At 42.1% G+C, this 72,089-nt stretch overlaps 1 protein-coding gene across 2 annotated transcripts; it reads right to left on the bottom strand.

Annotated features, from left to right (window-relative positions):
- Positions 1 to 20,590: 20,590 nt before the first annotated feature.
- Positions 20,591 to 51,548, bottom strand: LOC147617218 (phenylcoumaran benzylic ether reductase IRL1-like). 2 transcript variants are annotated; one of them, XM_086776824.1, is made up of 5 exons: positions 51,188 to 51,548; positions 23,119 to 23,256; positions 22,666 to 22,903; positions 21,230 to 21,433; positions 20,591 to 21,046 (listed from the first exon to the last, which is right to left on the bottom strand). In XM_086776824.1, the coding sequence occupies exons 1-5, from the start codon at positions 51,431 to 51,433 to the stop codon at positions 20,883 to 20,885; spliced, it is 990 nt and encodes a 329-aa protein (XP_086632950.1). In that variant the 5' UTR covers positions 51,434 to 51,548; the 3' UTR covers positions 20,591 to 20,882. The 2 variants fall into 2 exon arrangements, with proteins under 2 accessions (XP_086632950.1, XP_086632951.1); XM_086776825.1 differs by lacking the exon at positions 23,119 to 23,256 and having other exon boundaries at positions 51,188 to 51,545.
- Positions 51,549 to 72,089: the final 20,541 nt, after the last annotated feature.

Here is a 72,089-nt window from a genome sequence, read left to right as displayed (position 1 = left end):
GATTCTGGAGGATATGCTTCGAGCATATGTCTCCAAAAGATAGAGTTCATGGGAGGATAATCTTCCTATGTTAGAATTTGCATATAATAGTACTAAGCATACGAGTACAGGTTTCAGTCCTTTCATGCTTATCTATGGTTTTCAACCTAGATCACCTATTACAGTGGGATTTTCAGGACTTCAGCATGATGCAGCACGTATTTTTTTGCAAGATATGCAAGAAATGTTACAAGTTGCAAAAGAATCTATTGGAAGTGCTCAAGTCAGAGACAAACTTTATTCTAATAGACATCATTCACCCAGAGAGTTCTCCGAAGGAACAATGGTGTATTTGTGAGTTCCGAAAGATTTCGAGATGACAGGTCGATCTCCAAAATTATCCCCTAGATACTGTGGACCATTTCATAATACACGACGGATTGGTTCAGCCACATACGAACTGGATTTGCCTTCTCATGTGAAAGTTCATCCTGTATTCCATGTTAGTAGAGTACTGAGTGGAACAGACCAGTTAGTTACTCCTCTCAAGAAATCATAGATGTCGAGAACATGACATTTGTTCCACACGAACCTAAAGAGATTCTTGGGTTTCGTGAAAGACAATTGCATAATACACTTATCACGGAATACAAGATCAAGTGGAAGGATTGTGTTGAGGAGGACGCTACATGGGAGACATTGACTACCCTTCAGAGGGATTACCCTAGCTTTTTAGTGAGTTCGGGAGTGAGCTCTTAGAGGAAGGGGAGTATGCAATGGGCATAGAGTGTATCTATCATGTGCTACACGCACACAAGACTAGCTTCGAGGCTTGGGGAAGCTTGGAGCTAGGCAGGCTGATTGGCGAGCTGGGGGGCTCAAATAGTAGACCGACTGGTGGGGCACCCAAGTATGGACGACAAGCGCCCAAGTGTGGACGCTCGGTGATCGGCCAAGAGCCTAAAAAAGGGTGGCTAAGGTTAGTCAATAGTTCATAGAGTCTCGCGTGTTTTTGTGAGGGCTCTATGGTCCAAGAGCCTGGATCTAGTGCAGACATGCACTTACTTTCTACAGCCAAGGCCGACAGCAGTCTCGAGGCCCACGAGGGTAACTTCGTGGCGGTATGGGATGTCACGAGGTAGAGATTGGTCGGTTCGTCCAACTAGTTAGCTCAGCTCGTGGCTCGGTGGGGGCAGCCAAGACTTGTGTGCTTGCCCACGGCTGTCAAGGTTGGGAGGTGAGTTAGGCCTGCACCCCCTTCACGTTTGCTTAGTTTGTTTGTAGATTTCGAGTCTTGTACGAGGAGCGTTCTACGAGATGATCCTGTGGGGATTTTACACTTACTATGGGGCGGATGAACCCATCATTGAAGAGGAACCTATTCTCACCCGATGGCAGTAGGAGATGCAAAACCAAATGGTAGCTATGCAAAGTTAATTCCAAGAGACTTTGGAGACCCTCACATCCTCGTCGCAGATGCAACAGATGCAATCCCAGCACTCTCAACCTGCAATGTTCGACGGCTTCGATCGATGACGTTCCAGTTTCAAACATCAACATGGTTCCCCCAGAGATAGAATCGGATGACTTAAAAGTTTTTATTGCTTATTACAAGTAGGGTGCTTCCCTTCTTGAGTACCCACTTCACTTTGTCTCTCACAATGCTGCCCCTCGACTACATGATGGTTGTTGCCCTTGCCTATGGGTTCTACTCGGTAATGTTGCTCGATTCTGCTATACTGGCTTATACAACTCGGCTACCCCTATCCACACCATGTGTCTATGACTACTCTGTCAAGCCCGCTCCTCAGGTCTGATCTTCCCATAACAAAATTTAAAAAAATTAACACAGTCAAAAACCCACAAGACAAAGAAACAAAGATGTGGCATTTTTTCACATCAAAAACCTACCACTTCATTACTTTTCGAGCATAGCATACTTCAAGGGCAAATGCTACCATCTACCGGCTGAAGGCAGCAACTTATGTCCGCTGGACACACTTCATTGTCTTTTAGTAATTTTTCTTACAGCAGTGGCTTATGGGCCAAGGGCCCATACGAGTTCAACTATATCCAGGACACACTCTCTCCTTCACCTATGTCTTCTCCTGAACCTGTACTACCCTGCTCTTCTAGCGTATTTCCATATCTAGATAGCCACACGGACATCCCGTCCCCAGGAATACAATGTGTGGATTTTCAGGGTGCATACCTCGCCACGAAACCTACCACATTACAATTTCCCCTTGGAGTAGCACCCTTATCTTAACCTCACCATCCCAAAGGCATCTCTCATCTACCACAAGATTGATCAATACATACCCGGACCATGCTCCTTTGGTTTACAGTGTCCGACCTGTGTCCGACCTGTGTCCGACCTACAACACCGACATATACTCCTCGAACACCCACTCCTTCGCCCACCACCACAGGCTGCCAGTCCCGATCCCTTACTCTCTCCTCCTGGTCATCCCTGCTACACCGACGAGTGGTCTATTCTTGCTCCCCACTTGATAACCTCGCCCCAACCTTCCTCCATGGCACCCATCCACTCTCTCGGCGATGGTTCTCACTAGGGAACAATAGCACCAACAGGAGCTGCAGGCAGCAAAGCAATCCAGTTCCATCCCTTACTATGGCGGATGAACCCATCATTGAAGATGAACCTGTACTCACCCGATGGCAGTAGGAGATGCAGAACCACATGGCAACTATGCAAAGTCAATTCCAAAAGACTTTCGAGACCCTCGCATCGATACTACAAATGCAATCTCGACACTTTCCCCATGAAAAAGGAAGATAATTCAATGCAACTTTGCATTGATTATCATGCCCTCAACAAACTGACCATCAAGAATAAATATCCTCTTCCTTAGATTGATGAATTATTTAATCAGTTGCTTCATGCCAAAGTATTTTCCAAGATTGATCTCAAATCCGAATATCATATCAGATCCGTATAAATGAAGATGATGGGCACAAGACTGCCTTTCACACGAAGTATGGACATTATGAGTATTTGGTCATGCCTTTTGGGTTAACCAATGCCCCGATGACTTTTATGAGTCTCATGAATGACCTCTTTCAACCATTTCTAGACAAGTTTGTGATTATTTATCTAGATGATATTCTAGTATTTAGTGCTTCAATCGATGAGCACAAAAAGCATCTACATGAAGTTTTCCAAGTTTTGTGAGATATTGCACTTTTTGTCAATCTAGAGAAAAGTGAGTTTTTCAAGACATCACTAGAGTACCTTGGACACATCATTTCAGCTGATGGCATTTCCGTGGATCCTAAGAAGATCAAGATTGACTGACACCGCAAAACATTCATGATGTCAGATCATTCTTGGTGCTTGCCAATTTTTATCATACAAAGGTCTTTAAGTTTTCGGAAATTGCAGCACCTTTGACAAAGGTTTTAAAGTCAGCCCCTACATTTTGATGGACAAATGATGCTTCTCATGCCTTTGATGGACAAATGATGCTTCTCATGCCTTTGATAAGCTAAAGGTTGCTTTGACAACAACCCCAGTAATGGCAATTGCAAACCCCAATCTTCCTTTCAAAGTCACGAGACACATGCTTTTGATATTGCCAACTGGTGCAATTCTCATGCAGCAAGGCTATGCCATTGCCTTTGACAGTCATAAACATTCAATATTTCAAACACGTTATTGAGTATACGATAAGGAATTCTTGGTAATTGTTTATGCTTATCAAGCTTAGAAACACTATCTTCTAAGAGTAAATTTTGTTGTGAAGACAGATCATCATTCCTTGAAGTATATCTTCACTCAACCAGTACAGATGGGTGGAGTATTTGGCAAACTTCCACACATGGGTATTGAATATGTTCCTGGTCTTTCTAATATGGTTTCCGATGCTCTAGCAGAATGCCTCAGGCCTTAGCAACAACAATTTCTACAATTCAAATCGACATTACAGCATCTTTTGTGGATCATTATGCAGACGATCGAGATTTTGCAAATGCTTTTCGAGTGATTACGACTCCGCAGTCTATTCCTTGTGATTTAAAGATTTATGTAGCTTATTCACTCGTCAATGGATTATTATATTATCAAGGTCACATTTGTGTACCTCATAACACAAGTATGAATAAACTCTTGGTAAAGGGACATCATGAGGTTCCTTATGCAGCTCATCCTCGTATTAATAAGACTTATCGGTTGCTAACAGCTTCTTATTATTGGCCTCAAATGAAGCAAGATGTTATAAAGTTTGTTATTACAGCATATTTCTCTTGTCAACAAATGAAAGAAAATAGACAAGCTCTAGCCGGTCTTCTTCAACCACTTCCAATACCAAATGAACACTGGGAAAGTATCAGTATGGATTTCATTACATCTTTACCACATTCTTCAAAAGGTAATACATAGATAATGGTGGTGGTCAACAGATTATCCAAAATGGCACATTTTATACCATGCAAGAAGACAGATCAAGCTCCAGATATTGCTTCGTTATTTCTTTAGTATGTTTTCAAGATACATGGGTTGCCAAAGTCCATTATTTCAGATCAAGATCCTAAGTTTACAATACATTTCTAGACTTCACTTTTCAAGTCACTTGGCACAAATTTATTGTTTAGTTCAGCATATCATCCACATGCAGATGGCCAAACTAAAAGAGTTAATCAAATTCTTGAAGAGATGCTCAAACATTATATTCAATCTTGCCTAGCATCTTGGGAAGATTATCTACCATTGATGGAATTTGCTTACAATAATTCTCATCACACAACAATGGGCATGAGTCCTTTTCAAGCCGCTTATAGTCATACACCAATTGTGCCATCAAAGTTTGTTCTTCAACACAGGGTGGCATTAGCAGATCAGTTAGTTCAAGAAATGCAAGATGTTCTTCTTCAAGTTTGAGATTAGATGATTCGAGTTCAGGAACAATACCAACAAGCCGCTATATAGTTGTTTTGTTCATGGCTCCTCGTCATATAAAACAGTGAAATCAGTTTTTCTAAAGTTACAACCATGTTACTATGGTCCTTTTCAGATTATTGAGAAGAATTCTCCTTTGAGTTATAAGTTGGAGTTACCACTTTCATGGGGAAAGATTCATCCGACTTTTCACATATCATGGATCAAGAAGTTTATACAAGGAGATTCTCCCATTCCTCCAGACATTTTTTATTATGTTCCAGAGATTAAAGATGAGCATATGATCTTAATTCCAGAAAAGATTCTTGATGTACGATAGAAAGAAACTCGACAAAAGATTATTACAAAATTCTTGATACAGTGGAAAGATTTGAATGATTCAAATTCAACTTAGCAAAGTGATGACGATCTACAACAGTACCCAGAATTACTTCAAGAGTTCTTTCAACAACAATAGTCGCTTATATAACCATGGATCTTATTTTAAGTGGGAGGGAATGTCACGATTGTGACTTAATCTCTCTTAAATTACTCCTATCATTGAAGAGACACCAGTGAGAGGAGTCACATCCTATCACATGGGTCATCATCAAAGGACATGTCTCCTTAAAAAGGACACATCTATTGATCAAAAGACACATCTCTACATCCAAAGGACATAACTATTCATTCAAGAGTCACACCCTTTCGTCAGGGATGTGCCTCTTCATTTGTACCTCTTTAGGCCCTATTTAACAAGGCGTTGCGTCTCAGTGCAAATAACACTCATATTTCTGCTCTCTAATTGTCTTTAGTTCTTGTACTCAATCTTAGTTATGTCTCTTAAAGTATTAATAGACTAGGAAGTCCTCACAAGGTGAATGTCAGTGAGTGTCTATCGAGACACCACCACCATTCTAAAGGCTTTAAAACCTCCCACCTTCAATGGAGAAGGAAAGAAATAAAGATGTAGTGATTACCTTCTTGCGAAAGTGGCAGGATGTGCATAGTTTGCATCAAATGCTAAGGCACCTGTGTGTCCTAAAAGCAAGCATGTCCCTTGGGGGCAAGGCTTACAAATGGTGGATGAGCCTCACAGAGGCTAAGACCCACCCCACGATTTGGGCACGTTTGAGAATCTATTCAAAAAGAAGTTCCTCCTAGAAAAAGAGATGGAACAAAATTGAGATGCATGAGATCACTTTGACTCATTACATCAAAAACTATAGGGAAAGTCATTCTCAAGTTGATTATAAGAATCAAGTAAAGTAAAACGAGCCCAAAATGCTCGAGGAGGTGATTAAGTTCACCCAAATCTTTGACGACACGGTCGGCAAAGGCAAGCGTGTAGTTGATCCACAAAAGTCATCTATGATGGCACGCGGTCCTATGTTTCAAGGTCCCATGAAACGACAAGGACCTATGCAAAGGAGCAATCAAGTTAAGAAAACTAAGGGGCCGATGTGTTTCTTAAGGTCAGAGGACTATGAGAAAACAAAGTAAGAGAATCAAAGTTTCTATTGCATGGGTAAGGGACATAATAAATCCCACTGCCTTAAACTTGGTTTGTTGGACATGGGTGAGGGTTCACAAACCAAAGAAAAGAGAAAGGACATGCAAGTTTATTTGCGTGTCCGATTAGTAAGTTGTTTGAAAATCGTTTGATGTTATTTATAGCTGGTCCAAAGTGATGGAGGCATTTATTTTTTTGACTCTATGGAATTTGAGTCATGGTACTTTTCAAATTTTTTATAGACCACATCTTTTGGTGTCTATGAGTTTTTCTACTTTTTATTATCCTTTGATGCTTTACTATAGCAATGAAGTGTTAAGATTAACGTTGTCTGTGACCATCAAAAGATTTTAGTTTTTCATGGTCACCATAAAAGTTGTGCTTTTTGTTGTATTCTTACACGATTTCTCATTTATTTGAAATGAAAATTTACCTTTTGATGTTATGTTTGAATCACCTCACCACACAGAATTTCAGCATGTGGTTATATGTATTTAGGAAACTTTCACTCTTAACACTATATTCGTGAATTTGGGAATTTCCCAACTCCCATTTTTTGAATACTAAAAAGGTGGGACCTGGATAACATGCCTATAAGTTTCTCAAAACCATATCATGTGACCTATTGTTGGAAAGCGCTTGGAAAATAGAATCTAGTGAGCTATAGAGCGCTCAATTTGGAGTAACAGTGTTCAAGTTATGATTAATCCAAAGATTTGACCACGTGTCCCAAACTACTAGGAAATTCCCATATTCCCCAATATGGTGTTTCTTGCAGTTTGAGTGGGTTTCCTTCTTTTGGTTGTTCTGCTTTAATCGCATGCTCCTTTGAAATTATATCTGTTAGTTTTTCAAAGGACATATCAACTTTAATGGAAGGGAAAAGTCCCCAATATTACTATTTCCAGAAGCTTATGATAGCTTTTGCTATAGAATGATTAATCCAAGTTAGACCTTTGTGGTGGAAATGGATATGATTAATGATGGCATAGGAACTATTCTTTGTATTAAGATGGTAAACCTATTCCGTTAAGAAGTTGGACAAGGTCCAAGAAAAGTACTTAGTATGAAAGAGAATCATATGCTGAGTATCAAATGGCTATCTACATAAAGGAAGTTGAAAGGTCGAAAGGCTCGTCAAACAGAGTTGTCAAGAGTTTTACCTTCAGCTTAAAGAAAAGGGTGCTTGCTTGTAATCGCTTAAGGGGTAGTGCATTGATGATCCACATGATGCCCACATGTGGTGTGCCATAGTGATGAGATGGTACTCATCCTAAAGTATAGTGGCCCCATTGTCGAGGCAGGCACAACCACTAGCGGTAAGTCTCATAAAGAGGGTAGTGTCCGATAAGTGACATAATTCCCTAGATGAAAGACATGATGTTGGGATCCCTATTCACCATTCCAATCAGAATTGTTAGGCTTACGACTACCATAAAAAGAATGTCCTAGATGACATTGTCCCACTTTAATTAGTGAGATATAAAAGGAGTTATTAGCTAGACCAAAGTGAAAAGATGCAGGGGAGAAGAGAGCTTGAGCTCTTGCAAGCACACACACACTCACAAAACCCTAAAAGAGAGCACACAAGGTGAGAGGCTGAAAATCTTCTTCTACTTCACTCAACACTCAACACTCAACACTCAACACACCATATACAAAGATAAGAGTACACTCCATATGAAAGGTACTCAACCAAATACATACTAGGGTTCTCTATAGTGTGAACCCAACTAAATGATCTGGTGCTATAACTATGCCAGTCTCTAGAATGGCTGTCACACAGCCTGTCATCCCACTGGCCGCATATCACCCATGATCTCACCAACCATGCCAGTGGTGTAAGTGTGGGGCCTATCCCCCAGGCGGGTCATCAGTGTCCACCGCCTCACTAGATGATCTCGATATCTTAACACTCCCCCTCGAGCTCAACTCCATCTCATGTACACCAAGCAAAGCCCTGAATCTGCGGAGCTTCTCTGTACCCCATGCTTTGGTGAAGATGTCAGCTACCTGATCCTGTGTGCTGACATAAACAAGGTCAACGTCTCTTGCCAAGACCTTCTCTCTGGACAAAATGGTAGTGGACCTCTATATGCTTCGTGCGAGCATGAAAAATTGGGTTCCTGGGTGGCCAACTGTATACTGCTATTTTGTCACAGAAAATGACAACTTGTCTATCCTCTGATAGACCTAAATCTGCAAGTAGCTTTCTCAACCAGGCCTCTGTACTGGATAGAGCAACTGTAGGCTGCTTCTTGTTGCACCAAGTCACAGCAACACTCCCCAAAGAAAACATGAAGACACTAGTAAATCTTCTATCTGAGATACTACCAGCCCAATCAGCATCTGTGTACCCATGTACACATATCTCTGTCCCAGTTTCATAAAATAGTCCACAATGCAAAGTAGACCTCACATACCTCAGTATGCGTCTCAATGCATCCAAATGCGGCTTCCGAGGAACCTGCATGAGGAACCTACATAAACTGACTCACCAGCCCAACAGCATAGCTCAAATCTGGCCTGGTGATCATCATGTAGATCAAGCTCCCTACTATGCGTCTATACATAGTAGGATCCTCCAAAATCTCTCCTGAATCTACACACTCAACTTGCCATTCTGATCCAATGGCACTGAGATAGGCTTATAGAATATCATACCATACTTGGACAACATGTCCAAGCCATACTGTCTCTGCGTAGTAATCCAATACCATGTGGTGACCTAATCACCTCAATGCCCAAGAAATATCTGAGCTCCCCCAGATCCTTTATCCTAAAAGAGAGCACACAAGGTGAGAGGCTGAAAATCTTCTTCTACTTCACTCAACACTCAATACACCATATACAAAGATAAGAGTACACTCCATATGAAAGGTACTCAACCAAATACATACTAGGGTTCTCTAAAGTGTGAACCCAACTAAATGAGCTGGTGCTATAACTATGCCAGTCTCTAGAATGACTGTCACACAGCCTGTCATCCCACTGGCCGCATATCACCCATGATCTCACCAACCATGCCAGTGGTGTAAGTGTGGGGCCTATCCCCCAGGCAGGTCATCAGTGTCCACCGCCTCACTAGATGAGCTCGATATCTCAACACAAAGGACGTCTGCATTTAAGAGGGTCTAGTTACAAGAATGTCTGAGATGACAGTTAATTAGTGAGATATAAAAGGAGTTATTGGCTAGACCAAAGGACGCCCACATTTAAGAGGGTCTAGTTACAATAGTGGATTGCCAAAAGTATCTTGTTATTACTAGAAGGTAGTATGGAACACTTGGTAGATAATGAGGATGAGGTAATCAAAAAGTGGTTGACCGGTACTTGGTTAAGAAGCTTCTCATCCAATGATATTTTAAGCTAGTAAGATAAAGATTTGGCCAAAGGAAGTAAAGTATATGGTCAGACAACAAGTAAGATGTAGAACTTGAGAGTTCTAAGGGATTATCCACAATGAATAGAGACCATGATTCGGTTTGGATAATTAGAAATTGGCCGACTAAAAGGTGTTGGTTTATTCCAACAAAAAGACAATGAATATGCTAGAGTTAGTTTGGCTATTCATTGAGTATATCAGTCGCATATATGTGGGTTGATTGCCAATATAGTAAGCGATAGTGATATAAAGTTTAATAGTTGTTTTGGCATACTATGTTCAAAATATTGGATACTATGCTAAACTTGAGTACGATTAATCATCCATAGCGATGGTATAATCAAGAGAGTCAATCAAATCCAAAAGGATATGCTACAAGCATAATTAAGAAGCAAACTAGTTCGATGCGTATTTGCCCATATTGATTTGCTAATAAATGTACTAGACATTCAACATGAGGGTCCAGTGTAGAGTCCTCATGGCCGTTGGACTCGCTTCAAGATCTCCATGAGATGACAAAAATAAAGATAATGTTAAGAGAGTAGAGGACCGTGCTAAATATTATGCAGACAAAGATCGTAGACAAGGTTCTCACACACTCTGAATCTTTGAAAATAGGGAGAAGTCTGAAGCTATCTCCAAGGTATTGTGGTCCATTTACAATACTTAAAATGGTAGGTAGTGTTGCTTATAAGTTAGCTTTACCAGAAATCTCTAAAGTTCATCCAATTTTTCATGTCAGTAAACTGAAAAAGAAGTTGGGTGATGATGATAATCTCGTCAATCAAGAGATCCTAGTAGAACGTATTGAATCTCCATCCTTACCACATGAACCAGAAAAAGTCTTAGATTTCCAAGAGAAAAGAACTCGACACTCTCTGTACAGGAATGTTCTGCTATATGCACATTATGTGTGCATATACTAGGAGGCTAACCCACATTAGGCTTGTGAGCATGGGAGCATGGGAACAAGCTCTAGTGGAGCATGGGTTAGGACTAACCGTAAGGGTTAAGGTTAGGGTTAGGCATCCACCAAGGGTCACACATGGGAATGGAGAGTCAAGAGTCACTTGAGGGCCCTCCTATATAATAGGGGCATGGGGCACACTCAAGGGAGGCTTGGAGGCTTAGGCTATGGTCTCTTGATGTTATCTTAAGGCTAGGTTATGTTATGCTCTCTTGTGTAGAGGATCATAACTACTCACCTACCATTTTCCACTATAGCTACATGCTACTGGATTGGAGTTATACCTCTTGATGGTATGGGACATCAAGGTAAAGGTATGATGTACTTCATTATAATTCATGTGTGCATCCCTTGGGCTCGAGGGCGGTCGGGTGGATGCGTTTATGCCTGATTTATGCATGTTTATGTATAACAATTATCTAGAGAGATCTTAGGGTTTTAACAATGCTATCAAAGCAATCTCTAGTTAATTGTTGTTATTTTTTCTTTCTTATTGTAATTTTTGGCATTTTTAAAGTAAATTTTATTATTTACTAAATAAAAAATATTATTTTATTGATTTATGTTGATGATTTACACGTGGATCATTGATATGGCAATTGGAACGCACGTTACTACTATTCAATGGATGAGTCGATGTTGTGGAGAAATTCTGTGAGTTTACTGCTATTTTTCTCTATTTTTTATGGTTTAAAATAAGCATTAATGGAAATTTTTACAAAAATACCACATATTTTACTATGGATATTTTTGGTAGAATGGATTTTCCAAATTTCTAGAATTTTTAGGAATTTTTTCCTAAATTTTTAGAATTTTTCTTGAGCATTTTTGTGGTTAAAAATGTCTTGAGAGAGGAGAGAGGAGAGAGGAGAGGGCTCCTCCCTCTCCATCTCTCTCAAATCGCAACACAAGGGGGGGGGCGCTGCTATGCGCAAGGCAGAAATCGCCACCCCCCCAAATCATTTTTTTAAGGTTTTTAAAAAAAACTCAGTTAAAAGGTTTTTTTATTTTTAGCCTCAAAATAAAAGAGTTTTTTTCAAAAAAAAATCTTCTCAATGCTTTCAAAAAAGCTTGAAAAAAAAGGGAAAAAAGAGATCTTATCTGAAAATTTTTTTCACTGAATTTTTTTTTTTGGAATCTCTTGGCTTTCCGCATTCCCGGGAAACCTTTTTGGCTTTCCGAATTCCAGAAAATCTTTTGACCTTTCGGATTCCGGAAACTTTTGACCTTTCACATTCTGATTTTTTTTTGTCTTTTCATTTTCCTAAAACTGTTGGCTTTCCATATTCCGGGAAAACCATTGGAATTTCGAATTTTTTTGACCATTCGTATTCTAATGCGTTCGGGGTTAACTAAAAATTTTAAAAAAACCTAAAAATTTATCTTGATCATTAATCCTGATCTAATATCCTGATTTGAGATCTATCTTTGTGAAGATCTGGGCTCCATTTAGCCTGTTTAGAAGCTCATCAATTCTAGGGATAGGATACTTATTCTTAATTATCAGTTGATTGAGACTTCTGTAATCCACACAGAGTCTTAACGTTTCATCCTTCTTTTTCTGAAAGAGAACTGGCGCTCCCCAAGGTGAAACATTGGGTCTTATAAACCCTTGTTCTAACAGCTGCCTAAGATGTTCCTTGAGTTCAATGGCTTCAGGGACTGGCATTTTGTACGTGCGCTGGGCTACTGGTGGCTGAGCTCCGGGGGTCAATTCCATCTCATAATCTACTTCCCGAATCAGAGGCGTCTTAGTTAGCTCAGCTAGAAATAAATCATCATACTCACTTAACCATTCTGGTTTTTTAGCCTTTAACTTTGTATCTACCGGATTCATTTTGACAACATAAAAATGAGCTGCTTCTTTCTAAGTCCTTTCAGTAACCTAGAAGCGTTTACTAATTGCAGATCTGGGGATCCGAAAATTCTAGTTCCTTGAACTTTGTTCCCGTGAAGGTCACGGAAGGAAATGGTTCCATTGTGACAGTGAATGTCAACTTGATTTTTGTGGAGCCAATCCATTCCAAGGATTCCGTTCGAAAACTCCTAAAGGTAAGACTCTGAACTGGTAGGCGGCATAAATCTGACCTCTTTCCTCTTCCACTACTTCTGCTATCGTAACTGCTCTGGCTACTGCACATTGGGGCAGAACTCTTTCACTTTGGTTACCCCAGTTCTGGGAGGGAGTTCTGAGATTACTCTAAACAGAGACAGATGGGTGAGCTGGAGTCCTCCTGGGATCGCCCTGATTTTGGCGAGACGGTTGATTGATACGAAGGGGCTGGTCTCAGCACTCTGGGTCCTTGACTTCCCTGTCCTCTTGACATGGTAGGAGTCGGGCAGTCTTTAAGCTGGTGACCGAAACCCTAACACCCAAAACACCTGTTCTCACTTCTAAGCTCATCCCTCTGAATCCTTGAAAGAGGTGGGGCTCCTGAGAAAGTGCTCTGAGGGAAGGGTCTTCCTTCACTTCTGAATTTCCCAGCATCTTGATTCTGAATAGGGCCTTCCTGCCTCTTTGGGGGTGGAAAGTTTTAAGCACTTCCTGGGGTTTGGAACCTTTTAAAGTTTTAGAGTGCAGGCTTCGGCGGGATCTTAACAACAAATGCTTTGGCAAAGTCCTTTGCCATTCTAACAACTTCTGCCATTGAGACTGGTTTGGCATTTTTCACTAAAGTGTCCAATGGCTCGTTCATCCCTCGAATGAATCTGGCCATCAGCTGCTCTTCATCCAAAAGTGGAGAATATTTGAGGAGAAGGGCAAATGCCTGATGGTATTCTTCAATCGTCCGGCTATCCTGCTTCAGTTCCAAGAACTCATTCATTTTGATTTCCAGGAAGCCCGGAGGACAGAACCTCTTCCTGAGTTAAGCTTTAAGATCTAACCAGGTCTAGGTATTTCGATCGAGATGGTTTGTCTTACAATGGTTCCTCCATGCGACCCTGGTCGTTTCCACAATTTTCAATTTGGTGAGAGCCATCTTGCTCTTCTCGTTACAACCGGTTACATAAAAATACTCTTTCATTGCTTCGATCCATTTTTCCACTACTTCTCCTAACTGTTCCCCTTCACCCTTGAAGGGACCAGGTTGGGATCAATGCAGGGCTTTACGAACGTCCGGATCTAACTCTTCATCATCGATAAGAGGATCCGGCTACCTACCACGGCCCACGCGCCTCATGACTCTGACAACGATATTTTTGTCAACTTAGCTTTGTCATCAGATTTATGACTATTTAATTTTTGAGATTTATTTCTTAAACAAATAAATATTCCATCATAATTCTTGAGAACAAGATTCACTCTGATAATTTTTTTAACCAATATTCACAACCATGAAAATAATTTGGAATCTTTTGCAAAACATCTTTTATTTATCAAAAGTTTTTTATATATACATAGAGCGTCTCGGCTCCAAAAGTCACCGCCTCAATCACGATGCATAAAAAGGCGATACTGCGATGGAGACATGCTATGATATACACGATTCATCTCACTGAGATAATGGTGCTATAATTCTTCTCCTAGGAATAAAGCGGCTAAGAAGTCTAAAAATACGACAATTTTCTAAAATTCCGGGGTGAGTGGTTATAGAGTTGTACATAATAAACAACTCCTAGCCTTATCAAGATCATGGCTAGCGAGATATTCTGTCTGAGTCTCTATCGTTGATTGGTATTGACACGAATACTTTGCCCTCCAGAGAACCACATATGCTGACGTCACTCTACTGGATCAGGAAAGTATAGATCCTCAAAGTGACGAGCGAGTCTCACTTTGCTTTCTCGGGTTGTAGCGGAGTTGATGAGATTTTCGAAGGTAAAGGCGATCATATCCTAACTTTGGGAGAGTCCAGGAATGCTAGACAGATTTGGGGTATCCATCTAAAAATCCAGTTCAATTTATGAGTTTTCAATTTATGAAGTTCATTTCAAACATAATCTTAACAAGTGAAAACATTATTTTCTAGATTTACTTTAAAATTTTAGGCAATTTCTGCTGTTGTTTCATCCTCTTGCGCGGGGCAGGGTTTCCCATTCGGGGCCTCGCCCTCGAATGTCCAAACACGAGACTAATCTAGTAGTCATTCCAAAACCAAAAACCGAGAAAATTTCCCTTGCCCAGAAAACGAGGACGATTCCACCTTTTTGATTTTCTTAACATATTTTCTAACGGGGTCAAGAGACTAAACTATCCTTCACCTGATTAAACCAAATAGAAGGAAAACTATCACTGACTTAGTTTGAAGAAAGCAATGCTTTTTTTCTAAACAAAATCAGGCACAGCCGTTGATTTAGGAAATCAACGCCTTTTTCCTAACCGAAGTCACGCAGCACAGCCATTGATCTACTCATTTGAGAAATTCTTCAGGTTCTTATTTAACTACTTGAATTCTAAGCGTATTCCTAGTATTTCAATTTAATTATTAAAACTCCACCGATTCTAGCCTAACCCCATCCGGCCCATGGGTTAGCCACCACCCTACGAGTGGAATCGGTAGAAACAGACAATTACTCACCCACCCATAATTGAATGCCTTACTTAACTTTTGCTTTCGAATACAGATACGCACACACTCCTCTTTAAAACTTTAACATATAAAATAATCCATTGGCAAACAATTATTGGTTACAGATGTCATAACTCAAAAATTCCATCCAGTCCCTTGTTTCTCAAAAAACAATCACTCTGGACTCTCCGTTGAGACCAACTGGTCAGCCAACGAGATCCAGTAATAGATTACAGTAATCATTTTGTCCATCATACATATCTTCCACAACATACGCATGGGTGTCATAGGCACCACGGGCCCATGCATCTCCTGGTCAGAACCCTCCAGTGTCCTAGCACTTCACTCAGGGACCGCTTCGTCGGCCTTTACCCATCGTACCGGAAGCACACCATTTTTCAACCATACCGAGGTTGGTCAAACCTAGGCAGGCTTTGCCGCGTGAGCTGTCCTTTGAACACTCCCCGCCAGCTATTGCAACTGAACTTTTCTTTAAAAAACATACACCGAATGCTCCCTCTCTTTTATAATTAAAAAAATTCCTTCATACATCTTTCTATGCATAGAAATCAATTTTAATAAGAACAACGCTTTTATAATAAAAAAATTTCTTTATGCATAGAAATCAAATTTAATAATTAATATCAGTGATATCCATGCATATTCATAGGTGAATATGTACATGGAGTAATTAGAATATTTCTTTTAGATGCAAAAATGGTGGGAATTACTCTTTTGGAATAACATAAAAATAAACTTTCTTTTTCACAAAATTCTAGAAAATTTTACCATAACCTCCTTTATATGGCTGACCATTTCTCATGTTTATCTTTCTTCACATAACTTAATTAACCCAATTTAGAATTATAGAACTCTAATCACAATTTTCTAAATTCAAAAGAGTAAACAATAAGAAGAGTTTAATTAATTACTTAGTTAATCTTTCTCTAGGATTAAGAAAGGTTGAAAGTAAAGAAGAGAAAGGGGTGGCCTTTTCATCAAAGGCATAGCATTTGAATTTAATTCAATCATTTTCTAAACATAAAAATAAAAAAAACCATAGATTTTTCATTAAAATTCGTAAACAAAGTAAGAAAATTAACTTACATGGAGCTTGTAGGCTCTCCTTTGGCTTGAGGGATTGAGGGTTCTACTCTTGTTTGAAGCAATAGTGGCCACCAATTCACTTTGGAGAGGATTAGGCCAAAAACAATTGAATTATTAAAAAATTCAATGTAGATGGCTCAGGACAGGAGTAGAGTAACAGTGCATAAACACCATTAAGCTTTTACAAAAGGGGGAGGCTTCTATTTATAGGAAAAAGTGAGCCTCTAACCAAGCAAGCTGATTCTAGAATTTTCCAAATCAGTTTGGTCAATTTTTGACCATTTTTGGGTCAGTTCAGCTTACTTTTTGGATCTAGATTTGAAACAGGAGAGAGGAGAGATAAAAATATCTCATTTTATTGATTAAAAATTGGGGGTAATGATGAGAAAAAGGTACCTACTTCATGAGGGGAGATCCCCACACTGAGGTGTCAAAATTCAGTTTTTTAATTCTTTTCTTTGGTCCTTAGTCCATTCTTCATCTTATGTGAGTATTTACTCATTTTTGGGGGGGTTTTTCTTTTATTCTTTAATTTATCTCTTCCCTACATCTCATTGACCTATTAAACCTTTGTTTGGACCTTAATCCAAAATTTTCTGAAAACAGGGACCCTTAGGCTAAGGTCTTTTGTGCACATTATAATTTATTTATAATGCACCTTAGGAATTTCTTTTTAAACTTCTTCGAGGAAAATTATTATAATAAGAAGGGATATTTTTCCATCCAAAGATATCTAAAAACTGAATTATCTCTCTCTAAAAAATTTCTCTCTCTAGGACAAAACAGGTAGAAACAAGATCTTTTATTATTCTAAAAAGGGGATTGATTACAAGGGAAGAAACTGAACATCTTGAGGGGCTGGGGAGGAATCTTACAAATGACCACCTGAGCATAATCCATATGTACCAAGGCATAATCCTCATCATTGTCCATATAACCCTCATAGAGGTCATAATCATAGACTCTCCACTCATCTCTCAAGAAAGGGTCATAGACTGGGTTCCCATAGAACCTCCATGAAGTATCCAATAGCTGCTCACTACTAGATGCATGAATAACTTCATCATTGATGTCATCCATATCATCAATGTCATCCACATTCTCACTAACATCATAAAGCTCATCCTCATCACAAATAATGATGGTAGATGAATCATCAACACTTGCATAAGCATCATCATAAAGATGCCTAATGTCACCATGATCAACAATGCATGTCTTCACCATATGTATAATCTTCATCTCCATGTGCATGGCATATGTCAAATGCATCCTCATAGGCATGTGCATCATCACATGATTCATCATCCCTTTTGTCAAACCCAATTGCATGTACATCCAAAATATCCTCAATGATCAAGTCTTTATGATCTTGTAGCATCAAATCATAAGCTGAAAATGTATCCATCAAAGCACTTATGGAAGTAATCTAAGCATTTCCATTTTCAACTTATGTATTCCTATTGCCCAACACGAACACATTGGTGATGTCTTGTCGAGAGAGAATCGGCATCGAGATCTCCTCATGTACTTGCTGTCCAGAAATTACATCAAGCGTCTCATCCACTCCAACACCCACAATGCGTGCATAAAGGCCCACATAGTCATACTCTATGCAATGACCAAAAGATCGAGTGAGCGGGTAACCTCTTTTATCAATCTTGATATCCAAATGTTTCAACATGAGCTGAAGCATTCCTTTCCCATTCAAACATGAAATGTAGCCAAGAATGGGTACCACCAATTGAATCATTTCTATCTTGCTCAGCTCAACAAACTTGCCCTTGTGATTGACCACCAATTGAATCATTTCTATCTTGCTCAGCTCAACAAACTTGCCCTTGTGATTGACCCTTTGGGCATGCATGTTGTGGATAAGTCCCATCAACACCATGATCTCATCTAGACCAATATCCTCATCAATTTGCAAAATACTTTGAGATACTTGCATGAAATCTTTGTCCAATCTTTGCACAAAACTCTCTATACTTTCCTTCTCTTTGATGTTGGGAATGAAGAAGAAAAGGTACCAATATTTCTCCATATAAATAGCTAGATAGAGAGTCCTCATGTGAGAATACCATGCATCAATCTCTATACTTTCCTTCTCTTTGATGTTGGGAATGAAGAAGAAAAGGTACCAATATTTCTCCATATAGCTAGATAGAGAGTCCTCATGTGAGAATACCATGCATCAATCTCTAAAGAAATTTTGCTCATGGGTGGTCGCAAAGTATTGCACGACATCATATGCCAAATTCTGCGAATCCCAATCATAGTTGTGCATTTCCCTCAACCACCAAGCTCTAGCTCTTCCTTTGACATGAGAAGTCACTTTCTTCACTTTGGAGATCTTAGATTGTGTGATTTTAGTTTATCGTGTAATCTTGGATCGTGTGATTTTAGTTTATTATGTAATCTTAGATCGTGTGATTTATATAAATCTTGATTGGTGATTTAAGAAGATGGATTGTAGATGCCCATCATCCATGATTTTAGTTCACCCCAATCCACAATTCAAGATCTTGGATCGTATGATTCAAGATCTTGATCGTGTGATTTTAGTTGATTGTGTGATCTTGGATCGTGTGATTTATATAAAGTTTGATCAGGATGATTATCACATAATTGTAGATGCTCACAATCCACAATTTTAGTTCATTCCAGCCTTGCTTCAACTTCTTCTTTGTGCAACATTGCTGCTAGGCAGATCCTCTCCATGTCTCAAGGCTAGGATGTTGTGTGGATGCTTTGAAGATGTTGACTTTACATTTTAATAGAAGATGGGATACAAATGTGGTGGCCTGTGTTATGTCTTCCCAACCCAACCTTTCATTATTGGGCCATTTGCTACATAAGTGTTGCAGCAAGCTCCTCTAATTACACTGCCGCCCATGGATCTTTTCCCTTGGTGTAAACCTTTAGCTGTGTCAAACAAGCCACCAACATAGTTTGAAGCCCTCAAGAGGGCGTTCCCATGAAGTTATCATCGCAAGGTCTAAAAAGAGGCTTTCCTTTCTATAATCATGGCATCTTCGGACTCCATTAGGCAGAGCCTTCCTATTGTGGGCTACTATTATCACAATTAAAGCTATCCCTAATAAATTTGGTAGTTGTATCTTGCCGAGGTCCTCTTCTCTTATGTAGCCTTCAACACAGGCTCCATTAGCAAATGGCCACTGGGAGATTTCCACGAAATGGATAGACCAGAGGTTTTCCATCACCTTAACATTTTGGGATCTAGATGGCTAGACCAATTTGTGGAAATCTCCAATTAAGCGCACATTGACGTGAACAAGACCGGGATAGGTAACGTCCTGGGACTTGGTCTCCCACCCAATTTACAGCATGTTATCAGAGCCATGGGTTAAAGTATAACCTTTGAGCCAAGAAAACATGAACAAGTTCAACCTTTCAGCTAAGAAAAAGTGAACAAGTTGGCACCAAAGGCTAGGAGATTTTCAAAAAAATGGATAGACTAGAGATCCTCCATCACCTTAAGGTTTTGGGGTTTAGATGGTTGACCTCAAAACTCCAGTTAAGTATGCATTGGCATGAACACAACTAGGATGGGTGATGGAGGTTTTCCATCACCTTAAGATTTTTTAGAATGGCGTGAACACAACTAGGATGGGTGACCTTCCAAGACTTGTCCCCCCACTCAATTTCCAACATGGATGACAAAGCCACTTGGGTAGTAGCTGCTATAAGGTCCCAAATACTAGATATAATAGAGTAGTTAATATAATAGAATAGTTATTGGTAAGGTCCCAAATACTTGACATAATAGAATAATTGTAAGGTCCCAAATAATTGATATAATTAACTATAATGAAGAATTCCTTTAAGATGAAATTTGAATTAATTATAATTCTCAAATTTTTGGTATTTTATAAATGAGAAATGTTCTCGATTTCTAGGACTCCACCCATCTAGATAGTTTTCCAAATTGGAGTTCATGCTTATTTGGAAACCATTTTAAAGGTTTAATTAGTTCATGCTTATTTGGAAACCGTTTTGAAAGTTTGATCATGTTTTTTGAGAGTTCGGAAGAACACGCATTGGTTACTATGCAAGGGAATGAAGATTAATTTCCTTTGGCAAAGATGGGCATAGTCTTGGATTGTATATAATCCAACCACATGGATAAAAAGAAAAATCACCTTCAAGGAAAACTCAATTGCTAGGCCGCACTGCTAGGCCGCATGGATGGAGATGATGGAGATGGGAGTTCCCGAACTTGCACCTTATATTGTAGCTTGCAAAACTTGTACATATTTAGCTATAGAAAAAGTACAAGGTAGCTATTTAAATGGACAAATTGGAGACATTGATATTGCTTATCCATATGTTTCATCATGTGGACAAGCATGTTTCATTTGTAGGAGACATTGATATTTCTTGTCTACATGTGTTTCATTTGTGGAAGACATTGATATTGCTTGTCCATTTCATGTGGCTTCATGAAGCACTAATTCAACTTCATGTGACTAAAGAGAGTGTTGTAAATGCTTCATTTGGCATTACAAAAACCTCTGGAGTATCTTGTCTACAGCTAAGCATTGCAGCCCAGGGTAAAGGTCCACGGCTTCCACATCACTTGAACCCAAGGCAAAGCTACAGTGTCCACCCTTCGCAAATATTATGTGTGAAAATGAAGGATAAGCATTCTTGGGAAAAGGTAAAGCTGTTAAAAAAACACCACCAAAAAAGCCCATATTTTCAAGTTGAAAATCATTTAAGTGCAAAAAAAGTTTCTAACAAAACGTTTTTAAGAGTGAAAACCATGACAAAAATAAATCCTTGCATGAATAACCAAACCACCCAATCCAAATATATTTCAAAAAAAAGGTGATAAATTTTTTCTCACCTTCTGTCTGCTCAGCCAGCTCCTCTTCAGATAGAAAAATCTTATCGAGTGGCTTTCTGATTTTCTCCTCCCATATCTTAACCACTTCACTTTGAGAAAGAATGTTTGTAGGGGGTCTCAAATGCACAGTCTTGTTGAGAGTCCTGGGGTCTTCCATGATCGTCAAAGTGCACAATGCAATGTCTTCCTCGGATACGAAGACCGCTGGCACAACAGATAAGGAACCAATAACATGATCACATATGCCTAATGCACGAGTACGCAACAATAACACAACTTTATGCAACACTAGTACACAATAAAGAGAGAGCTCTTTGCAACAAAAAGGCCATTATCACATGCATTGGTAATGTATAAGGCTAGTTACAAATTATAATGAGGAGCACAGATATCTGAGCGCTTAACCATTAACTTCTTCAATCGCTTTTAATGAACCACAAGGTCTAAGCATACATAAATATGTTCTAAAGCATTTAGATGGCACTAGAATTGTCACATGACGCACTAGCTCAGTAACATTATACAGCATTAGTACCTTTTTTAAGGAATATTTGTAGTGTGCTGTGGCCCCATTGTAAGCCCCACTCCAGGGACATGTCAAGCACGAGCTACGTAGGTCATTCTCCTAGCCTTAGGTGTCAGGGTCAGTCCCTAAAAAACACTTGTAGAACAAGTATCTAGAAGTCATCTGAGGCTAGGCATGCATACGTCAATGCATAGAAGAATATACGAGCATGTAAAGAGCATCTAGGGCATGGGCCAGCCCATAAGGCTCCCCACCTTGGGGGATGCCTTGTGTATGGTGTTCACACACCATACACAGCCTAAGGCTGGGTACACTAGAAGCTCAGGCTCAAAAGCCATAGGGCTACCCGCTAACTCAAGCTCATCCTAACTATAGTTTAGAGATAACCCTGCAATCCATCACGCTCCCCTGCTCAAAAAAAAAGTGTACATGTTTAGTTCCTGTTGTGCAAGCCTCTTGAGTAGGAAATGGACAAGCATGGCGGCCAGACACTGAAACTGCAAGAGGATGTCTGTGAGCTGGGAATTTCACATGCCAGCTGATGGCAGTTCCCTGCTTTGTGAATACCCAGGTGCATGGCCACTCCACCTTTCCAGTCATGAGACACCACTCAACACGTCCTTACGCAGGTGCTCCTGTGTTGACACTACCTTAGGCCACTCTGCCAGATAAGATGGCTGGGAGCATGTCCGCCTTAAGGGCAGCCTCTTGCTACCATCCATCACAGTAGCAGGCCCGGACAATCATGAAGACAGCCTTACTACTGAAGGTTGAGGAATAATTTAAGATTAAAAATACAGAGCACGTGACTTTTGTTGAAGAAAAGGGCACGTTTGCATACTTCTAGCCACATTAATGCGATTATCACATGCTTGTTTACTGTAGCTTGAATATGGAAAGATTCCCACACCTTTTGCGTTGCCATGGCCGTAGATGACAACCTTGTCTCTAGGTGGGCACTCTAAACCAGGCTGCATGAGATTCTTGAGAAAATAATGTCCAGAACCAAAGCTTGAGACATAGGTGTAAGGTAATCCTGCCTCCTCTATAGCCCGCCTAACCTTCAGTTTGGTATCTAACCACAGCTGAATGGGGCCAATTCCTTGTACATGGTCAGCATCTAAGCCGAATTCCGATGGTAGAAACCGCTGAAAATGAACAATATTCAAGTTTCCAACCCTTAATTAACTACAGGAACTCGTATGCAGATTAACCTTACTTAGTATTAAGGATTTAACTGGATGAAAAGACATCGATTTGAGCATAGCTCACACAATGATAAGAGAAGCCAACAACCCAAATACAAGCGGCTATTTCCCACCTCTTTGCAAGGGGAGTCAAGGAGCCAGCTACATGCAATTACCTTGATATGGGTTCCTACTTGTTTGATGGCAGCGATGATGTTGAGCTGAGTGATCAAGTGTTCTCCGTCCACAGCAGAGATTACAATGTCTACTTGTTTGATGGCCTCCACAACGCTTTCAAAGTCCTCCAAGGAGCCCTACAAGGAACATATCAAACCTGCTTCATGCTCTCAAATCAAAGCCCTTAAGAGACACAATCTAAGCAATGGGTACCATGTTAGAAGTCATCTCCTGTCTTTATCAGACACCAGGCCTCTGTTGTGGGTGTGCCCGCCCTGTATAGGTGTTTTCTCATTTTTCCTCACTCCCCGTATTTTTTCCCCATTTTTCCACAGTGTGGGAGGCTGCCTTGTGCTGGCAGGAAGGTCCAGATGCTGGCCAACTACTGGCTGCTGGCCGACTGGAGCAGGCCGACTTCACACGTGTATGCATGCTGGCCGACTGGAGTAAATGCTGGTCGGGTGACTTCAGCATGCTGTCGGCTGCCCTTCTACTGGCCGACTGCACTCATGGGCCCCCCACTTCTTTGTATCATCTTTTCATTGCGGGATCTTGTGTATAGAGAAGAGTTACATGCCTATCTCTCTCCTTCTCTTGTGCTGTCTATTTTCTGCACTCTACTTGCTCTCGTGGTCTCAGATTTTGTTATCATCTCCGCTGCGTATTTCGACATGGTATCAGAGCCCTAGGCTCTTGAAAGATCTTGGGAGTTTTCTAAGCAAGAGGGGGATTGTTGCGTTGCTGATTGGTGGACTGTTAGGGACTGTTCGGGAAGAGAAGTAGCAAGAGGAAGGCGGGCTAAGTTGCTGGACAGCCACTTGTAGGTTCAAAGGTTTTTTTTTCCCACCCACCCACCCTTTTTAGTTACATCCCCGCGATTGCAAATTTGTTAGAGCTGGCTGAGAAGCATGTGAAGATCCCAACTCTTCCCACGTTCCCAGTGGACCGTCAGTTGGACCGGAACAATTACGGTATCTGGAAGGTTATGATGGAGTCTGTGCTGGAGTCATATGACCTTGCTGATTTCATCGTTATCGGGGTTCCACTGCCGGAAGCAGAGGAAGGGGAGTTATTGTCAATGAAGAAGGACCGCGAGGCACAGGCACAGGCACAGGCACAGATGTGGGATCGTGTCAACGCCAGGGTCCGGTCATTTATCTTCCTCAATTGCACACCACAAGTAATCAATCACGTAAAGCATATGACGCTGGCCAGAGGCATATGGCAGCACTTGGCTTCTCTTTATAACAGGGTATCGCCTATGAAGAGGATTTCCTTGGAAATGCAGATGTGGGTTATGAACCCTGCAAAGTCGTCGACGATGCGGGAGCACATTAACAAGGTGCAAGCCCTTCAGCAGGAAGTCCTCCAGGCTGGGAAGGAGATATCATCAGAAGATATGGCCATTACTTTGCTGTCTCACTTGCCTGCTCAGTATTCCGCTTTCTACTCCTCTTTGATTACCAGTGGTAGGCTCAGCACCATCACCTGGGAGGAGCTTGTGCCCATGGTCTTAGACCAGGAGGAACGTTTCACGAACCCTCCTCACAGCGGAGGTTCGGAGGCCTTAACTGGCCAACGGCCGAAAGGCCGGAACAACAAGGGCAAAGGGAAGGCTTCACCCGGAGAAGTTTGCTGAGAAGAAGCCTGATACAGAACGAGAGAAACTGAAGGCCGAGCAGTCCTGCAATGATTGAGGCGAGAAAGGCCACTACTGGAGGAAGTGTCCTAAGCGGACTGGGAAGAGTGCTGATTCTTCAGCCTCAGCTGCAAAGACTCCTGCATTTGTGCACTTAGAGATGATGGACTACCAATGCTTCATCGTCTTCGAGCGAGGAGGCAGTTGGCTTCACCGCAAAGGATATTCGAGAATGGACTCTTGACAGTGGTGCCTCCAGGCACATGACTCCGTCCCGTGACTTCTTTTTGGATCTGAAACGGCAGTCAGGTCGCATTTTCATAGGCGACAACTCCACCATTCCGATACACAGTGAGGGCCGGATGGAGATTATTCCCGACGGCAAGGGAGGCAGGCATGCCTCCCGTGTTCTTTACGTCCCTGCTCTTGGTTTTCATCTTCTGTCAATGCATGAAGTGTCATGTGCACAGTGTGTATCTATCGTGTGCTACACGCACGCAAGACTAGCTTCGAGGTTTGGGGAAGCTTGGAGCTAGGCAGGCTGATTGGCGAGCTGAGTTAGGGATAGACTAATGGGCGGGCACCCAAGTATGGATGGGCGGGCGCCCAAGTGTGGGGCCAAGAGCCTATAAAAGGGTGGCCAAGGTTAGTCATTAGTCATATAGAGTCTCGCGTGATTCGTGAGAGCTCTATGTTCTGGAGCCTGGATCTAGTGCAGATGTGCACCTCCTTTACGCAGCCAAGGCCAGCAGCGGTCTCGAGGCCCGCGAGGGTAGCTTCGTGGCGGTATGGGACGTCACAAGGTAGAGATTGGTCGGTACGTCAACCTAGTTAGCTCAGCTTGTGGCTCGGTGGGGACAGCCAAGTCTGTGGGCTTGCTCACGGCTGTCATGGTTGGGTGGTGAGTCAGGCCTGCACCCCCTTCTTGTTTTGTTTGCTTTGTTTGCAAGTGCGAGTCTCGTACCAGGAGCGTTCTACGAGGAGATCCTATGAGGATTTGACAGTGGTATCAGAGCGTGCCTCGTGAACGAGCAAGTCGGTAGGTAGAGAAGATGAGGTCGAAGAAAGGTATATGTTCAAGAAGCTTGCTGTTTTGTTTATGCATGCTGCTGTTTTTTTTCAGATAGTATGTTGCTTTTTCATCAAAGAAACCCGTGATGAGGGTGTAGGTGGTTAGCAGGGTTGTTTGCTTTGCAAGAAGAAGGCTGAAGGTGTTTGTGCAGTCACATGAACAGTTTTGGGAGAGAAAACAAAGAAAAAGCATGTTCGCTTTTGTTTGAACGAGAGAGAGAGAGAGAGAGAGAGAGAGAGAGAGAGAGAGCGCGAGATGGGATCGTTGGCGGTGCTGGTCGCGTGCTGGTCGTGGGCTACCGGACATAGGAGGCACAAGCATGCAGACGGGCAAGCGTGTAGGCAGGCGCCCACGCCTATGCAAGCAGGCACCCACGCCTACGCCGGCTTGTGGCCAGGCCTACGCAGGAGCCACGCCTACGCGGGCAGGCTGGCACAGGCGGCCTTGGACACTTGCACGAAGGCGGCGCTGGCAGCAGCGTGGAGGACGACAGCATGTCAGGCGACCCCTTAAGTGGACTTCTTGCCACACATATCTCAAGTTTTCAAGCTCTCAAGTTCTCTCGCACTATTCTTGTGCAAGATCGAATTTTCTCTCCACTTGCCCTCTTCAAGATGTCGACCAAAGGATCAGAGTTGGAGCCCCTTGTCGAACGCGAAGGCTTGCCAGCTTACGGAAGATACCGATGCCGATCTTTTTGACGATTGTGTCTCAAAATCAGATTTCCAAGAGTTCAAAGTAGCCCTCGAAGCTTCTTCTTCGAAACGTCAAGCACAAATCGCCGCCCAAATGCAAGCCTTGCAGAACTCCATCTCTCTCTTAACCACTACCCTATTTACTCTTTCGGGTACGGATACCTTGGCCTCTGCTTTAGGCCCCAACATTACTCCGGAACAATTCGGGGGCGAGCAAAGACAGCGTACCAAGGAGATCGTGGACACTTGGCTACATAAGTGGCAAGTCCATCTTCATTTTCATCCATATGATGATGAAAAAAAGATCTAGTTAGTAGCAGGTTTCCTCTCGGCCGCAAAGCTTTGCTTTGGTGGAAGGAACTCAATCCTAAGCCAACGACTTGGGCACAATTCAAAGACGTCTTCAAGAAGGAATTCCTCAAGAAAGAGGACGATTATGATGTTGTTGCCCGGTTTACAGCTTTGACCATGACCTCGCAGCACCTCACTTATGAGGTCTACCTCCTGAAGTTTAGGGACTTGCATATGAAAGCTACAAAGATGGATCCCACTACTCTTTTGGGGTTCTTCGTAGCCGGTTTACCAAACTCATACCGTTTACACATTAAAAATAACAAATGCAAAACTTTGGACGAGGCCATTCATTCAGCTCGTATCTATGATGATACAATGGTCTCTTCCAAGTCTAAACTCGTTACCGAGCTAGGAAACAAGCACAAAAGAAAGTTCTCCGCACCAATGGCTAACACGACTGAAGGAAAGTCTTCAGACCAACCTTCAAAGAATTCCAATTCGACACCAGCGAAGAAGAAACGACTCCTTAAAGCTTTGAAGCTCAAGGAGGAGGGACGTTGTTTCATCTGTGAAGAAAAAGGACACATGCGTAATGAGTGCACGAAGCAAAAGGGTGCAAAGACCAACGCAGGACCCAAGCCAAAGGCAGCTAGCCAGTTGTCTTTGACAGGTACGTCAGTTACTGTACTTTCTCGCCCTAGTTCATGTTTTGATTGTTTGTTCAACTCTAAAGTTTTTGGCTTGCATGATCTTCTCCGAGTTTATAGAGAAGTGAATGGCCATAGAATCCACATTCTTCTATCAAAATACGCAGTGGAAATGATAACCAAACTTGGGTCCACAAGAGCAAGTAGAGTGCAGAAAATAGACAACACAAGAAACACTGAGAGATAGGCCTGTAAACTCTTCTCTATACACAAGATCCCGTACAAAACTGAATGAGAAAATGGTGAGGAACATGGGACCTATTTATATGCCCCATGGATGCAATCGGCCAGCGCTTGAGGGCTCTCCACGACTGCATAAAGCAAGTCGGCTAGCAGAAAATATCTCCACAACTGTACAAAACAGGTCGGCCAGCATCAAAACCTCCACGACTGCATCATAGGCAGTCGGCCAGTCACCAGGAGCACATGAGGTGCAGTCGGCCAGCACCAAGGGCTCCTGCCAACATGTGGCATCCATCCACACCATGGAAAAATGGGGGAAAAATACGGAGTGAGGAAAAATGAGAAAACACCTCATAAGGGTCGGCACACCCACAACAAAGGCCCTGGTGTATAAAAATAGATAGGAGATGACTTCTAACACCCCCTCTCAGCTCTTGGCTGTGAAACCAACCACAGGGAGCTGGGGTGCCGCCTGAGCAAATCCTGAGATAGCGACTTCGTGAAGAGGTCCATCGTACTGTCCTCTGTCGAACAGAACTCTAGCAAGATGTCATCAGCAACGATCTGTTCATGACCAAAGTGCCTCTGGCTGACCATGGGTTCCTCCAGTGGAAGCCCAAACCTGCAATGCAACCTCTGCATCCTCACCACCTCACAAGCAGCATCACAAGCAGCCCGGTACTCTGCCTCTGTCCTCGACAAGGCAAAAGAGGATTGCCCCTTACTGCTTCGTAAAACTGCTCCTGGGCCGGAAGTAGATCTCCTCGTGTCCGGATCTCCTCCCCAAACTGAGTCACTCCAACCGTGGAGTCGGACTCCATCAATCAATCCCCCTCCTGTGTAAAAGAGTCCATGATCCTTCGCATGCTGCAGAAACCACAGGAAACGCAATCCTGCCTCCCAAAGAGTCATCTGCAACCATGAGCTCAATTGCCTCATCAGGAAGCTCCCGTCCAATCTGGTGTCCATCAACTAGATCAATGAACCATTCTGCTTCTGAGTCAAAGAGGCATCACAATGCTCACCAGGATCAACACCTGTTACCGTGCAAAACCAAGTCCTGGAAACCTGCTGAAGACCACGCAAGGCCTTCTGAAACCTGTCAACCACCCCCTCTGAATCCGGAACCACAAAGCCTGGAGAAACCACCTCCTTCTGCAAGTAATCAACTGCCACCTGCCTGGCTTTCCAAAAGGTCCCCGTGGAAAGAACATCCTCATCTACAGGAGTTTCTTTGTCCCGAATACTACGAGACATCAGAGCATAAGTTACATGTTCAGGTTCCTCTGACTGCCGAACACAAGAACTACCAACATCGGTACTGGAGAGTTCCTACCAACTGTTACCATCTACTGGCAAGCTATCCACCATCTGGTCTCGGAAAGCCTGCACCTGTAGCGTATCCACACTCAAGTGGCCATTACCAGAGTGCCACTCATCACAAACCTGAGGACCTGGGAGAGAGAGTGCTGAAAGCTTGTAAACTCCATTCTCCACTCTGCCTTCCCAAACTACCTGGCCTGTTGCTTTGTCCCGGAGAGCAACAAAGTGCTCATCAAACTCCACCCGTACGCCAGTCTTGCAAACCTGATACACTGACAACAAATGAAAACCAAGTGACAGAACATACAACACCGGGGAGGAATGCTTCCCCCCTTTGCCATCGGGAACTATCTCCAACCTGCTCTCAATGTGAACTGGGATAGTGGATGTATCCCCAGTAAAAATGTGACCAGAAAACCTGCAAAGATCCTGTAAACCGGAACGGAAAGGAGTCATGTGCCTGGAAGCACCACTATCTAGAATCCACTCCCAAGTATCCGTTGCAGAGAGTCCTCCAATCTCCTCCGTGCCTGAAGAAAATGAAACATTGGTGTCCACCACCTCCAGGTGCACAAAAGCCGGTTCCACCTTTTATGTAAGGCAGCCTATGGCTGTAGATTAGGATACCTTTTTGTACCATATGAATATACTGAATTTCCAGCACATCTCTCTCTCTATATATCTGCGTTTTGCAACAGATGGTTTTCCAAGAGTGTTTAGGGCTGAAAGAAGACTCCCAGAGCTTCCGCGTGTTACAACAAAGATACTCTGGAATGCTATGTTATGCACCTAGAACATGTAGACTTGTTATTAGGGATTGAGTGGAGACTCTTCAAGTCCAGATAGATTAGTTGAAACCGGCCTCTGATAGAAACCAGAGTGCGGTAGACTAGCAGTCACCCGTCCACTTGTAGTCTAGATGTGAAAACAAAACAGATTGGAGCTAGAGTGCCCAAATCTGAAAACAAAGCGACACCTGTTGGCCCCAAAGCTTGGCGCCCCTTGCGGTATTTCTTTATTCAATTCCAAAAATATGAATGGCTGAGTACAACAAAAATCAGCCAAGAGATTACACCTGTATGTCCAATCTGACGGCCCACAATACCTCTTAGCACAGAGGATCTATGCACACAGATCTGTGTTCCACAATAACACACTGTGCCTCCCTCTGATCAGCCAAGACCACTAAGCAGAGCAGCCATGAGCATACATCTGGCATAACTCAAGTGCATGATTCAACATCTCAGCTCATACATACATATGCTGTCCAAACTCTGTCTCAACCCTTGTCAATCTGCCATACCCATCCTCTCACAAGGGGCCAGATAGCTCATATCTGCAACAGACATCAAGCAGTAGAAAGAGAGATAGATGCACAGATGAGGAGCTTACCAAAATCAGCTCGTGAAACAGCACTGGAGGAAGCAACGGTACCAATCTGTACTTGCAGGCACTTGTTTCCACAACCCTGCTGCACACGCATGCACGTACTTGTCTGTACCCTCCTCCTTGTGTTCACTTCTATGCTGTCTTTGAATGTACAGATCTGTAAAACAGCCCCGTACCCGTCTGTGTACTACCTCGGGATGCGTGCCAGGAGTTGTACTTGCAAGCGCCGCCTACTGTCTGCACCTGTGCTCGCCTGAATCGGCGCAGCAAGATCTGTCCAGCACCTGTCCAACGCCGCCTGCAGCAGCTCTGTTCAGCGCAGCCTGTGTCAGCCCTGTCCATACACTGTACGGCAGTCGTACAGGGCTGTACGGCCTGTACCAGGACCAACAGCCACCTGATGATAGTCGCCTGCTCAGCTGCCTCTGTCCCACAGCTCAACGCCGCCTGTCCTCAGCAGTATCTGCTGTCGTACAGAGCTGTACGGCTGTTGTACGGCCTGCTCCAGCACACAGCACACAGCAAATAGCAGCAGCAGCCCTAATCAGCAGTCGACCTCTTCTCTTCAGCTTTTCCACGCATGTACACAAGCGCATGAAAGCTCCACGACTCCTTTTCCCAAAAGCTAGAGAGAGGGGGAGGAGAGAGAAGCACACACTCCAAAAGTGGAGTGGCCTCCTCCCCATAAAAATCCTAGGGCCCCAAACTTTAAAAGTCCCTAGGGGCCACTAAGGCCTAGGGGCAACTTTGGTAAACATTAAAAGTTTAATGTTCTAGTTCCCCCCTTCACACCTAGGGATGTCCACACATCTTTAACTCTGTCCGGGCACCCCCCATGTGAATCATTCAATATTCTGACTCTGCAACCACCATGCATTCTGACTCTGCAACCACCATGCCCACACTTGTGCTGTTCCATTTTCACAGGGCCATGACATACCCCCCTCTTGAAAAATGGCAAGCGTCCTCGATTGCATTCTGGTGATGCATCAAAATATCCAAAGTGAAATATACAATATGGCAAGATTAGCGTCCCAATCTCTCTAAGCCATACACATGTATCAACATTCACTGCAAACCAATGGCATAGTAATAGTCCAAGTTGTATACCACTGTGAACCATACATATCCACAAAATTCCATGTGACTTGTGCACATATATCATAGAAGTCCCATAAACAGATGTATTGTCAGCCTCAGTAGCTTCGGGTGAGATAAAAACTGCACCAAGCGACCTCTAGATGTCATCTGAGCCTGTCTGTATCAAGGGAGTGGAGGTGCTACCCCCCTCTTGAGCATCAGGTAATGCTCCAGACCCATGCTCTGCTGAACCTGAATGAGCCATAACAAGAGTCGGCTCTAACTCAAAGGCATCGAGATAAAGCTGCAAAACCTGAGGTGAATCTGTTAAGTCACCTTCCTCCATCCACTTCGCATCCATCGGTGAATAGTTCTTGAACTTCACAAGATAGCGACGGGAAACTTTACCTCATACCTTCCTTTCTTTATGTGCCAGTATCTGCTCTGGAATCAGAACCTCATCAAGTTCCTCAACTTCCGGCTGAGCCTCATCTGATACATTGTAAACCGGCCTTCAGAAACCAAAGGGCGGTGGAACAAACATTTGCACATAAAACACTTCAACACCATTGAGGACCTAGAAAAGGAAAACAAACAGGGGGAGCTAGAGTGCTCCTGCAAAAAGTACACGGACACCCATTGGCCCCAAATCGCAGTGGCGCCCCTTGCGGTATTTCTTTAATTGATTTTAAGAGCTTTGATTACAATATAAGGCTGGTAATTCAGCCATCCCAGTAGAACTCCTGAAGCCTGCAAAGAAACTGCATCTGGCTTCTTGTCCACACGGCATCCACAAACAAGTCCAGCCATTGTTCATATCGAAAGACTCTTCACATTGAGTCTGCATACAGAAGCTTTCTCCCATGATCAAGGCTGCCACAACCATCCATAGCCTCTCACACTATGAACAGCATCACACCCTGACACATCCAGTGCTCCTGTATCACAACACAGACTCCCAAACTGTCTCTCAAAAGAGAACTCGCATCACAGCACAGCCTACCATACAGTTGACACACCTGTACAAACCCTCTCTACCATCCAAGGGTACTATCCATCTCTGTCATGGATTCCCTGTCCCCTGTCCTATCAGTAGCAAGGCTGTACCAAACATGTGTCCATTCCTGTATCTTCTGCCTGCATGTGACCTATCTCCTGGAGAAACCCAAATACATGTCTCCTCGAGAAAACCTACGACCTGTTTCCACATGAAACCCCTAGGCCTGTTTCCCTTTGAAACTTCTGTCCTGTTTCCATACATCTAGTTACCTGTTCCCTCATGAAACATCTGGCAACATAGAGATGCCCATAACTGTAGGTCCCACTGTTCCTTTCTAGCAGGAAGAAAACAATCTGCTCCATGAGCACGCAGCCATGCGAGCTTGCATCACTCCCATGCCAAGAAACATAACCAAATGACCTTGTCCTTGCAGCCAAAAACCCAAGCACATAGCTGAATTTGCGACCAAACAAAAACAGCCCATTAAACTGTCCCAAAACAGTCCCGAATCCAAAGCAAAGATAAGCTGAAAGCTCCATCAGATGAACGCCATCGACATGATGTCTATGTTCATGAATATCCAGCCCTTGTCCACCTTTGTGTCCAGAGAAACCAACCCTTGTCTACTCTTCAGCAGAGGGGGAGAGAGAGAGAGAGAGAAAAGTTGGCCTGTGTCTCTGCCCTGTAGCGCAGCACAGCAGCCAGCTTCAATCTCCTAAAAGCATGCGTAAAGGAGTATTAGGCTGCCCCTGTAGCCTCAGTCGTACGGCTCGCCTGCAGCCCTTCCAAAAAGTCACCTGTGACCAGCAGCGCAGAGCTCCCTCTAGCTGTTTTTCCAGGCCTGAATTCAGCGCTGCCCGCCTACAGTCCTTCCAAAGGCAAGAGGAAGCGAGGAGCAGCCCTGCAACCAGCTTGTATGCCTTGTTTTCAGAAAAGCTTCCCTCTCTCATGCGCTGCCCGCCAGCCTTCCTCTTTCCCCCCAAAAAGCACACGTGGCCCCCAGAATAGCATAAGGGCCACGTTATTCTTTAATGAAAGGCTTTTCAATAATTTCAAAGGTTTTTAAACCTTCAAAGCTAAAATTCCTTTGTCCCCTTTCACACATGGGGTTATCCACACATGGGCTTCCATCTTCACTCCCACCTGATGCCATTTCACACTGTCCACCATGTCCCCGTGCACATCTGCATCTTGTCCAGAGAAAAACACAGGGTCGTGACATACCCCCCTCTTGAAAAATGGCAAGCGTCCTCGATTGCACTCAATGGCACAGTAAAGCATCTTATGAGCAAAGATACCCCATATGGCAAAAACAATGGCCTTCCAATGCATCTGGATGATAGAACAATCATCCTGCACAATAAGCCACACTATCCTCTTGCTTGTTCCTTCAGAACCTACAGCAAAAGTCTAAAACCAAATGGAAACACGTTACCTGTGTTAGCCAAAAACAAAACCATGCATCATTCTACATATGACAAACATATGCATGACACATACATGCATTCGCAAACAATATGCTCCTCAAAATGCTCTACCTACTCCAAAGTAACAGTCTAAGGGCTGCTCGCAAGCCTTACGCCCATGGGCATCCCGCAGGACCCATGACTGAAGGTAAAACATGAGCATATGCAAGCACTCAATGCATCCAAACACTACATCCACTAAGTACTTTCCCACATATGTTTCATGGCCATCCCGCAGGAGTTACACCCAGTGGTGCATCCATGCACATAATAAAGTACTTGATGTATCATACAAACATACATGCAGCACATGACACAATGCAGAGTATTTCCCAATGTATTCTCAATGATACCAGGATCCAATGGCACCAGAATACAAAAATACCTCTACCTCAAAAAGTGAATGCATACATGCACAAACAGAGTTCGATCCATATTTCCATGAACCAAACCAACTCTAGGACTGCTCGCAAGACTTATGCCCTCCATAGAGTTATCCATAGTTGCAGTTATAGTTCAAGGTGCGCGCGACTGCCAACTTTACCATCTCTTGTGACTAGTACACAATATCATAGAAGTCCCATAAGCAGATGTACTGTCAGCCTCAGTATCTTCGGGTGAATACAAAGATGTCACCAAGCGACTCCTAGATAACAAATGAGCCTGTCTGTAACAAGAAGGGAGCGGAGGTGCTACCCCCCTCTTGAGCATCAGGCAATGCTCCAAACCTATGCTCTGCTGAACCTGAATGAGCCGTAACAAGAGTCGACTCCAACTCATAGGCATCAAGATAAAGCTGCAACTCCTCAGGTGAATCTGCTAAGTCACCCTCCTCCATCCACTGCGCATCCATCAGTGAACCTCCTCCATTCACTTCGTATCCATCAGTGAACAGCTCTTGAACTTCACAGGATAGCGACGGGAAACTTTACCCTGTACCTAATGTGCCAGTATCTGCTCGGGAATAAGAACCTCATCAAGTTCCTCCACTTCCATCTGAGCCTCATCTGATACATCCTCAGGCACCCAAAACCTGCTTGCACTCCACCCAAGTGGTACGCACAAGTCCTCTATGAAGCATAGTAGATCACCACTAACATAGAAAGAAACTGTCTTCCGAACCCATGAAGCCTCCGTGAAGATACCACCGGTGACAAACTGTCGAAAGCCATAGCCTTCAACGCATCTCCTGCACCATAACACTTCAACTGCTTCTTGTTCCTGGCCGACTACTTCTTGTCCTTGGTGTCTTTTCTCCTGAACTTCATCTTCAGCTCTTGCTCTTCACCTCATATAGGCAAAGACACAAAATCCTGTACTGTGTCCTGCACTTCCTTTTCACTTTCCTCATGTTGAAGCTTTTGATGCGACTCTCATGAGACAACCACGAGCTCGCCCCCTTAGGAAAGTTGGCGATTGTCCCAACCAAAGCAACCACGGACTCGCCTCCTTGAGAAAGTCGACGATGTGTCCCAGCAACGGAACCTTGTAAACCGGCCTTCAGAAACCAAAGGGCGGTGGAACAAACATTTGCACATAAAACACTTCAACACCATTGAGGACCTAGAAAAGGAAAACAAACAGGGGGAGCTAGAGTGCTCCTGCAAAAAGTACACGGACACCCATTGGCCCCAAATCGCAGTGGCGCCCCTTGCGGTATTTCTTTAATTGATTTTAAGAGCTTTGATTACAATATAAGGCTGGTAATTCAGCCGTCCCAGTAGAACTCCTGAAGCCTGCAAAGAAACTGCATCTGGCTTCTTGTCCACACGGCATCCACAAACAAGTCCAGCCATTGTTCATATCGAAAGACTCTTCACATTGAGTCTGCATACAGAAGCTTTCTCCCATGATCAAGGCTGCCACAACCATCCATAGCCTCTCACACTATGAACAGCATCACACCCTGACACATCCAGTGCTCCTGTATCACAACACAGACTCCCAAACTGTCTCTCAAAAGAGAACTCGCATCACAGCACAGCCTACCATACAGTTGACACACCTGTACAAACCCTCTCTACCATCCAAGGGTACTATCCATCTCTGTCATGGATTCCCTGTCCCCTGTCCTATCAGTAGCAAGGCTGTACCAAACATGTGTCCATTCCTGTATCTTCTGCCTGCATGTGACCTATCTCCTGGAGAAACCCAAATACATGTCTCCTCGAGAAAACCTACGACCTGTTTCCACATGAAACCCCTAGGCCTGTTTCCCTTTGAAACTTCTGTCCTGTTTCCATACATCTAGTTACCTGTTCCCTCATGAAACATCTGGCAACATAGAGATGCCCATAACTGTAGGTCCCACTGTTCCTTTCTAGCAGGAAGAAAACAATCTGCTCCATGAGCACGCAGCCATGCGAGCTTGCATCACTCCCATGCCAAGAAACATAACCAAATGACCTTGTCCTTGCAGCCAAAAACCCAAGCACATAGCTGAATTTGCGACCAAACAAAAACAGCCCATTAAACTGTCCCAAAACAGTCCCGAATCCAAAGCAAAGATAAGCTGAAAGCTCCATCAGATGAACGCCATCGACATGATGTCTATGTTCATGAATATCCAGCCCTTGTCCACCTTTGTGTCCAGAGAAACCAACCCTTGTCTACTCTTCAGCAGAGGGGGAGAGAGAGAGAGAGAGAAAAGTTGGCCTGTGTCTCTGCCCTGTAGCGCAGCACAGCAGCCAGCTTCAATCTCCTAAAAGCATGCGTAAAGGAGTATTAGGCTGCCCCTGTAGCCTCAGTCGTACGGCTCGCCTGCAGCCCTTCCAAAAAGTCACCTGTGACCAGCAGCGCAGAGCTCCCTCTAGCTGTTTTTCCAGGCCTGAATTCAGCGCTGCCCGCCTACAGTCCTTCCAAAGGCAAGAGGAAGCGAGGAGCAGCCCTGCAACCAGCTTGTATGCCTTGTTTTCAGAAAAGCTTCCCTCTCTCATGCGCTGCCCGCCAGCCTTCCTCTTTCCCCCCAAAAAGCACACGTGGCCCCCAGAATAGCATAAGGGCCACGTTATTCTTTAATGAAAGGCTTTTCAATAATTTCAAAGGTTTTTAAACCTTCAAAGCTAAAATTCCTTTGTCCCCTTTCACACATGGGGTTATCCACACATGGGCTTCCATCTTCACTCCCACCTGATGCCATTTCACACTGTCCACCATGTCCCCGTGCACATCTGCATCTTGTCCAGAGAAAAACACAGGGTCGTGACATACCCCCCTCTTGAAAAATGGCAAGCGTCCTCGATTGCACTCAATGGCACAGTAAAGCATCTTATGAGCAAAGATACCCCATATGGCAAAAACAATGGCCTTCCAATGCATCTGGATGATAGAACAATCATCCTGCACAATAAGCCACACTATCCTCTTGCTTGTTCCTTCAGAACCTACAGCAAAAGTCTAAAACCAAATGGAAACACGTTACCTGTGTTAGCCAAAAACAAAACCATGCATCATTCTACATATGACAAACATATGCATGACACATACATGCATTCGCAAACAATATGCTCCTCAAAATGCTCTACCTACTCCAAAGTAACAGTCTAAGGGCTGCTCGCAAGCCTTACGCCCATGGGCATCCCGCAGGACCCATGACTGAAGGTAAAACATGAGCATATGCAAGCACTCAATGCATCCAAACACTACATCCACTAAGTACTTTCCCACATATGTTTCATGGCCATCCCGCAGGAGTTACACCCAGTGGTGCATCCATGCACATAATAAAGTACTTGATGTATCATACAAACATACATGCAGCACATGACACAATGCAGAGTATTTCCCAATGTATTCTCAATGATACCAGGATCCAATGGCACCAGAATACAAAAATACCTCTACCTCAAAAAGTGAATGCATACATGCACAAACAGAGTTCGATCCATATTTCCATGAACCAAACCAACTCTAGGACTGCTCGCAAGACTTATGCCCTCCATAGAGTTATCCATAGTTGCAGTTATAGTTCAAGGTGCGCGCGACTGCCAACTTTACCATCTCTTGTGACTAGTACACAATATCATAGAAGTCCCATAAGCAGATGTACTGTCAGCCTCAGTATCTTCGGGTGAATACAAAGATGTCACCAAGCGACTCCTAGATAACAAATGAGCCTGTCTGTAACAAGAAGGGAGCGGAGGTGCTACCCCCCTCTTGAGCATCAGGCAATGCTCCAAACCTATGCTCTGCTGAACCTGAATGAGCCGTAACAAGAGTCGACTCCAACTCATAGGCATCAAGATAAAGCTGCAACTCCTCAGGTGAATCTGCTAAGTCACCCTCCTCCATCCACTGCGCATCCATCAGTGAACCTCCTCCATTCACTTCGTATCCATCAGTGAACAGCTCTTGAACTTCACAGGATAGCGACGGGAAACTTTACCCTGTACCTAATGTGCCAGTATCTGCTCGGGAATAAGAACCTCATCAAGTTCCTCCACTTCCATCTGAGCCTCATCTGATACATCCTCAGGCACCCAAAACCTGCTTGCACTCCACCCAAGTGGTACGCACAAGTCCTCTATGAAGCATAGTAGATCACCACTAACATAGAAAGAAACTGTCTTCCGAACCCATGAAGCCTCCGTGAAGATACCACCGGTGACAAACTGTCGAAAGCCATAGCCTTCAACGCATCTCCTGCACCATAACACTTCAACTGCTTCTTGTTCCTGGCCGACTACTTCTTGTCCTTGGTGTCTTTTCTCCTGAACTTCATCTTCAGCTCTTGCTCTTCACCTCATATAGGCAAAGACACAAAATCCTGTACTGTGTCCTGCACTTCCTTTTCACTTTCCTCATGTTGAAGCTTTTGATGCGACTCTCATGAGACAACCACGAGCTCGCCCCCTTAGGAAAGTTGGCGATTGTCCCAACCAAAGCAACCACGGACTCGCCTCCTTGAGAAAGTCGACGATGTGTCCCAGCAACGGAACCTTGTAAACCGGCCTTCAGAAACCAAAGGGCGGTGGAACAAACATTTGCACATAAAACACTTCAACACCATTGAGGACCTAGAAAAGGAAAACAAACAGGGGGAGCTAGAGTGCTCCTGCAAAAAGTACACGGACACCCATTGGCCCCAAATCGCAGTGGCGCCCCTTGCGGTATTTCTTTAATTGATTTTAAGAGCTTTGATTACAATATAAGGCTGGTAATTCAGCCGTCCCAGTAGAACTCCTGAAGCCTGCAAAGAAACTGCATCTGGCTTCTTGTCCACACGGCATCCACAAACAAGTCCAGCCATTGTTCATATCGAAAGACTCTTCACATTGAGTCTGCATACAGAAGCTTTCTCCCATGATCAAGGCTGCCACAACCATCCATAGCCTCTCACACTATGAACAGCATCACACCCTGACACATCCAGTGCTCCTGTATCACAACACAGACTCCCAAACTGTCTCTCAAAAGAGAACTCGCATCACAGCACAGCCTACCATACAGTTGACACACCTGTACAAACCCTCTCTACCATCCAAGGGTACTATCCATCTCTGTCATGGATTCCCTGTCCCCTGTCCTATCAGTAGCAAGGCTGTACCAAACATGTGTCCATTCCTGTATCTTCTGCCTGCATGTGACCTATCTCCTGGAGAAACCCAAATACATGTCTCCTCGAGAAAACCTACGACCTGTTTCCACATGAAACCCCTAGGCCTGTTTCCCTTTGAAACTTCTGTCCTGTTTCCATACATCTAGTTACCTGTTCCCTCATGAAACATCTGGCAACATAGAGATGCCCATAACTGTAGGTCCCACTGTTCCTTTCTAGCAGGAAGAAAACAATCTGCTCCATGAGCACGCAGCCATGCGAGCTTGCATCACTCCCATGCCAAGAAACATAACCAAATGACCTTGTCCTTGCAGCCAAAAACCCAAGCACATAGCTGAATTTGCGACCAAACAAAAACAGCCCATTAAACTGTCCCAAAACAGTCCCGAATCCAAAGCAAAGATAAGCTGAAAGCTCCATCAGATGAACGCCATCGACATGATGTCTATGTTCATGAATATCCAGCCCTTGTCCACCTTTGTGTCCAGAGAAACCAACCCTTGTCTACTCTTCAGCAGAGGGGGAGAGAGAGAGAGAGAGAAAAGTTGGCCTGTGTCTCTGCCCTGTAGCGCAGCACAGCAGCCAGCTTCAATCTCCTAAAAGCATGCGTAAAGGAGTATTAGGCTGCCCCTGTAGCCTCAGTCGTACGGCTCGCCTGCAGCCCTTCCAAAAAGTCACCTGTGACCAGCAGCGCAGAGCTCCCTCTAGCTGTTTTTCCAGGCCTGAATTCAGCGCTGCCCGCCTACAGTCCTTCCAAAGGCAAGAGGAAGCGAGGAGCAGCCCTGCAACCAGCTTGTATGCCTTGTTTTCAGAAAAGCTTCCCTCTCTCATGCGCTGCCCGCCAGCCTTCCTCTTTCCCCCCAAAAAGCACACGTGGCCCCCAGAATAGCATAAGGGCCACGTTATTCTTTAATGAAAGGCTTTTCAATAATTTCAAAGGTTTTTAAACCTTCAAAGCTAAAATTCCTTTGTCCCCTTTCACACATGGGGTTATCCACACATGGGCTTCCATCTTCACTCCCACCTGATGCCATTTCACACTGTCCACCATGTCCCCGTGCACATCTGCATCTTGTCCAGAGAAAAACACAGGGTCGTGACATACATCCTCAGACACATCCCCACGGAAAGGTCTAAGAAGACTCACTTGAAAAGCATTGTGAATCCTCCAGTGATCTGGTAACTTCAAACGATAGGTTACCTCACCAATCTTTTCCAAAACCTGAAAAGGCCCATAATATCGCATGCTCAACTTAGGGAATAAGCGCTCTTTACCCTTCATCTTCTTGAGTCTAGCCTTTTCAAAGCGCAAAAGAACCCAATCACCCAATGCAAACTGTAAATCACGTCTGTGACGGTCTGCGGCTTTCTTTTGCTTTTGCTGAGTTTTCTGGAGGGCCAACTTAACTCTCCGATAAGCTTCATCCAAGCTCTCCTCAAAGATCTTATCCTTTGTATGCAAAATGGGTGGTACCTTCTTCCCTCCTTCTACAATCTCAAAAGGCGCCTTGCCTGTCGAGGGATGTGCAGTGTTGTTATATGCAAACTCCACCAAAGGAAGATATTTTTCCCATTGTTGCTTGTGCTCTGACACATAACACTTGAGAAGATCCAATACTGTAGAGTTAGCCTCTTCTGACTGACCATCTGTCTGTGGATGAAATGACGATGAAAACTTGAGAGTTGTACCCATGTTGTCAAACAACCCTCTCCAGAACAAACTCGTCATCCGTGGATCACGGTCACTAATGATAGACGTAGGCAAGCCATGATACTTGAAGATGTTCGCCATGAACAACTTCACCATATGATCCACTTTGATCGTCTTACGCACGGGAATGAAATGAGCCTGCTTACTGAACCTGCATATGATAGTCCAGATGCCATCATTTCCCGTTTGTGCCCGTGGAAGATCAAATACAAAATCCATGGCAATGCTCTCCCAAGGTCTATCCGGAATAGGTAAAGGCTGTAATAACCCTGGTGTCTGCTGACGGTCAAACTTTACCTTCTGACATACGATGCATTGCCTCACAAAGGCATCAACATCTCTTCTCAAGGTTGGCCAATAAAAGAAAGTCTCCACTGCTTTGACCGTGGCGTCAATACCTCTATGACCTGCATACGGTGGAGCATGACTTTCAATCATAACCTTGAGTCGCAATGGCCTGGTAACACACAGTCTCCCATGCATCAATAAAAACCCATCTCTGAGAGTATAGTGCTCATGCCGCTGACCCTCAGACATCTAATCATACAACCTTTCAAAGTCCTCATCATGGGCATACTGCTCTTTCATTTCATCAAGCTCATGATGATAAGCAAGTGAAACTGCAGAGACCTGTGGCTTGCGTGACAAAGCATCTGCCACTACATTCTTCTTGCCTTCCACATGCACAATCTGGAAGTGAAACATTGACAAAAAGTTTGCCCAACGCATATGCTTCTCTGAAAGCTTAGTCTGCGTGAGGAAATAACGCAAGGTTTGATGATCTGTCTGTACAGTGAAATCAGCCCCAAGCAAGTAGTGTTTCCATGTAGAAAGAGCGTGAATTACAGCCAACATCTCTTTCTCATAAACCTATAAATGCTTCTCAGCATCTTGCAATACTCTACTCTCATAGGCTATCACATGTCCCTCTTGCATGAGAACAGCACCAATGCTACTTCCACATGCATCACACTGGACAACAAAAGCCTTTCGGAGGTCCGGTAACACCAATACTGGGTCCGAAGTAAGCTTTTCTTTGAGCTTTTTGAATGCTGTAATTTCCCGATCAACCCATCTAAACAGAGTTGCTTTCTTCGTCAAAGCATGAAGAGGCGAAGCAATTTCAACAAAGTGCCGTATGTACCACCTGTAATAGGAACACAATCCTAGGAAACTTTGTACATCATGCACGGTCCTCAAAGTTGGCCAATTAAGTATTGCTTCCACCTTTGCTGGATCCATACGGACTCCATGCGCAGACACAATATGCCCCAAGAAATGTATCTCCTGCAAAAAGAACTCTCTTCTTGCCATTAACAACCAACCTATGGTTTCTGAGTTCTGCAAACACAATGGCCAAATGCCTTCTATGCTCTTTCTCAGTTCGTGAATGCACAATCATATCATCAAAGAATGTGCCCACAAACTCTCTATGAGGCCTGAAAATCCTGTCCATCATTCTGTTAAATGTGGCAAGCGCATTCGTCAAACCAAAGGGCATAACCAAGAACTCATACAACCCAAACGTGGTTCGGAATGCTATCTTATGCACATCCTCGGGTCTAATGCGTATCTGATGATACCCGCTTTTCAAGTCAATACGACTAAAGACTGTGGAGCCCTGTAAGCGGTCCAAAATGTCATCGATCCTCGGTATGGGGAATCGATTCTTGATGGTATTCTTGTTCAGCGCCCTGTAATCAATACACATGCGCCAAGAATCATCTTTTTTCTGCACCAAGAGCACAGGTGAGCAAAAGGGTAATGAGCTAGGCTATATCAACCCTTTATTCAAAAGCTCCTGCACCTGACTCATAATCTCTTCCTGTTGGGCTGCACTAACACGGTACGGCGGTCTATTCGGTGGAGTACTACCAGGAATCAGATCAATGGCATGATCTTCTGGCCTCTCAGGAGGAAGTTCTCCTGGCAATGACTCGGAAAAACAATCTTGAAACCCACATAAGAAATCAGTCCTGTCCTTATCTAACATAGACAAATTAGACTTAGACTCATCATCCTGTGCATCCTTTACATAAATCAAGTACGCGGAAAGATGCTTTTTCATTACTGATGAAATCGCCGAAGCGGATACAATAGGAACAGATTCCCCTTTGAGTTTTACATCCAATACATGCTCTTTCCCTCTATGGGTCAGAGTGATTTTCCTATTGTAAGTATCCACCACCGCATGTACCCTGTGGCACCATGGCATCCCCAACAAAACATCACAGCCATCCAAAGGCATGATGAAGAACTCTTCGCTGTCCACATAACCCTGCAAATGAAGCCGAAGCTTCCCAATGATAGGAGTAACGGGTTCTGCATACCCTGGACAAGCCATATTAGCCTCATGTAACGGCCCCATCTCCTCTGCGCAAATCCCCAATCGGCCAGCCAAATCTGGTGAAATGAAGTTGGCTCTAGCACCTGTGTCAAAGAAGATCAAAGCATTCTGATCTCTCACTTTGCCCCATGCCCTGCACAACTCTGTCGCTTCACCACCTGGCTATTCCCCCACAAGATCAGGAACTAAGCCTGCAGAAGGCTTTTGTTTCTTTGGCTTGGGCTCTCCTTTATTGTCAGAGTCCTTTTGGGACTTTCTTTTGGGACAATTGAATGACATATGCCCCTCTTCAGTACAGTAAAAACACTCATGAGCATCTCTCAAAACCTGTCTTTCCTCAGAAGTCCTCTTGGGCATTGGCAACTTCTTATACTTCGTCTCTGAAGACCCTTTAGCATCACGAGAAGCATGCCCAAATTTTTCAACTTTCTTGCTCAATTTCTTACTGCCTTTAAACCCAGATGAACCACCAGTGAGTAACGCATTAGCTGTCATAGCATTTTCAATCATCTGTGACATGTTCGTTACTCTTGTCTTTATACAATAATCTCGTACCTCTTTGGGCAGCCCACAACAATACTTCTCTACCTGCTCAGATAATGGCACGGCACGGTAAGAAGTCACTGGGAGTAAAGCTTCCCAAAACTTTTTGTTATAATCCTCCAAACTATCACACTTTGAAGCATCCAATTTGTGCCATGCGGTCATAACATCCACCTCGAATGTAGATGTGAGCCATACGGAAGAGAAAACCTGTTTAAATTGGACCCACGTAGTGGGTGCTATGCCCTGCAAAAGAAGAGTAGACCACCACTGCAAAGCATTGCCCTTGAGAAAAGTGGCAGCTTTCCTCACCTTAGAGGACTCTGTGTAATTCCCACCAGAAAAAGCAGCATCAAACTGCTGTAAAAAGGTAAGTGCTTTAAGTTTATCCTTGGCCCCACTGAATGTGTCAAACTTCACTGCAGCTCCCCCTTCCTTGTAATCCTTCGCCTTTTCCATAGGCGTTAGATTGTCATATGGAAGTGGTTTCGCAAGATTGCTGCCCCCAACATTCATACCCATCATTGGGTCAACATTTCCCATTCCCACACCAGGCATACCATACATTCCAACCATGTTTCCAAGCATTCCATTATGCATACCTGGCTGCATACCACCAAACATATTGCCTTGCATCCCAGGTTGCATGCCTCCAAACATATTTCCTTGCATACCGGACTGCATACCACCATACATATTCCCTTGCATGCCAGGCTGAAAATTGGCTCCAAAAGGCCCGTACATACCCATGCCTCCCTGAGGGTAACCCCCAGTCATAGATTGGAACACCGAGCCACCACCAAAATAACCTGGATGCATGTTCTGCTGAGGAATAGGTGGCTGTCCATAGAAGGAACTCTGAGAGTTTGCACCATAAGCATGCTGCATATTCGGAAACTGGCCAAAAGATGGTTCCTGTGGGATGGCACCACTATGACCTTGAGGAAGATTCTTTGAACGAACCTTCTTCTTCTTTTTCTCGGGCTCTGTGCGGGGCTCTGTGCGAGATCTCATAAATTCAGCAAATCTCTCACTCTGTGTGAGTTGCATAAAAGTATCCATAACACTAGCCAAACGATCTTTGAACCGAGCATCATCATCCTCTTTACCATGCACATCTTCTGGCTGTGTTACATCCTCATAAGGCTCAACATCTGCAGCCTGTTCTCCTGCAAAAATATCCTCAGATACATCTCTCTCAGGAGAAGTCTCTTGCTCTTCTTCTTCATGATAGAAGTACTCATCCTCTGTATCAGACATGTTTGCTGAATTTTCAGCGATGGCTTTCTTCAAAGCAACCACGAGCTCACCCCCTTCAGAAAGTTGATGATTGGTCCCGGCAACGGAACCTTGACACCGGCTTCTGATAGAAACCAGAGTGCGGTAGACTAGCAGTCACCCGTCCACTTGTAGTCTAGATGTGAAAACAAAACAGATTGGAGCTAGAGTGCCCAAATCTGAAAACAAAGCGACACCTATTGGCCCCAAAGCTTGGCGCCCCTTGCGGTATTTCTTTATTCAATTCCAAAAATATGAATGGCTGAGTACAACAAAAATCAGCCAAGAGATTACACCTGTATGTCCAATCTGACGGCCCACAATACCTCTTAGCACAGAGGATCTATGCACACAGATCTGTGTTCCACAATAACACACTGTGCCTCCCTCTGATCAGCCAAGACCACTAAGCAGGGCAGCCATGAGCATACATCTGGCATAACTCAAGTGCATGATTCAACATCTCAGCTCATACATATATATGCTGTCCAAACTCTGTCTCAACCCCTGTCAATCTGCCATACCCCTCCTCTCACAAGGGGCCAGATAGCTCATATCTGCAACAGACATCAAGCAGTAGAAAGAGAGATAGATGAACAAATGAGGAGCTTACCAAAATCAGCTCGTGAAACAGCACTGGAGGAAGCAACGGTACCAATCTGTACTTGCACGCACTTGTCTCCACAACCCTGCTTCACACGCATGCACGTACTTGTCTGTACCCTCCTCCTTGTGTTCACTTCTATGCTATCTTTGAATGTACAGATCTGTAGAACAGCCCCGTACCCGTCTGTACTACCTCAGGATGCGTGCCAGGAGTTGTACTTGCAAGCGCCGCCTGCTGTCTACACCTGTGCTCACCTGAATCGGCGTAGCCAGATCTGCCCAGCACCTGTCCACCAGCACCTGTCCACCAGCACCTGTCCAACGCTGCCTGCAGCAACTCTGTTTAGCGCAGCCTGTGTCAGCCCTGTCCGTACACTGTACGGCAGTCGTACAGGGCTGTACGGCCTGTACCAGGACCAGCAACCACCTGATGATAGTCGCCTGCTACAGCTGCCTCTGTCCCACAGCTCAACACCGCCTGTCCTCAGTAGTATCTGCGGTCGTACAGAGCTGTACAGCTATTGTACGGCCTGCTCCAGCACACAGCACACAGAAAATAGCAGCAGCAACCCTAATCAGCAGTCGACCTCTTCTCTTCAGCTTTTCCACGCATGTACACAAGCGCATGAAAGCTCCACGACTCCTTTTCCCAAAAGCTAGAGAGAGAGGGAGGAGAGAGAAGCACACACTCCAAAAGTGGAGTGGCCTCCTCCCCATAAAAATCCTAGGGCCCCAAACTTTAAAAGTCCCTAGGGGCCACTAAGGCCTAGGGGCAACTTTGGTAAACATTAAAAGTTTAATGTTCTAGTTCCCCCCTTCACACCTAGGGATGTCCACACATCTTTAACTCTGTCCGGGCACCCCCCATGTGAATCATTCAATATTCTGACTCTACAACCACCATGCATTCCGACTCTGCAACCACCATGCCCACACTTGTGCTGTTCCATTTTCACAGGGCCATGACATTAGTCTAGTTATATTTTTTCTTTTCAGCATAGGAACACCCACTATAGTATTTTAGGTGATTGTGTACATCCCTCTCAGGGACCTCTTGTAAATACAGTTGATTTTGGAAACATAATGGATTCTTCTTTGTATACTGCTTTCCATTGTGTATTGATTCCACTTTCTTCATTTCTCATACCTTCTATGGATGAAGTGTATTTGAAAGCAAAGAATTATAGAAGATACTTGATTTGTTTCAAGATGTATTTCCTAAGGAGCTGCCATCGGGTTTACCACCTGAAAGTGCAGTAGATCATCGTATTGACCTGATCCCTGGTGCTCATCCTGTTAGCATTCCACCTTACAGGATGAGCCAAGCTGAGGAAGATGAGTTGACTAAACAACTAGAAGATTATTTGAGGATGGGCCAGATCCATCCAAGTAAATCACCTTGGGGTGCACCTGTGTTGCTTAGAAGAAAGAAGGACAACACCTGGAGAATGTGTATAGATTACAAGAGATTGAACAAGCTGACAATTAAGAATCGTTATCCTCTCCCTAGAGCAGATGACCTGATTGACCGGTTAGCAGGAGCGAAATATTTCACGAAGATAGATTTATGTACTGGCTATCACCAGATACGTATTCATGAAAGGCATGTCGAAAGAACCGCCTTTCGGACTAGGTATGGCCATTACGAGTTTCTCGTATTACCTTTTGGGTTAACCAATGCTCCAGCCACTTTCCAGCAAATGATGAACGATCTTTTTCGTGAACATTTGGGGAAATTTGTGGTGGTGTTCTTGGATGATATTTTGATATACAGTCGTACTCTTGACCATCATGTTCGACACCTCACGATTGTCTTATCTATTTTAAGACAGAATCGACAATATGCTAAGTTAAGTCAATGTTAGTTTTTTATGACAGATATCGTTTACTTGGGACACAAGATCACTAGAGATGGATTGAGCATTGACTATGACCGAGTTCAGAAGGTTCTCGACTGGCCTATACCGCGAACAGTGAAACAACTTCGTTCTTTTCTCGGTTTTGTTGTTTTTCTTCTGAAATCTGTGCAGGAGTACTCTCAGCTCACACTATCGATGACCGACTTGTTGAAAGGTCGTGGACGTAAGTCAAATCAGCCTATCACTTGGAATAACAATTTGGATATGGCCTTCTGACTTTTGAAAGATAAAGTCAAGGAAGCACCTATCTTAGCATTACCCGATCCTAGTCGGCCTTATGTTCTTGAAACTGATGCCAGTGACTATGCCATCGGGGCTGCTTTATTTCAAGATGATAGACCTGTTGCTTTTGAAAGTAAAAAGCTACACGACACTCAATCTCGTTGGCCAACCCTTGAGAAGGAGCTTTATGATGTGATTCACGCTCTCAAGGTTTAGAGACATTATTTATATGGCTCCAAGTTTGTGGCATTGACTGATCTCATCAGTCAATCAAGTATGTGTGTGATGCGGATGATTTGAGAGGAAGGAAAGCTCGTTGGGCTGAGTTAATGCAAGATTTTGATTTTGAGATTCGTTATCGTAAAGGATCCATGAATAGTGTTGCAGATGCGCTTAGTCGAATTAGAGAGGTGAATACTTTGTCGTTCACCGAGATTTCTACTGACTTATTTCAGTCATTGAAGCTTTTGCACGGTTCAAGGATTGGCACGTGATGGTGGAAAAAGAGTCTAGATTGCAGGTAAAGACTCTCGGGGCTGACAAAGGGGGTGAATGTATTTCTGAGATTTTGTGCAGATCATGGCATCAAGAGTGAACTGGCCAATACAGGATCGCCTTTAGAGAATGGATTCTCCTCGAATGTATTTCTCAGATTTTGTGCAGATCATGGCATCAAGAGGGAACTGGCCAATACAGGATCGCCTTCAGAGAATGGAGTTGTAGAACGCAAAAACAGGACTGGGGTGGAGATGGCGAGAAGCATGCTGGAGCATCGTGATCTTCCTCGTCCACTTTAAGGAGAGGCTGTGGCAACGGCTGTCCATACCCTCAACCGGTCTCCAACGACTTCAGTACCTAATATGACTCCGTTTGAGGCATACTTTGGCAGAAAACCTGATGTCTTGCACTTCCGTGTTTTTGGGAGTGATGCGTATGTACATATTCCGAAGAAACAGAGGGGGAAGCTTGACTCCAAATCCCGCAAGCTTATATTTGTGGGGTATAATTCTCTTTCCAAGGGATACAGATTGTATGATCCAAATAGGAATAAGATTGTTGTCAACCGGGATGTGGTTTTTGATGAGCATGTTCCAGTATCCACTGTCGAGGAGGCGCCACTTCTTGGAGATCCAGAAGAGTCTGATGATGATTCCCAGACCATTGTTCAGTTGATCAACCTCAGTCAGTACAGGAGGTTGAGCCCGCAGCTAGAGTAGAGCCCCCGCAATGGCAGGAGGCTCCACAATCTGTTCGAGTACCCAGGTGGTTGTTGGACACCCTTCGGGAGTCAGGCGTCACGGAGTTACCCTCCGAGTGGACCACAGAGGACGGCCCTCGAAGATCGCACAGAGTCCGCGACAAAAGCAATACAGCGGAGCTTCTTCAAGTAAAGTATACTTTGATGTCTCGTATTATGCAGGACTAGGAGCCCACTTCCGTTAAGGATCAGAAGGGATGGTTTACAGGTTACGTAAGGCCTTGTATGGTCTTAACCAGGCTCCCATGGCTTGGAATCAGAAGATTGATTCCTTCTTTGTTCAGACTGGTTTTCAGAGATCGGTTGCAGATCCCAACCTGTATCTCTTTCGGGAACGCGGCATGGTTACAGGAATTTTTGTCTCTCAGCAGTAGCGGTATGTTCATGAGTTGCTTGAGGCCTTTGGGATGGAGAACTGCAAGCCTATTACTTCGCCGATGGACCCAAACACAAAGTTAACTGTTAATGATCCTTGTGAGCCAGTTGATGACTCGCAGTATCGAAAGTTGGTTGGTTCATTGATCTGGTTGTTGAACACCAGATTGGACTTGAGCTTCTCCGTGGGGCTGTTTAGCTCTTTTATGCAGACGCCAGTGAAGTCTCAATGGGACGCAAGATTACGGATCTTGCGGTATCTGCAGAGTACGAAGGATCTAGGACTCTTTTACACAGGAGGGGATGGAGTCAAACTCCAAGGTTGGAGTGACTCAAATTGGGGAGGAGATCAAAACACGAGGAGATCTACTTCAAGTTACAGTTTTACCCTCGGCTCAGGAGTAGTTTCTTGGAGCAGTAAGAGACAGCCAACTATTGACCTATCTTCGACAAAGGCAGAGTACCGGGCTGCTTGTGGTGCTGCTTGCGAGGTTGTGTGGCTGCGGAGGCTGCTAGGCGAGATTGGGTTTCCATAGAAGGAGCCCACAGTCATCCAGTGTGATAACCAGAGTTGTATAGCTATTGCTCGGAACCCGGTCTTCCATGCCCGGACCAAACACATAGAGATACAATATCGCTTTGTACATGAGAAGATCTTGGCTAGTGACATCTTAATACTTTATTGTTCGACGGAGGACAATGCAACGAACCTCTTCACGAGGTCTCTACCTCAGGCTACGCTCAGGCGGCACTCCAGCTCCCTAGGGTTGATTTCACAACCAAGAGCTGAGAGGGGATGTTAGAAGTCATCTCCTGTCTTTATCAGACACCAGGGCCTCTGTTGTGGGTGTGCCGGCCCTGTATAGGTGTTTTCTCATTTTTCCTCACTCCCCGTACTTTTTTTCCATTTTTATTTTTTCATGGTGTGGGAGGCTGCCTTGTGCTAGCAGGAAGGTCCACATGCTGGCTGACTACTGGCTGCTGGCCGACTGGAGCAGGCCAACTTCACACGTGTATGCATGCTGGCCGACTGGAGTAAATGCTGGTTAGGTGACTTCAGCTGCCCTTCTACTGGCCGACTGCACTCATGAGGCCATATAAAATGGCTCCATGGCTCCCCACTTCTTTGTATCATCTTTTCATTGCGGGATCTTGTGTATAGAGAAGAGTTACACGCCTATCTCTCTCCTTCTCTTGTGCTGTCTATTTTCTGCACTCTACTTGCTCTTGTGGTCTTAGAATTTGTTATCATCTCCGCTGCGTATTTTGAAATACCATTTGAAGAGCCCAAACATACACAAAGGAAAGCTATACTTCAAAAGCCCAAAACAGATATGTTACATATACATCAAACAGTAGGCTTAACAAGTGATAGGAAAAGGGGGTAGTTATGATTATTGTTACCTTAAGGATGGTGATGCCGGAGTCTTGCAGGGTGGTGACGAGGTGCTGTTTGTAGAAGAGGGTGGAAGGGCGGATGAGGGCAAAAGTGGGGTAGTGCGAGGCAGCAGAGGCAAGGGCGATGTACCTGCCAATGCAACCGGTGGCACCAATCACCAGCACCCTAGTACACCTCTTGCCCTCATCTGAACCCCCCACACCCATACCCATGGCCATAGCCTCATCCACTCGCTTCTTCTCTTCTTCCATGGCATCTTCCTTCTCCTTCTACCCGCTCACATGCGCTATCCTGTTCACACTGGTCTAAGGAGAACAGTTGTCTGCGGACAGGTCACGCACTGTCACAGTGTCCGCCCCCCTCTTTTCACATGACACGCCCTTTTAAACATTTTTCAACAAAAGTGGGACAAAAATTGGGTTACTTTTTGCCATCTTTAAGAGCATTTTTCTTGTCCGTGATGGATGCTTGTTTGTGTGATCGCATCCATGGCCAAGAACGATTGTGCTTGCCTGTTTAAAGACCTTGTGAAATTAAAAAGCAACAAATCATGTGTTTCCATGATGGGAGTGGAGATTGAAGATATCACAACAAGACAAGGAACCATGAATTCAAGAACACACAAGAGTAAAAGCTTGACACGCAAATTGGTGGCAATCTTCCCCCCCCTAGTTGGTGGATCCATGCTTCTCAACATGATATTTAGATCATACCAAAAATAGACCCATGGAGCCAATATTAGTACAATTGGTGGCAATCTTCCCCCCTAGTTGGTGGACCCATGCTTCCCAACATGATATTTAGATCATACCAAAAATAGACCCGTGGAGCCAATATTAGTACAACCAAAATTGGGCCTAGTTTATATCTAAAGACCTTAGTGATCTATCATAATTTTTCTTTTACACATGAAATAATGCTCATGATACATATCGCATTACATATTCAGGCTTAAGCCATAATGGGCACATAGCCAAATTAAATATCCAAAATTGGTGCCAAAATATAAGCTCAAAGTCCTCACACTATCTCCATTTCTCATCAGTGTAACGCCTCACTCACTTGCATTGTTTGATCAGCTAAACTCCAAACATCAATCGCATTAGTTGTTAACAATCTATTGAGAATTAGCACATCAAATAATCAAACAATCCCAACATGATTACAAAGTGAACAAACACAATCCTATTTACGTCATCAACATCAATATTCATATAGAAATCACTCACAATACAAACCATCTAGCATAATATAAAAGTCAAGTACCAATAACATAGATGTCGTTAGTATTTATGTGGAATCACCCACGCTAAATAATAATTGTCATTAGTATTTATGCATGATACCAGCTAACCAACATGGCACATGGGTGCAATCAAGCATCCCTAACTAAAGAATGCCATGCAACTTATAATATCCCTCTACTTAGGTTACAATCGACCTCACTTATGTATTTGTTGAAAACACTCGATGATGCATAAGGTTTGGATAAGCTCAAACGAACCGCGTAAGTATCCACCTCGTTAGTATTTATGTGGAATCACCCATGCTAAATAATAACTGTCATTAGTATTTATGTGGAATCACCTCGTTAGTATTTATGTGGAATCACCCAAGATACCAGCTAACCAACATGGCACATGGGTGCAATCAAGCATCCCTAACTAAAGAATACCATGCAACTTATAATATCCCTCTACTTGGGTTGCAATCGACCTCACTTGTGTATTTGTTGAAAACACCTAATGATGCATAAGGTTTGGATAAGCTCAAACGAACCGCGTAAGTATCCACCGATCATTCTCTCTTAAATGGAGTTCTTAAACTTTAATAAACATGTTGTATATACATTATGAGTTTGATTTATGATATAATCATGATCTAGGACTTCTTCATCAACTATAAGAGGTGTGTGAAATGAATTGTGAATCCCTAATATTTGGGAAGTTTAATCAAAAGAAAAATTCATTAATTTATTTGATAATCTTGAAAGGTCCATATACTTTAGCGCTATCCTAGGCTGATAATATGATATTTCTCTACATTTTTCAACCTTTGTATAATAAGGCATTATCTCCTTCTTTGAAAACCGTCTTCTTTCTCTTCTTCTCAGCTATTTGATATGTGGATTCTAGCTTCTCAACCATAATATAGTCATGGTGAGTGGTTTAGAGATATGCAAAAAATGGAAAGAACAAGTTATATAGAAACAGGTGATGATACTGCACATCTCATCATGTATGTTGGTAAAGTGCCATTATCTCTGCAAAATAATATTGTGCATCTCATTGTGCCATGTTGGTAAAGTGCCATTATCTGTGTAGGATGGCAAAATGAAGTACTTGGAAGATGTATTTCATGTTCCAAATATTATGAAGCACTTGGTTTATGCTAGATAGATGGTTGAGTAGGGTCTGTAAGTGAGGTTCAATCCTCAAGGATGTTTTATAGAAGACCTCAGAAATAATTACCGTTTGGTTGCAGAGGGTAACAAAAATGGCAGGATGTTTATTTGGATATTAACACACCTCACGTTAAAGCAACCATGTTTGTGCATGGGATGGGTGTCATTGCATATATTGATGTATGGCACAAGTACATTGATCATATGAATATACAATGGCTGAAGTCTATGCAAGCCCAAAATATTATTGCAGGTTTGCCAAACTTTAAGGTTGATCGTATACATAAAGTATGTGCAGCATGCCAGCTTGGTAAGCAGGCCAAACATGCTTTCTTGCCATGAAAAACACATTAGTGCAAGGCCATTGGATATTATAAATTCAAATGTATAGGGAGACCGATCAAAACTATAACAATTGTAGGTTAGAGGTATTATGTTACACTCATTCATGATAACACTAGGAAAGTGTGGGTTTATTTCATGAAGGAGAAAAGTGAGGCGGTTACTCACTTTTAAAAGTTTGAATCCTTGGTCGAGAAGAAAAAATATATGTAAATAAAATGCCTAAGATTAGATGGTGGGGAGAGTATTTTTTCAATGAGTTCAGCAATTTCTTGAGAAAGTAGGGAATTAAGAGACAATTTACATGTAGGTACACTCTATAATAGAATGGTGTTATAGAAAGGAAAAATAGGCACATTACAGAAGTGGCATATGCCTTGATGTCTCAAAATAATATGCCATATTATTTTTGGGCTAAAGCAGTAGCAAACTACTCTTTTTATAATGAACAAGACCCCACTACATCTATGCATGTATGATGCTTGAACATCAGTTTACAGACATAAACTAGATGTGTCTCAATTGAAAGTGTTTGGGTGGATGTATAATATATGTGAATCTTTTCAATGAAGTGAGAACAAAGTTGGATCCAAAGGTAGAGAAATACATCTTCATTGGTTATGCTTTGGAAAAGGAATAGAAAGGTTATAGATATTATAACCCTACCATTTGTGAGATGTGAGTAAGTAGAGATGTCTTTAATGAGATAAGTAGTTGGTATGCACCACGGAAGATAACGAAAGATGTAAGTATAAAAGTAATGATGTTGCTTCACATGTAGAGCAACAATCAGACATGATTAGTGGACTTGGAGAGACCTCTAGCAGTGGATCCACTGTTACTCCATATTTAGGTAGGTTGAGGAGGACAGATGGAAGGAATGTAAATGCATCATCTTGTGGTACTATAGGTGCTAGTACACCTATATCATGCAAAGGGAAGGAAAAGGTAGATCAAACTTTTCTAATTGATCTGTCAACAGGTCACCCTTATGTGGATGATGACTCTAGTGGCTCTGACCTGAGCCCTAATGAGGAGCTTGGCATTCCATCAATGACCACTCTTGGTGCACGGAAAACCATGGTTATATTGAGGACACTCGATAATGTCATCCTACATAGACAATGACACTTTATGAACATGCGCAATGGGATGCACAATATCATCATGTGTTTCTACATAACCTGCCTTTTTTATTTTTTGCATATCTTTAAACCACTCACCATGATTGGTCATGTGGTTAGAAGGGCTAAAATCTATATAGCAAATATCTCATGATCCTGACACATATCCTATCGTGGAATTGAGCATGTGCTGCATCACAAATGTATGCTCACTTTTGTCATCACCCTCTTTACTTGATGGTACATAATTATCTTACTCTGCAAGTTACCATTTTTTATATCATCTTGCTTTTTATAACAGTCCTTTGCCAATGTGCCCTGGTTTGCCACAAAAAATAGTACTCCCCACTCTAATTTCTGTGCCATAGAAAATAGTACTCCATGCTTTATACATTCTATTTTATGTGCCATAGAAAATAGTACTCCATGCTATCTAATTTATGTGCCAACCTGCATACCACTTTCTTTCTTGACTTGTTCTTGCCTCTTGCTTGCCTTCTCGGCTCTTATATGAACTGAAGCTTTCATACAATAAAGAGAATGTGGGGGAGAGGGAGATCTTGCAAAATCAACCACAAACACATAAGAGAGCGCAGAGTACAAGAGAATGTGGGGGAGAGGGAGAGCTTGAGTTCCTTGCAATCAACCACAAATATACAAGAGAGATAGAAAAATATAAGAGAGAGATGGATGGGTGATTTTTTAATCTTCTTCTTCTCTCAATCTAATACATCACAAAGATAAGAGTACATACTATAAGGGAAAGTACTCTCCTACTAAAATATACAAGGTCAGTCCATAGTGTATACTTGGAGCTATAACTATTATTGAGATATCGAGCTCAACTAGTGCTATGGGCATTGATGATCTACCTAGGTGATAGTTTCCGTACTTATGCCATTGACATGATTAGTGAAATTATGGTTGATATGTTGCCAGCCATATTTGGATTACTACAGTATGGCATAGTTATAGCGCTAACTCATATAGTTGGGTTAACACTATGGACCACCGACCTTGTATGTTTTAGTAGGAGAGTAATTTCAAGAATAACTTCTAAGCATGGAAGATTAGGATGACCGATTTCCTTATGGGAAAAGGATATTGGAAGTTCATCACACGTGAGGAAAAGGAGCCAGACATTGCTAAAGAAACTCCCACCCCATAGCAGGTATTAACCATGGCATGAAAGAGCCATAAATGTGTTGTATTGGTTGTTTGTCGATGTGATAGATTCTATGATTGTATATATACAAGATGCATAATCATGGAAGTTTAGAATGACTAATTTCCTTATGGGAAAATGAAATTGGGAGTTCATCACAGGTGAGATCTAGAGTTTTTACAACTAGCCCACGTGACTAGAGTACGCACAAGATAAGACTAGAGTGTTCACAACTAGCACACATGCATGACTAGAGCTCGACTAGAGTGTGCACAAGTAGCCTTTATAAAATAAATGAGAAAGACTAGAGTGTTCACAAAGCCCCGCATGCATGACAAATGAGAAAGACTAGAGTGTTCACAAAGCCCCACATGCATGACCAGAGTGCACACACAACTAGCCAAAATAAAACAGATGGGGGGAGCTAGAGTGTTCACAATCATTCCACATACAAGACCAAAGTGTACATAACTAGTGTAAGTAAAACAAGTTGAACATAGCTAGAGTGTTCACAACTACAACTGAGACTAGAGTGCACATAACTAGTTCAAATAAAACAAGTCGAACATAGCTAGAGTGGTCATTAACTGGTCTCTAACTGGTCCACATATGTGACCAAAGTGCATAGATTTAGCCAAAACACAACCATAGAAAAAAAAATGAGATAGAGTGTTCCCCATAATAAGGGTGCCAAAGTGCACATGACTAGCTCAAATTCACATCAACATTTAACACATAAACTATCTAAGATAAAAAATCAAACTTGAATTTAAAGATGAATCTATCTAAGATGAAATAATCTAATGTTAAAATTAAAATATTATTTCACATCAAAATTAAACACATGTAAAAATTAAAAGAAAAATATTCTTTAACTTAAATTTAAAGATAAATCTATCTGAGGTATTGAAAACTTAATGTTTAAAAAAATTAGTATTCATATTAAAACACATGCAAAAAATAAGAAATAAAAAAGTTCTAATCAAAACATATAAAAATTAAAGTAAAAATTTATAATAAATAGCATACACACATAAAACCACACAATTCTAAATGTACACACCTAGTCCACATACATGACCAGGGTGGTCACATGGAAATAAGAAACATACGCACACACAAACACATAGTTCAAAGTGCACACAAACAGAGAACTAAGGTGGTCATATTTGTTGTGGTTCTATGTGACCAAGGTGGTCACATAAAACCATAACACACCAAAAAAATAGAGAATCACAACATCATGGTACTTGGAACTATAAGGTAAATACCATCATGTCTAGGCCTCAAGCAAGTCCGGGATTCCATATAATTACGGTGCTTCAACATACACACACATGGCCCATGTACATGACCAAGGGGTCACACATGACCTGTCTTCCAAGATTTTACCATCATCTGTTTGTTGGCTTTATGTCTATCACACATTCATAGAAAGATGGTGACCATGTCACATAAGAAGTGTAGGGGTATTCAAGGAGATGCGATGTACAAATAAGTGAATCCTTAGATCTTGTTATTCCATTTTATGCCACAACCTAACTTGTCCATTGCATCGACACATTTATTTTTATACTTAAGTAGTTTTTAATTCTTGTTCTTTTATCTTGGTGATATAAAAAATGCAATGACTTGTGGATGCACAAGAGATACTTTAGCATGCCACACGTAGAGAAGAAACACACCGCCCATGATCCGTTGGAAAGCATGGTGGAGCGAGAGAGAGAGAGAGAGAGAGAGAGAGAGAGAGAGAGAGAGAGAGAGAGAGAGAGAGAGAGAGAGAGAGAGAGAGAGAGAGAGAGAGAGAGAGAGCCAATGTAGTCAAACACAATCAATAAATGATAGCAAATACAATGTCGAGTAAAGTACAAGAGCTGAATATATGGGATCCCCCCCTCGGAGACAAGATGGAGATGTATAAAAAGAAAACCTTCAAAAGCTTAAATGACCTCCAGATTGTACCATATCTCTACTAGTCGTGTTTGCCTACCAACTCAGAGGCTTAAGTTTGAGCATAACTCAGAGGCTATAGTAGGCACTCTCATGGCTTTCATACAAGCATGGATAGAGACTCAAGGTCTAAGTGTGGATGCATAGAGACTCAGAGGGCTAGATGACCAAAGCACCCACATCCTAGAACCATTTTAGGCTTGATTCAAAGGGGTATCACCCATATCAATTTTCACAACCCTTATGGCTCCTAACATGGGTTTAAAGGATTTATATAGCTTCAGTTAACACTCAGGAAAAGTAAATTTAGAATAGTAGCGTCAAAATCATCCGATCCCGTGGGAATCAATGGAGAACTCCAATAGTACCATGGATCCTACAAGACAGTGAGACACTGTCTTTTTGATTGAAAAAAATCCCTGCGTGATGTTGTTGACGGGCAAAGAACTCCCAAGAAGCTCGAAATTGTATATTTTTTTGATCTAGAAAAAATGACAGTAGGCACGGCCACTAACTCTCCAAAAATGTTTGCCCAAGAAAAACATCCAGCTGCCCTTTTTGAAGACTATGTGTGAATAAGAGCTTAAAATTTTCAAAGGTTTGACAATTTTTAATGGCCAAGACAAAGATGTGAAAGCCCTAAAAAATTAAGAAGGTTAAAAAACCTCACAATTTTTAAAGTGCTCGGGTAAATGTAAAGAAGGGGTAACGTTTTTAAAGATGCCTTAATATTGAAAGGTTTGTTTTTTAAAACCTTATCTCTACATATCGCATGGCTCTCCTACTCTCTCTCATGGGCATTGTTACATGCTCCGTCGCCCTGACTGCATCCTTGTTCATTCCTCTTCCTCGAAGAAGGGGGTAATGTTTTTAAAGATGCCTTAAAATTGAAAGGTTTGTTTTTTAAAACCTTCTCTCTACAGATTGCATGGCTCTCTTACTCTCTCTCATGTGCGTTGTTGCACGCTCCATGAGATGTAATGACATTGTGTGTGTTATTTTTTTGTGTGCTTTTGAATCCCTTCATTCAAGCATAGGGGGATTCTTGAGAACCATCATGTTTTTGGGGCTAACTCTTGCTTCCAAGGACCTTGGCAAGAAACCTTCAACTAGGATTTGTATCAATCCATACAAATGTTATCATTAGGAATGCCAACTATGGAATAATATTCTTTTTTATTTCTTCTTTTTTATGGGGTACTATTTTTTTTCCCTTAGACACTTCCTTTCAAAAGCATTCCCTGTAATGATAAATGTCAAATACATGAAAAATGAGAAGTCCTCAAACCTTTCCATTTGATGGTACACATAAGCAAGTGATCCCACAATGGGTGGTCGGCATCCTCCCCGTCAGCATCTCCAGCAACATGACCCCAAAACTGTACACATCAGCCTTGTCGCACTGACCCTCTGTAAGTATGCACCCTCTGCAAACCAATAATCAGTAAGCATTTACATATGGTGTAACAACTGTCTTGTGTTTTTTAAACGGAAACGTTAAGAAAGCATACCTGGTGCAACATAGCCAATGGTGCCTCTGAAATGAGTTATGGTTGCAAAGACTTGGTTACTCTCCATCATCCTAGAAATCCAATTTGATTTGTAGACCCAATTTGAAATATTATATCAGCTAATATTATTTGTTTTACCTTTATGCACATCGATAATGTTAAAATATTTTAGCTGTTAACTACTAAAAAATGAAAATTATAACAAAATCAAATTAATATCGTGCATTCTTAGAAGGAGGTCGTTTAATCCAAGAGAGAATGGCTTTAATGCCTTAAATTTTCCAAATTAAGGTTTTATCATATAAAAAAAAACTACATATGCAACACATGCAGCTTGTACATTAAGTTACGCAAAGTGGCTTCGACAGGTTGATTGCCCTTTTGGTAAGTGGGAAGGTGGATTACTCCATCGGCTCACAAAACAAACCCCGTAGGATTGATTGCCCTTCTCTCTAGTTCTTTTTTATTTTTCCCATTTAAATTAAAGCAAAAAAACACCTACATAGCTAGTTTTTCTTTTAAAAAAACTAATTATACTCTCTCTCTCTCTCTCTTCTTTCTCCTCTCTTTCCCCCCTTAAAAAAGGGCTCATTTACATTTTTCCCATTTAAAACATAACAAAATATCATATTTTAAAAAAAATCAACTCTCTCTCCCCCACTCTCTAAAAAAGGGCTCATTTACATTTTTCCCATTTAAAACAAAACAAAATATCATATTTTAAAAAAATCAACTCTCTCTCCCCCACTCTCCAATCCTCTCTCTCTCTCTCTCTCTCTCTCTCTCTCTCTCTCTCTCTCTCTCTCTCTCGTTCTCTCTAACTTTCTCACACTCTCTAACTTTCTCTTTCTTTCTCTCTCTAACTTTCTATCCCTCTCTCTCTCTAAATCTCTCTAACTCTCTCTCCCTAAAACTTCTCTCGCTCTCTAACTCACACTTTCTCTCTATTTCTCTCGAATTGGCCAACTCTCTAATAAGAGATAAACTCTCTTTCTCTCTCCAATTTACTCTCTCTCTCTCTCTCTCTCTCTCTCTCTCTCTCTGTCCTTTGACTCCCAAATAAGACACACACACACACACACACACACACACATATAGTATTAGTATAGTAGTATAGTATAGAAGAGTGGTAGTATAGTATAGTATCTAACTCTCTCTATCTTACTTTCTCTCTAACCCTTCGTAACACACACTCTCTCTCTAACTCTCTCTCACTAGAGAGACGATTAGAGAGAGAGAGCTAGAGACAAAGAGTAAGAGAGAGAGAGAGAGAGAGAGAGAGAGAGAGTTAACAAATTAAATAGAGAAATGGAGGGAGTTAGAGAGAGTAAGTGAGATTGAGAGAGTTAAAGACTCTCTAACTATCCATCTCTCTTTCTCTCTCCATAACACTCTCTATAACTCTCTTTATATCACTCGCTCTCTCTCATTCTAACACTCTCTCTCTTTTAAACTCTATTTTTCTTAAATTAGTACACACTCTCTCTCTCTCTCTCTCTCTCTCTCTCTCTCACACACACACACACACACACACACACACACACACACACACAACCTATTTCTCTCAAATTGGCCAAATCTCTCTCTCTTTTACACACACACTCTCTCTTTCTCTCTCTAGCTCTCACTCACTCTCTTTACCTTTCTCTAAGTCTCTCATTCTAACTCTCGTAAACTCTCTCTCTTTCTAACTCTATGTAACTATATCTCTACCTCACTCTCACTCACTCTATCTCCCTCTCTCTTTCTAACTCTCTCATTCTATGTCACTCACTCACTTTCTGTTGAGGCAGCCTCCTCAACTGTACGTTCTTCATCACCACAAGGGTTGCTGAGAGCTCCTTCTTCTCCACCCAACCATTGCCAAAAAAGACTAGATCCTCTAAGATTGGACCCAACCCTTTTATTAGCTTGTTGCTCCACATGTGCTCGGCCACTCTCACTAGTGTGTCCGGTCACTCTTGGGTCCGCACTGGTCATTTTGGCTCCCCTAACCCCCCCACCCCCGGGTGCCTTGCCCGAAAGGTTGAGCTCTCTAGATGCCCACTAAATCCCGTTGTCATGACATTACTCCCCCCCTTAAAAGGAGTTTTCATCCTCGAAAACGAAATTCGGGAACCTCTTTTTGAGTGTGCTTATCTTTTCCCCAGGTAGAACCTTCTTTTGGTCTATCCTTCCCCTTGATTAAACATGTTAAAACCCTAAGATCTCTCTAGATAATTGTTATACATAAACATGCATAAATCAGGCATAAACTCATCCACTCAACCACCCCCGACGAGCCCAAGGGATGCACATAAATTATAATGAAGTACATCATACCTTTACCTTGATGTCCCATACAATTAAGAGGTATAACTCCAATCCAGTAGCATGTAGATAGCTATAGTGTGAAATGGTAGGTGAGTAGTTATGATCCTCTACACAAGAGAGCATAACATAACCTAGCCTCAAGATAACATCAAGAGACCATAGCCTAAGCCTCCAAGCCTCCCTTGAGTGTGCCCCATGTCCCTATTATATAGGAGGGCCCTCAAGTGACTCTTGACTCTCCATTTCCTATGTGTGACCCTTGGATGCCTGACCCTAACCTTAACCCTTAAGGTTAGTCCTAACCCATGCTCTACTAGAGCTTGTTCCCATGCTCCCATGCTCACAAGCCTAATGTGGGTTAGCCTCCTAGTATATGCATACATAATGTGCATATAACATACTTCCCCTCTCTCAAAACATTGCACTCTTGCAATGAAAAGAAGGAGAACTGTGTTGAACAATCTCAACTGACTCCCAAGTCGAATCCTCTATTTCCTTATCTTTCCACCTAATTTTAACCTCAAGGATTAGTTAACTAGAAAGTTTCCTTTCCCTGAATTCAAGTACCTTATCATGTTCATGTGGAACATGTGGATAATTCTTCGACTTCAACGAGTTCTTGAGGAGTAACTGTGTTATCCTCACATCCCAGTTTCCCTTTCAATCTATTGATATAAAAGATTGGATGAACTCTATGTGGTGGAGGTAGTTTTTAGTTCATACTCAACTATGCCAATCCGATTAACCACAATATCTAGGAGATAAATTCGAGCATTTTCCTATTGACAAAGTCTGAGAATCTTTAGAAACATTTAAATAAACCAACACTCGGTTCAAAAAACCCAGATAAGCACCCCCTACCAGCATAAAATCGTGCTCTACCCTGAGAACTCCTGATATAATCCTCAGCTTCGGTCAGCATTTCCTACATATCACGCAAGAAATACCTTGATACATCAAGCTCAATGTCCTTAAGATCGACATCAATAGGTGCCCTAGGTTGATACCCATACATAAGCATGAACGAACTAAAACCATAGCTGTATGTTTAGAACTGTTATAGGCAAATTCCATCATTGGAAGATACTTTTCCCAATTTGATGCTTTTCTAGAGACATATGCATGAAGCATATCCTCTACAATCTGATTCATACGCTCTGTTTGCCCCCCATCAGACTACAATCTGATTCATACGCTCTGTTTGCCCATCAGACTGCGGATAATCAGAGGAATTCATACTCAAAGTAATTTCCTCGTTGTAAACCATTCAGAATAAAGCAGGAAAACATGGCATTATAACAGCAGGAACCAGGTATCCATCGGCGGCCCGATGTACCCCACATCTGCTCATGGAATTATTGGCATCTCGAGTTACCCATATCAACATAGAGAGTCATCAATGTCTCAATGAGTCACATATGTCCATCCTTAAAACCATCAGGTTGACTGTATAAATCACCTAAAGTGTGGAACTAGAGAAAGAAATGCCAACAAAGGAAATATCCAAATTTCCTTAATCCGAACACAACAAGATAAACTCATTGAACTCTAAAGAAAGAGATTTCAACAAGTGAAAATGCCGACGAGATTACACTCATCAAGACATGCAGGCTATAGATAAAAGAAGTTTATCTAGAGAATGCCCACACAACAACTTTTAAATGAATTCTAAAAATGAGATTATCATTGAATGTTGAGGTCAACATGCTAAGTGATGTTAGTAAAGCAACAATCTTGAGCCCAAATTATCCCATAAGATAATATATGTGAGGGATCACTAGCGTCCCATACCACCATAATACCACCCATACATATCTTACCAATTTGAAACTCCCTAGTATGCCGTCTAGTAAATATGAATAAAATCTTGTATAAAAGGAATAAGATGGCCTTATCCCAGACTTTTACATACTACAACTTGTCTCTATATACATGAGACTATATCAAGGAATAACTCTTTTTGAGGACATCATTAGAAAAAAATTTGAATTATTGGCGCCTTTCTAATGATAACTACCCAATAAACACAATAAAGCTAGGGTAGAAAAATAACTCACCTAGATACATAAGCAACTAGGTATCCAAGTTTGAATATGTACAAGAGTACAAGGAATATACTCCAAAATTATGTACAAAAAACAAAGGTAAATGCTACCTTCAAAGCACATGAAATTATCCAAGAGATCAAAAGATCCTAATAAAACCATGGATAAAAGCATAGAAGCTCCTCAAATCCATGAAAACTATAGTTGATCACATAAAAATCAATACATGCTATCTAATGATCATTAATCATGTCAAAAGAAGTATTTAAAATTGGTGGCCAAATCATCACTTTGGAGTATATGAACGTGGTGTCGTTCAAGCAAAACTCCAAAGTAAGCAAGTGAAACACATATGTGTAACACTCATTAAAAAACCCCTAGATACAAGTGATCTAGGTAGAACCTGATGAGTCCATATAAAACTTGGAAAACATCTAATAAAATCCACCAAAACAAACAGATCAACTAACCCATGATAGAATTTATCTTAGGCTTAAGAAATTAAGCATAGACCACAACAAGTGCAAAATAAATTATCATGGACAAGTGTCCAAGGTGAGACACACTTTGAACACAGATTATAGCCATCATTGAAAAAATTAAGGAACATGTCCAAAAAGATGGCTAAACAATGGTAAAAAATCATGAAAATATCATTTAGAATTAATCTAAACGAAAATAACTATTAATACGAAGTACAATCGTATTAATAAAACATTGTTTAGAATTAATCCAAACAAAAATAACTACTAATACGAAGTACAATCGTATTAATAATATGCGAATAACCCGCATCAATCTAATGTTAGCATGAGAAAATGTACTTTAATATTAAATAATCCTTGAAAATATTAAATTTTTGAGAGAAAAAATTATCATGATTTTTTCCAAAATTTTTCTAATTTTATAGGACCTCAAAATACGATAATTTTGAATTCCACCAAACCTATCTTATGGCATTCCAAACCCATATTTTTCCAAAAAAAATTTAGCAATTAGATTTGCCAACATATCATTGATATTTTAAAAATACCAATTTTCAGGATTTCTAAAATAATTTCTAGAATATTCCTAATTTCTCCTGGAATCCCATCGTTCACGAAATTTCCAATTCCGCCTGATAGTTTTTAAATCCAATGAAAATTTATAATTTTAATGGATTTTCTAAATTTCTAGGTCAAAAAATATATTTTTAAAGGAATTTGAATGGTCACGGGCGCCCGAATGGACACACCACATGCCAAACACCAACCCCACATTTTTCAAAAATTTAAAATAACCTTTGTCTAATTTTCCACTAACTTTTAGGATTTTTTAAAATTTTTAATTAACCCCAAACGCATTAGAATATGAACTATCAAAAAATTTCAGAATTCCAATGGTTTTCCCGGAATACAGAAAGCCAACAGTTTTAGGAAAATCAAAAGACAAAAAAAAATCGGAATGTGAAAGGTCAAAAGTTTCCGAAATCTGAAAGGTCAAAAGATTTTCTGGAATTCGGAAAGCCAAAAGGTTTCCCGGGAATGCGGAAAGCCAAGAGATTCTAGAAAAAAAATTTCAGTGAAAAAAAAAATCAGATAACATCTCTTTTTTTCCTTTTTTTCAAACTTTTTTGAAAAGCATTGAGAAGATTTTTTTTGAAAAAAACTCTTTTATTTTGAGGCTTTAAAAAAAAACTTTTAACTGAGTTTTTTTTAAAACCTTAAAAAAATGATTTGGGGGGGGTGGCGATTTCTACCCAGTGCACAGTAGCGCCCCCCCCCCCCCCCCCCTCATGTTGCGATGTGAGAGAGATGGAGAGGGAGGAGCCCTCTTCTCTCTCCTCTCTCCTCTCTTCCACTCATCTCATACTCCTTCTCCATTCATTTCTCTCTTCACCCCCTCCTTCTTTCTCTGTTAACAGAGAGGTTAACTTTTAATTAATCTTTTTAATCATAATTAAATCCTAATTATGATTAACATTAATAAAAAATGTACTTTTTTAAGAGGTGTTTATACACGCGAGAGAAAAATAGAAGGAAAATTCAGAATTGAGAGATAAAGAGGGTCCCACGCACACGGGAGAGCATTTCATGCATCAACATGCTACCCCCTACTACATTTCAATAGAAAATCGACAAAAATTTGATCACATACCCGTGGAAAAACTTGCAAAAATGTATAAAAAATATATTTTGACCACAAAAATGCTCAAGAAAAACTCTAAAAAATTAGAAAAAAATTCCTAAAAATTCTAGAAATTTAGGGAATCCATTCTACCAAAAATATCCATAACAAAATATGTGGTATTTTTGTAAAAATTTCCATTAATGCTTATTTTAAACCATAAAAAATAGAAAAAAAATAGCATTAAACTCACAAAATTTCCCCAAAACATGGATTCGTCCATTGAATAGTAGTAACACGCATTCCAATCGCCATATCAACGATCCACATGTAAATCATCAACATAAATTAATAAAATAATATTTTTTATTTAGTAAATATTAAAATTTACTTCAAAAATGTAAAAAATTACAATAAGAGAAAAAATAACAACAATTAACTAGAGATTGCTTTGATACCATTGTTAAAACCCTAAGATCTCTCTCGATAATTGTTATACATAAACATGCATAAATCAGGCATAAACTCATCCACCCGACCACCCCCGAGCCCAAGGGATGCACACATGAATTATAATGAAGTACATCATACCTTTACCTTGATGTCCCATACCATCAAGAGGTATAACTCCAATCTAGTAGCATGTAGCTATAGTGGGAAATGCATAAATCAGGCATAAACTCATCCACCCGACCATCCCCGAGCCCAAGGGATACACACATGAATTATAATGAAGTACATCATACCTTTACCTTGATGTCCCATACCATCAAGAGGTATAACTCCAATCTAGTAGCATGTAGCTATAGTGGGAAATGGTAGATGAGTAGTTATGATCCTCTACACAAGAGAGCATAACATAACCTAGCCTTAAGATAACATCAAGAGACCATAGCCTAAGCCTCCAAGCCTCCCTTGAGTGTGCCCCATGTCCCTATTATATAGGAGGGCCCTCAAGTGACTCTTGACTCTCCATTTCCTATGTGTGACCCTTGGATGCCTGACCCTAACCTTAACCCTTAAGGTTAGTCCTAACCCATGCTCCACTAGAGCTTGTTCCCATGCTCCCATGCTCACAAGCCTAATGTGGGTTAGCCTCCTAGTATATGCACACATAATGTGCATATAACAGAACATTCTTGTCGTACAGAGTGTCGAGTTCTTTTCTCTTGGAAATCTAAGACTTTTTCTGGTTCATGTGGTAAGGATGGAGATTCAATACGTTCTACTAGGATCTCTTGATTGACGAGATTATCATCATCACCCAACTTCTTTTTCAGTTTACTGACATGAAAAATTGGATGAACTTTAGAGATTTTTAGTAAAGCTAACTTATAAGCAACACTACCTACCATTTTAAGTATTGTAAATGGACCACAATACCTTGGAGATAGCTTCAGACTTCTCCCTGTTTTCAAAGATTCGGAGTGTGCGAGAACCTTGTCTACGATCTTTGTCTGCATAATATTTAGCACGGTCCTCTGCTCTCTTAACATTATCTTTATTTTTGTCATCTCATGGAGATCTTGAAGAAAATCTTTAACCTTTTTGTATCTTTTCTTTCTCGAGTCCAACGGCCATGAGGACTCTACATTGGAACCTCATGTTGAATGTCTGGTATATTTATTAGCAAATCAATATGGACAAATATGCATCAAACTGGTTTGCTTCTTAATTATGCCTGTAGCATATCGTTTTGGATTTGACTCTCTTGATTATACCATCGCTATGGATGATTAATCGTACTCAAGTTTAGCATAGTATCCAATATTTTGAACATAGTATGCCAAAACAACTATTAAACTTTATATCACTATCGCTTACTATATTGGCAATCAACCCACATATATGCGACTGATATACTCAATGAATAGCCAAACTAACTCTAGCATATTCATTGTCTTTTTTGTTGGAATAAACCAACACCTTTTAGTCGGCCAATTCTTAATTATCCAAACCGAATCATGGTCTCTATTCATTGTGGATAATCCCTTAGAACTCTCAAGTTCTACATCTTACTTGTTGTCTGACCATATACGTTACTGCCTTTTTTGGCCAAATCTTTATCTTTCAAGTGTCGACTAACTTGAAATATCACTGGATGAGAAGCTTTTTAACCAAGTACCAGTCAACCACTTTTTGATTACCTTATCCTCATTATCTACCAAGTGTTCCATACTACCTTCTAGTAACAACAAGATACTTTTGGCAATCCACTATTGTAACTAGACCCTCTTAAATGTGGATGTCCTTTGGTCTAGCCAATAACTCCTTTTATATCTCACTAATTGAATGTCATCTCGGACATTCTTGTAACTAGACCCTCTTAAATGTAGACGTCCTTTGGTCTAGCCAATAACTCCTTTTATATCTCACTAATTAAATGTCATCTCGGACATTCTTGTAACTAGACCCTCTTAAATGTAGACGTCCTTTGTGTTGAGATATCGAGCTCATCTAGTGAGGCGGTGGACACTGATGACCCGCCTGGGGGATAGGCCCCACACTTACACCACTAGCATGGTTGGTGAGATCATGGGTGATATGCGGCCAGTGGGATGACAGGCTGTGTGACAGCCATTCTAGAGACTGGCATAGTTATAGCGCCAGCTCATTTAGTTGGGTTCACACTATAGAGAACCCTAGTATGTATTTGGTTGAGTATCTTTCATATGTGTGTACTCTTATCTTTGTATATGGTGTGTTGAGTGTTGAGTGTTGAGTGAAGAAGAAGAAGATTTTCAGCCTCTCACCTTGTGTGTTCTCTATTAGGGTTTTGTGAGAGTGTGTGTGCTTGCAAGAGCTCAATCTCTCTTCTCCCCTGCATCTTTTCAATATGTAGAAAATGGAAAAACGAGGTTATGTAGAAATAGGTGATGATACTATGCATCCCATTGCGCATGTTGGTAAAGTGCCATTTGTCTATGCAGGATGGAAAAATGAAGTACTTGGCTGATGTACTTCATGTTCCAAATATTACAAGGAACCTAGTTTCTGTTGACAGATGGTTGAGTAGGGTCTGCAACAACAAGTGACGTTTAATCCTCAAGGATGTTTTGTGGAAGACTTAAAAAATAAGTGTCGCTTGGTTGCAAAGGGTAACAGAAATGGCAGGATGTTTACTTTGGATGTGAACATACCTCAGATAAAGGCAGCCATGTTTGTGCATGAAACAGGTATCATTACAGATATTAACATATGGCACAAGTGCATTGGTTATGTGAATGTACGCGACTAAAGTCTAATGCAAGCCCAAAATATTGTTGCAGTTTTACCAAAGTTTAAGGTTGATGGTATGCATAAGATAAGTGAAGCACGCCAACTTGGTAATAAGCATACCAAACATGCTTTCCCACATAAAAAGCATGTTAATAATCTAGATAAGTAAAGTGCAAAATTTGAACAATTTGATTTTTAGGTTTCGGAGGTCAATTTGTGGCCCGACACACGGGCCTTCAAAGGAGAGCTTTGGCTTGGATGCACTTCCATGGAAGTAGGTTCCAGGGACAAGGGTCCTTAAGTGACAAGTGCTTTATTTTCAAGATGTCCACCATTGGACTCGCTTCAGGGTTGGATTTGGTGTATCGAATGCGACGGATTGACTCTGGCGACCTGTGACGTGTGGATACAATTCAACCACACTGACGAACATCATATTGCGTGAAATGGCTAGTAATGTGTATGATACAAGGTAGCATATTACGAATGTAGAGTGTAAAAATGGTCAGAGCTGATCAAGTGTGTTACATCAGAAATGACTAAAGTTTTCATGTAGCATGTAAAATCTTCTAGCAATTGCAACATGTGCAATGAAAGAGGAGGATATGGAGGCCCAATGTCTATTTTGGGAATGCATTAATGAAGTGATGGCAAACCATGGTTGTTGTGAAAGGGCAGATTTCTTTGGTTTCATGGCAGACGAGGCTCAATCTAACTAGAATGCAGTTTGACATATGTTCATTGACATATGTTCAATGGTAGAAAAAATAATGTCCTGACATATAGGGAGAGGTCTTGCCTGTTTCATTGGGATTAGAGCATGGTTTCCCACACGACAAATTATGTGTGTGTTACATTTCAAGGAGAGCACAAAGAAATGTACGAGAAGTGACGCATGGCTCCTACCAATGAAGTTGCATCAGTGGAGGCTCGATTGATATGTTAATGGTGGCACAATGGTCATGTGATGGATAGTAGGAATATGTCAGTAATGGACTCTTGGTTGAGTTGGTGGGAGATGCGCATAGCACATTGGGGATCAATCATGATAACAATAAAGAGAAGTAATGATGATCCAAATACCCCAAGAACAAACCTAATAGAAAGTACGCATGGAAGTTGGCTTGTAAGGGAACGATAAACACAAGATTTCTCTTTACGATGCATGTACTACCGATATGGAAAATGTAATTTTTCAAAGCACTAAGGTAGTCTCTTACTCTCAAGACAAGCACATAGGGAGAGGACCAAGCTTGGAGAAACTAAAAGAACAGTTGTCTACAAGCCTAGCCCAAGTGGTCCAAACAGTTAATTAGGCAACTGAAGGAACACCCATGTATAAGGTGCCTACCCTTCTCACTGAGGTGACAGAGAAACGTTCATTGATATTGATGATGAGGCCATACAATCGACCAGAGTATAACACACATGTACAAGATTGCAAGTATGCTAGGAGTCCACTGAAGATCATTTTTAAGGAGCATGATACAAGCGGTACTCTAGAAAGAATAGCGGAAGTCATAGAGTGCAGTGTCAAGGTGAATGAACAATGTGAGAAATCCGAAGGACATGTATAAGTAGCAAGGTCACTTGCAGAGCGGAATGCCTCATGGGGGTAAGAGGTTTGTGCAATACATAGCCGGATTTGCGACGAAGGGTGTGCCTACACCATCTTTTGAAGGTTTTTGCAAGCACCCTAATTGTCTCATTAGACAATGGATGTGGTTCTACCCTGACTACGTCCTTCATTGGTATATTGTGGACACCAACATAGACCCAAAGCCCAATCCACCACCCAAGATATGGCGCTTCAAGGTTCTTTACAACTGCAATGTCCAAAGAATCACCATATGGGTCCACTACTAACATAGAGGCTCGTGGCTCAGGCATGCAAAATGGCCATAAGAGTCAAATATTGCATGTCGATATAAGAAGAAGCGGCAAAAAAAAATAAAGGCTGATTTCAAAATGAAAGCTACAGTGGTAGAAGAAGTGCAGAGAGTGGAGAACAAGTATGAAGTTTTTAAGATTGAATTGCATGGGGATGATGCACACATGGGAAAATATGGTGTGCATGTGAAAGATGAATCGTGTTGTACGTGTCCAGATTTTGCAGATAGAGAATCCAAGAAGAAGTCATATCTTGCATGCACACTTGTACTTCATTTATTTGTGTGTGCTAGGCTTGAGCCAGAATGAGAATATGTTCATCCACCAATCTATCCTATCAGACCTTGATCTTTACAATGCCTTTCCTCGTAGAAGAACCTACCATGGATTATCAATTGACATGTAGTATTTTGGAACTTTTGTAACCTCTATGGAAGCAACCTCATTGTAGAGGGTTTGATGTGCAATATCTTTCTCCCCCCCTCCCTCCCGCTTCCCCCTCTCGCTATGGGTTGTGCATTTTCAAGTAGGTATGGTATTGTAGAACGTGGTCATGTATTTGACGAATGGTATTCACGTTACGAGCATTCATCGGATCGAAATCTTACAAACATGAGAGGGGAACGACGAGCTAGAGAGAGAGGAGAGAGGGTCAAGGTGCTCCACAAAACACACAATCCCCTATCTAAAATTGCATGTATTAAAAAAAACCCAACACATACTCGTTTTCCCCAAAAAAGCACAAAAGATGCCTTTATTATTGTGGTGTAGAAATTCAAGGAAAGATGCCTTTATTATTGACATTAAAAAAGATAAAAATTATTTTTTATTTTGTTAT

Source organism: Cibotium barometz, chromosome 37 (assembly GCF_041138505.1).
Source record: "Cibotium barometz isolate CiBa-2024 chromosome 37, ASM4113850v1, whole genome shotgun sequence".
In the NCBI taxonomy this organism is placed as follows: Eukaryota; Viridiplantae; Streptophyta; class Polypodiopsida; order Cyatheales; family Cibotiaceae; genus Cibotium; species Cibotium barometz.
This window is presented reverse-complemented; position numbering and strand designations above follow the sequence as displayed.

Coding starts and splice junctions, on each gene's coding strand:
- LOC147617218 (XM_086776824.1), bottom strand. CDS start 51,433: ATGGAAGAAGAGAAGAAGCGAGTGGATGAGGCTATGGCCATGGGTATG. Junction 23,257..51,187: donor CCGGCATCACCATCCTTAAG/GTAACAATAATC, acceptor TGTTCCTTGTAG/GGCTCCTTGGAGGACTTTGA. Junction 21,047..21,229: donor GCTGGCTGAGCAGACAGAAG/GTGAGAAAAAAT, acceptor TTTTTTTAACAG/CTTTACCTTTTCCCAAGAAT.